The sequence below is a fragment of the Corylus avellana genome, chromosome 3, assembly GCF_965113065.1.
Source record: "Corylus avellana chromosome 3, dhCorAvel1.hap1.2, whole genome shotgun sequence".
Classification (NCBI taxonomy): domain Eukaryota; kingdom Viridiplantae; phylum Streptophyta; class Magnoliopsida; order Fagales; family Betulaceae; genus Corylus; species Corylus avellana.
Window position 1 is genome coordinate 7,507,529 of NC_142492.1, and position 70,341 is coordinate 7,577,869.

The 70,341-nt window shown below is 36.1% G+C and overlaps 6 protein-coding genes and 1 long non-coding RNA gene across 15 annotated transcripts in view; 3 read left to right on the forward strand and 4 right to left on the reverse strand.

Moving 5' to 3' along the window:
- The window catches only part of LOC132176733 (esterase/lipase/thioesterase family protein), a 10,271-nt gene extending 6,589 nt beyond the window's left edge, over window positions 1-3,682 (reverse strand). For all 5 annotated transcript variants that reach the window (XR_015911722.1, XR_015911723.1, XR_015911724.1 and 2 more), the window contains exons 1-5: window positions 3,208-3,682; window positions 2,705-2,833; window positions 1,679-1,810; window positions 251-393; window positions 65-162 (exon numbers count right to left, since the gene is read on the reverse strand). Coding sequence is in view for 2 of the 5 variants with exons in the window: in XM_088514658.1 (XP_088370784.1) it covers window positions 65-162; window positions 251-393; window positions 1,679-1,810; window positions 2,705-2,833; window positions 3,208-3,615 (910 nt within the window). In the remaining 3 variants the exon portion in view is untranslated. The remainder of the gene's footprint in view (window positions 1-64; window positions 163-250; window positions 394-1,678; window positions 1,811-2,704; window positions 2,834-3,207) is intronic.
- Window positions 3,683-5,262: 1,580 nt separating this feature from the next.
- On the reverse strand, window positions 5,263-5,986 carry LOC132176138 (DUF538 family protein (Protein of unknown function, DUF538)). Its single transcript, XM_059588267.2, has one exon. The coding sequence runs from the start codon at window positions 5,933-5,935 to the stop codon at window positions 5,453-5,455; it is 483 nt and encodes a 160-aa protein (XP_059444250.1). The 5' UTR covers window positions 5,936-5,986; the 3' UTR covers window positions 5,263-5,452.
- A 3,363-nt stretch (window positions 5,987-9,349) lies between these two features.
- Window positions 9,350-13,572, forward strand: LOC132174936 (rab GTPase-activating protein 22). 3 transcript variants are annotated; one of them, XM_059586693.2, is made up of 5 exons: window positions 9,350-9,832; window positions 10,758-10,893; window positions 11,014-11,063; window positions 11,810-11,863; window positions 11,999-13,572. In XM_059586693.2, the coding sequence occupies exons 1-5, from the start codon at window positions 9,555-9,557 to the stop codon at window positions 13,275-13,277; spliced, it is 1,797 nt and encodes a 598-aa protein (XP_059442676.2). In that variant the 5' UTR covers window positions 9,350-9,554; the 3' UTR covers window positions 13,278-13,572. The 3 variants fall into 3 exon arrangements, with proteins under 3 accessions (XP_059442676.2, XP_059442678.2, XP_059442679.2); XM_059586695.2 differs by having other exon boundaries at window positions 9,740-10,141; XM_059586696.2 differs by having other exon boundaries at window positions 9,740-10,141; window positions 10,788-10,893.
- Window positions 13,573-17,448: 3,876 nt separating this feature from the next.
- Window positions 17,449-25,594, forward strand: LOC132176266 (Tetratricopeptide repeat (TPR)-like superfamily protein). Its single transcript, XM_059588424.2, has 14 exons — window positions 17,449-17,918; window positions 19,997-20,119; window positions 20,362-20,431; window positions 20,918-21,031; window positions 21,468-21,551; window positions 22,195-22,245; window positions 22,432-22,461; window positions 22,566-22,628; window positions 22,775-22,840; window positions 23,018-23,146; window positions 23,345-23,380; window positions 23,935-24,054; window positions 24,198-24,386; window positions 25,327-25,594. Exons 1-14 carry the CDS (start codon window positions 17,521-17,523, stop codon window positions 25,435-25,437), a joined length of 1,584 nt encoding a protein of 527 aa, XP_059444407.2. The 5' UTR covers window positions 17,449-17,520; the 3' UTR covers window positions 25,438-25,594.
- A 1,386-nt stretch (window positions 25,595-26,980) lies between these two features.
- LOC132176154 (metal-nicotianamine transporter YSL1-like) lies at window positions 26,981-48,235 on the reverse strand. 2 transcript variants are annotated; one of them, XM_088515020.1, is made up of 8 exons: window positions 48,150-48,235; window positions 30,335-30,734; window positions 29,886-30,058; window positions 28,924-29,018; window positions 28,670-28,810; window positions 28,280-28,469; window positions 28,035-28,149; window positions 26,981-27,908 (listed from the first exon to the last, which is right to left on the reverse strand). In XM_088515020.1, exons 2-8 carry the CDS (start codon window positions 30,702-30,704, stop codon window positions 26,983-26,985), a joined length of 2,010 nt encoding a protein of 669 aa, XP_088371146.1. In that variant the 5' UTR covers window positions 30,705-30,734; window positions 48,150-48,235; the 3' UTR covers window positions 26,981-26,982. The 2 variants fall into 2 exon arrangements, with proteins under 2 accessions (XP_088371146.1, XP_088371147.1); XM_088515021.1 differs by lacking the exons at window positions 30,335-30,734; window positions 48,150-48,235 and having other exon boundaries at window positions 26,981-27,926; window positions 29,886-29,963.
- On the forward strand, window positions 41,185-43,327 carry LOC132175225 (uncharacterized). Its single transcript, XR_009439403.2, has 2 exons — window positions 41,185-41,773; window positions 43,095-43,327. It is a non-coding gene; the product is annotated as an uncharacterized LOC132175225 (long non-coding RNA).
- LOC132175223 (metal-nicotianamine transporter YSL1-like) lies at window positions 43,691-48,239 on the reverse strand. Of its 2 annotated transcripts, XM_059587092.2 has the most exons (8): window positions 48,150-48,239; window positions 47,626-48,025; window positions 47,191-47,363; window positions 46,220-46,314; window positions 45,992-46,129; window positions 45,539-45,728; window positions 45,143-45,257; window positions 43,691-44,786 (listed from the first exon to the last, which is right to left on the reverse strand). In XM_059587092.2, exons 2-8 carry the CDS (start codon window positions 47,993-47,995, stop codon window positions 43,861-43,863), a joined length of 2,007 nt encoding a protein of 668 aa, XP_059443075.1. In that variant the 5' UTR covers window positions 47,996-48,025; window positions 48,150-48,239; the 3' UTR covers window positions 43,691-43,860. The 2 variants fall into 2 exon arrangements, with proteins under 2 accessions (XP_059443075.1, XP_059443076.1); XM_059587093.2 differs by lacking the exon at window positions 48,150-48,239 and having other exon boundaries at window positions 47,626-48,050.
- Window positions 48,240-70,341: the final 22,102 nt, after the last annotated feature.

Consider the following 70,341-nt stretch of genomic DNA (forward strand, 5'->3'; position numbering starts at 1 on the left):
TTTTGTAAGATCATGAGGTACCATTACATCCATAAATGGATATTTATTCACATCCATTACATACCACGGGTTAGTCCTTCATCAAACTCCCTAACAGACTTCGCATTGGCAGCTAATGGGATATTGTATTCACCACCCATCTCTTCAAACAAAAGAGAATGCCTGCAAAAACAAAAGATTTCAGGTGATACTTTCTAAAACCTAGAAGTCAACCTCGAGTTAAGTACATAGCAGGAACACAAAGGATTACTTCTTAAAAATTTCACAGAGGGCACGTGCAAGAGCTTTGTCATAGACATTATTAAAGCCCTTATGGAAGTCCTCATCTGCAATGACCAAATTGAAAGGATTACACATTGACACGGCACCAGAAAGAGGGCAAGTATGAGACTCCTGCAAGTCACACATAATAAAAATATAAATAAAACAGCAGCAGATTTGCAGTAAATTGGAAAGAAGCAAGCAAAAACAAACCAGTTCAAGAGTAGCTCCTTACAACCAAACCAACAAAATATAATATTCTTCTCCTCAAAGAGAGTGGCTTTAGCACTGATGGTATTCAAGATCACGTGAGATTGTAATTAGCTGAAATTAAAACACAACATCCTAACTTATAACATTCCACTCTGCAGAGGCCCCAAAATATCAGGGATTCCTTGTCCAGTTTACAATATGAAACACCATTCTGCAAAATCTGAAGTTGTGAAATCTCTTCCCAATACTCCAAACTCCTTATTGACTTTTCCCTTGTCCTTTAGAGCCTCCAAATTGAACAATATTTGACTCAAAACCGATATGCAGCATAAGTCTGTAAAGTACTACTTACAAATGGAATAGGTTTCAAATATGTGACAGACAACAAGACAAGTGCACTACTAAGAAAAGAGGAACAAGTTCAGATACTGAGAAAACACAGAATGGCCTATGATATAATGGTGAATATGGCCTTAGGTAGAGCATAATGGGAAAAAAGGATTTGTGTATAATACCATTTTGGATTAAAGGTGATGATGAGTTGAGTAGAGCAGAAAACAACTGGATATTACAACAACCTGAACTTATTAACATATTCAAGTCTAGACTCACAAGCTAACCTAAGATTATTGCCACACTATGTTCTGTGCTGTTGAGTATTGTAAAAAGGTTAAGTCCCACATTAGATGTGAGTGGTTAATATAACATAGAGTAATGCTACACTCATCTGCCATATTACTCTCATACCACTAGGCTGATGTAGCAATGACAATTGACTCTTGGATCAACCTTTATTAGAAATGAAAAAATAAAAATAAAAATAAAATAAAATTCAAGGGCTAATGGGACTGCCACATCAGCCCAGTTATATAGGAGTGATATGGGAAATGAGGGTTTAGAATTCCTTTATAACATAATGGGACCCAGCCTATAGGCTTAAGCTTTTAAGTTGAATGGTGTCTCAATATGTTATATTACGATTTCACTGAAAACTCTTCATGTGTTAATCTCCCTTAGCATCCACAATATGCAACTTAAGAGCAAACCTTCCAAAACCAAGTTAACATTTCTCATGAAGTCAGTAATCAAAGAAAAAAATGACTTAAAGAAAGCAAAATAATTGATACAAGAATATCAACTTATGGAGAAAACTTAGCTAAAACCAAAAGCATGGTCAAAAACAAAAAAAAAGCATATCACATACCTGACCCAAATATCGAACAAGAATGTTTGCCCCAAGAGACCAACCAACAGCATATAAATTAGCCTTTGGGTACCGCGTACCAACATGCTCCACTACGTCACGCATATCTCCTAAAAAGGAAGCTGAATAGAACTGCACCAACAAAGTTGCAAAATTCATCACATAAAATGATAGAAGCCTCACAGAATTCAAATGTATAATCTAAAAAAATATATTATTTCACCATAGTAAGACCCGCCTAAGTGACGTAATCCAATTGGTCCATGAGGCAAGCTAGTTGGGTTAAGAAAAGACAAAGAAACCCAGTGGTAATAGAAGAGTACCTACAACAAGGAGGACCAACGACCAACCTGCTCATACCCATCAAATACAGAACAAAAAGAAAGGGGAACCAAATGAACCCTTGCGGTTTTTATCTTAGTTTATTTTCTTCCTTGAATGAGCCATTGAGCCCTCCGGAACTTAGGAATATGTTTAGCATTGCAAACACCATCCTACTTAGTTTAGATGTTTTTGTGCTTGCACTTTTTTTTAAAAAAAAAATCAACTTGTCAATAGTCCTGTGTGCCATTATTAACTTGTTTCTAGTAACCACCTACATTTTTTAACTTATTCTACCACTTGTTTAGCCACTAACACGTCTTTGTTATTGTATTGGCTATCTTCAGGGATTCATTTGGCTGAGCTTATTATACTTTTCTCAAGCATTTCTAATGATAGTCTTTCTAAACCTCTTACATTGTCAAAGCCTTTCTAACAAATTAACTTGCTCTTTCCAACTTATTTAATTTGCCAAAGTAGTCCAGTTAGGAGGTTAGAGTAATCTTTTTCTTCATATTATCTAGTGTTACTGAATTCTAGGATTTCGGCAAGTTATTTATTCAAAAATAAAAATTTGTCGATTGAGTCCAAGTACGGTTCTTGAAAATAATTTTCAGCCCATTTTCATCGGAATACTAACCAAACAATTAAACCATTTCTTAGAGCATCACAAAAACCCATGGAATCCTGCAACAAAACTCGTACCTGAGGAGTGGTGACGGGGCTATTTCCACAGCCTCGGCTATTGAACACGACCACACGCCAACCTCTGCTTCTGGCCCTGACCAACATGTGCCTCACATACGAGTCGTCACTCCCTCCTGTTAAACCCGGCTGCAACCATCCATTACCACCACTAAGAAAACCATATGTAACCTTAATACTGAATAAATTAAATCATAGAGAAAATTGGATTAGAATCTTAGCTAATTCCCCCTTCGATGATTCAACCCGAATTTTGACGTACCAATATTTATCACATTTTAGTCCAAAATCCAAATTATTTAATTTGAATATAATAGATAGGATTTAATAAAATAAATTCTTAAGTATCTTGATCCAGGAAATAATCATAAACTAACTCAGCATTTATCACATTTTATTGAAAACGATAAATGTTAGCAAAATCTCAATCGTTTAATTCGAAAGCAATGGTGAGGATTTAAGGAATTCGATAGTAGAAGAAATTAATCATAAACTAGACGAACCAGTAGAATGAGGACAGGAGACTCGGGCGGCAACTGATGGTCGTCTCCGGAGACCCAGTCGAGGGCGACGGCGCCGTTATCTTTCGTACGGAGGCACTCACGGCGGAGCCTGACGTCCGGGATGGACCGGAAGAACGCGGCGAAAATGGTCTCCACGTGGCGGTTCCATCCGAAGAGAGGAAACGGAGTGTACGGCCGGACCAGGGTCTTGAGCGCCGGGAGGATCGTCTCGCGGGCTCCGCCGCCGGAAACGACTTCGAGTGACGGGTGGGGCTCCCGGTGATCAGGCATTGCGTCGGTGCTGAAGTGGACGGCGGAGATTTTGGGGATTTTGGTTCTGATAGGGGATGGCGTGTATGTTATTGGTTGGAAGTGGCGGAAGAGGGTGTGAGGTGGGGCTCTCGCCATTTCTGACCGCGCTTTTTCGGTGCGATAGTGAAAGAATATTCTACTATCAGTGTGACAAACCCGCTGTTGCAAGTAGCGAATTTACGTTGCAAACGTGTTTGGCGCCTTGTTTCATGAAACATTAAAATTAGAGAAATGCCGAGGGTCAATAAATTTTTCATATTTTGCCCATAATTTTTTATAATTAATCATTAGATTTATAGACTTATGTAGATCTCACGTAAGTCAATGAGAAACTCCTCAAATCTATTGATTATAATGGAATATGAGCTAAATATGTAATTTATTGACCTCTAACATTTCTCTTGAAATTATTCTTTGCATAAATAATGGTAGACACTAGAGCTGACGTGGCATTATATTATACTTCAGCCTTTCGATTGGCTGTTATTTTTTTGAGAAATTATTGGAGTCAATATGATATGAAAAAAAATATTGACACCAATTATTTATTTATTTATTTTTTAACGAGTTATCTCTTCATTTATATAACAATGAAATATGGCAAAATGCTCCATACAATACCAAATATACAATTTGGAATCTTCACATCTCAAACATTATTTATGACACATACATTAGCTTTTCGAGCTATTATAAAACAATATCTATGAAATGTTACAATCTTAATCAGTTTCAGAACTACAACAAATTTCGACAAATCACGTTTCTATTCGCTGCTATGTCATTGATTTCCTGGCTTTTTAATCTCTACTACTTGTGCTTTATCAAACGTAATCACCTTTGCTGCCTCTACCGTAATGACAATTCTTCTTCATACATGAATACTCATTTGTCACTGATCTATAGTTTGCTCCCATAAATGAACCATAGGAAAACAAAAGACCAACCGGAAGCCAAATTTGTTATTCCTAAGGATTTGTGAAAAAGAAACAAAAAAGACTAAAACTTCACCCTATAGATCGTTGCTAAAAGTAGATATAGAAAGAAGAGATTTTTATTTAAAAATAACAAAAATACAATAACAACAAATACCCAACACACCCTCATGCGTTCCACACGACACTGCCAGCCAGCCACATGCCGCTATAAATCACTCTAAGGACCATTGATACACGCATTCTGGTCGATCTACGGTGGAGGCGGCGAAATGAGGGAGAATGTTGGGGGGGGGGGGGGGGGGGGCATTGCTCTCTCTAGGGTTCGACGGCTCTGGATAGACTATTATTAAAATATAATATATAATATATAATTATAATATGAGAATTGGTATTCTTCTTTCTCCTATCCTTTTCACATCCAATTTTTTTGAAAAATTAACCATCATATGTATATGATTCACAGGTTTATCCATGTGGAGTAGTAGTAGCAATTCGTGTTTGCGTATCGGGTTCGGGTTATGTCAAAACATATGTATAAGACTATATAAGTCAACCATAACCTGATCTATTTAATTAAACGAGTCAAACTCTTTAATCATAACTTTTTAATTCTATGTTAGAACTTATGTCAAGTTTGCCGTTCGTGTAAAAAATTTATAATATTTGATTTTACTAATAAAATAGTTGGTTTTTTAAAAAGTTGAATAGGAGAGAACATGAAATGAACGTTTAGATAGACTTTCTCATATAACATTGCTCCTATCATATTAAATATAATGCACGAAAAAGTTACATGCACATGATCTACCATGCTAAAATATATTATTTATTTAATTAATATAAATCTAACAAAACTGATCAAAAGAGAGACAGAATACAAAACAATAGCAGGTAAAATCAAGAGAAATATAATTAAGGCCGATGCAAAGTACTCCTTAGTCCTTAGGACCTTAATTATGATCAACATAATATATAAGCATTAACCAAATTATGACTCATGAGGAAGTTTCGTGATTGGCCTTCTCCAAATACTTCTGCTTCTCTTCCTCAGTCATGAAGGCCGTGATTGGAAAAGACTTTCCTATCCCCATCGGAGTCTTGAAATATATTTTCCGGCTTTCAGGGCCTTCTAAGCTCATCTCAGTTATGGGCACCCACAAAAAGACCTGCTTGCTCTTAACGCCGGTCATCTTCTTCATCTTGAACTTCTCCACGTACGCGGTCACCTCTGCGGCATAGCTGACCCGGGTATTCGACCCGACAAAGAAATGCTCATATGGGGCCCTCTGCTTCATCCAAACAAACCCGGTTTCTCGAACTCTCCCACACTCTTCAAGGTCCTGCAGGGGAAGCACGCCTTTGGGGAACCCCAGCTCTTCCAGGAGGTCTATGGAATGGCGGTAGCACTCCTCCGCTCCATGCACGATCTCAGCCCCGGCGCGCTCGTCCTGGCCCCGTGATGAGCCGCTGCTAGCCATTTCGACCGAGCTTGCCAAGAACAAATTTGTGATCAAGAATATATGGAGAATTGTGTGATCAAAATGTATGATTTTGCATGGATTAAATAATGGCCGGGATGCTAGCTGTTGGCTGGAGGTTGAGCTGCATGGGCTAATTCAAGAGAGTGGTTTACCTAACGGCTAGTACCTACTTTGTCGGTCGCGTATTTGGTATTGGCCCATGCATGTTCCATTCACCTAATAAAAAAGGAGAGTTTTCATGGAGGACCACATGGCGGTTTGGCGTCTTTGATTGTGGTTTGATTTTGAAGTAATGCTATCCACCATCAATTTTATTCTATTTATTGATTAGGCGTTGCTAATTAAAAATAAAAATAAAAAAATATAATTTCTAACCTTTGTAAAAGGACAAAAATGAATTTCAGAAATGATGGAGAAAAATCAATTTTCTAGTTTACCAGGGGCATTACACATTGTTGCTGGACTTGATAGCTAGCACTTTCCAAGGTTGATCCGTTTGTTTCAGCACAAAATATTATAAATTTTTTTAAAAAAATGTTTGGCACGCCGTAAAATATTGGTTAACTTGAAAATGCTTTTAGTTGACTAAGAAAAATAGCCTTCACAAGATGTAAATTTACTTACGTTTCTCATATGTACTTGTAAATTCCATTTTCTAATGTTCTCCTACACCTAGGGTATGCAATTGTGTGAGGATTCCTTATAGGGCTTACTTGTCCAAGCAAGAATCGAGCAGCTCGAACACCTGCTCGGGCAAGTAGGCCTCATAAGGGCTCACAATTGCTCACCCATATTGTAATTGCACTGAATCTCAATCTCACACCTGAATGCCTTCTATTATTACATACTCTCTTCTTTCGCAATTTATATTATCACGTGTAATTGCAATATAAGTTGTAGTACTTTTAGTATTTTCCAAAATTTAAATTTAAATGTGGCTAATATAGAAGTACCACATTAATTGCCACGTCAATTTATAAGTATACGTAATACTGAATAATTTAAATTTGATTGTAGCTAATTTGTAATAAGTTATAACAAAGTTGCGGAACTCAAATCATTTTACTTTCTTCACATCTTAATGATTCTATGATTTTGTTTTCAAGAGGTAACTCAATCCGCTGGAGATTACGCCTCATAAAGTGGAGGTTATTTGTTCGAATCTCACATTCCCCCTCTTGTGTGGACATGTAAAAAAAAAAAAAAAAAATGATCCTATGATTCTAGCGCAAATTAAGGCTCATATTTTGCACTCACTTAATTTTATCAATCTTCAAGTCTTGATTTATCTCCATCTTTACCGATTAATTTTAGTGAGAAAAGTATAGGGATGTTTTGGACATATCATTTGTCCCAACCAACAATCTAATGATTCACCCTTGGCCCAACCTACTTGTATGATGGCTGATGGGCCCTCTCTCATGATTTGTTTGGTTCTTTTGTGTCCCCAAGGCCTAAAAGGTCTCTCATATTACGTACATATACTGTCATCCTCAAATTTCAATGCATTTAAAAATTCTGTGAATATAAGGTCTACGCAAGGGTAAAAGAGGGAATATAATTTATTTTATTGTTCATGTTTGATATTTTATAGTATTTAATTGGGTATATTGTGTCATTTTCTTTTAAACAAGTTAAATTGTGCGATAACATAAACAACAAATACATGGTTAGATGTTATAAAATTTAATCAGAACCATCAAATGTAGAAGAGGAGACGTTATATTCAGCGATTAATAATAAAGATGCTCTCGTCTCTAAAGTTTAAATTGATAAAAAAAATAAAAATAATCATTTAATTAATATTTAACCGTTCAATTCGGCTAATGATATGTATTAATGAGGCTCATCGATTTTTCTCTTTCCTCCGTGTTGATGGGAGAGAAATTCTTCCATTGTCATTTTTTCATTTAACTTAATAAGATAATTTGTCATATTACATGATCTCCTTTTGAATAAGATCCTCTCTAATTCATTTGAAATGAGGAGTATCTATTTAGTATAAAATAATGGGTAATATTGTCTTAACATTAAAGTTGAATGACAAAATTTATAATATTATCCATTATTTTATACTAAATAGATACTCTTCATTTCAGTATCCTATTTCAATCTCCTTTATATGTAACTCAAATTTTAATAAATACTTAATTTGATATTTGCATTTCCCGCGTCATTTTTTGGTTTAATTATCTCATTCAGATAATTGTGCTTGCAATCCCAAGAAAAATGGTGATTGTTTTTCTAGATGCTATATTAGTTTCGGTAATTTAAGACTTCATAAATTGATTAATGACATTAATTATTACACTTTAAAAAAAAAAAAAAAAACCAGACAAACAAATAAAGTAAAAAGACAATAAGACCACTCAATAACATACAAAGTATATAAAAATAAATAAAGTAGCCTCATACTTCATGTGATTTCTTTTAGATCGGAAAAGCAGGGGCACGTGGTCCGGCATGATTGAGTGCTTTGTCTCCTCATTGTCTTTTCATATTCTGATCCACGCATTAGTGTGCGATGTGATCAATTCGATCCTCACCACAGCCATCCCACTAATTACAAACTTAATTTGCCTTTTGACTTTTGAAGACAGAGTGACACGTTGACTGTCACATAATATAATAATTTATATTTTAAACACTTGTAATAAATTGCGTACTTAATGTATGTTATTAATGAAGCATGTGCTAAGAAAGCTAAAGATAATTTCTTTTTTTCGAGTCCATAAGGATTTTTTTTCATTTAATGGTTTATATTTTATTTTGTTTTATCAATGATGCATATAATTTGATGTCATTTTAAACAATATTGTAACATTATATACGCCGTTAAATGAAATAGAAAAGAGTAAAAGACTCGTAAGAGAGCGGCCTAAGTAGTTAAAGAGCAAAAATTTCTCTAGCTTATCTAATACATGATTTTAGTGGATAAGGGCCGTGAAAATCCTATTACTAGTAGCGGACACTCAAGATTAGATGGATTCTCAATCTTAGCTGTTGCTTATGGATTCAACCGTCGAGGTTAGTCAAATCATAAAACCAAAATAAATGGATAACTAATTCTAACACGAAAAATAATATAATATTATATATAAATATAGAAACAAATAGTGATAAATCAACTTTTTTTTTGTTTTCATCTATCAATAATCATTTTTTTTTTTTTTAACTATATGTCCACATTGGTCACATTTGACTATATATTTTTACTCAAATTTTAGATATATTATAATCAAAACAACAATTATCCAAAAAAAAAAAACAAAAATATCAGCGACCTACGAGATCATCTCCAGATGGGCCGGGCGGGTGCCCGCCAAATCCCCTCATCCGACCCTTTCCAAGTCTTCGATCTACCATTCTCACTCAACTCTCAATCACAAAGAGGGGGGAAAAAAAAAAAAAACAATCAGAGAGATTCGCAAACCAAGAGAGAGACAGAGAGGGAGAGAGGGAGATGACAAAAAATAAAATAAAAATAAAAATCTAAGGATATTTTAGTAGCTCACCCACAGCCACAATGATGACCTCTCATGGAAAGCGAGCAGTGCTCTAAAAAACAACTTGGAGAACAAGAAGAAGAAGACGAAGAAGAAGAGATAGCCGTGTGATGGTGTTGTTGCCCAAATTGCCCTTCACCACGAGGAACAAGAACGAGGTCTCAACGGTAATTTCGCGCTGCCTCCTCTCGTTGATGCTATTGCTTTCCGCCGGTGATGGTAACGGACGGATCGTGGTCGTTGAAGGTAGCAGCGTCGGCGGAGGCGGCGGTGGAGGGTTCGGGTTCGGGTTCTGGGCTTCGGCGGCGGCTTCCAATGTCGGGCTAGCCATCGCCGTGACGGCGATGGCCGGTCTGGCCTTGGCCGCCACTGTCGTCTACTCTCGTAGGTAAAACCAAACCCCCCCCCTAACGGAAATGAAGAAAAGAAATCAAATCGTTTGCAAACCCTAGAGAAATTGGATAGATAGATAGATAGTAGTTAGGTAGATGCTTATGGGAGAGACACCTGTAATGAGAGCCCTACGGCGAAGTCACACTTCTTCTTCACCGTCGTCGTCGTCGTCGAATTCGTCTTCACCGTCATCGTCTTCGTCGTCATCGTCGTCGTCGTCGTGGGTTCATTTGCGATCGGTTTTGTTAGTCGTTGCTTCTTCGTCATCGTCGTCCTCGTCGTCCTCACCAGTTTCCACTGATCGGTGAGTTCCTAATTCCCTCTTTTCTCTCACGAATCATTCCGAGAGCTTATCTCGTAGAGTAGTGCTTTCGCTTCAGATCTTGATCTAAAAAAGTACTCAATTTTGCTTCCATTATCCAAAAACGTCACCTTTTGTTAGTGTCTCATCCTGTGAGATTCCGGTTCTGTTTGTTGTTTGTTTGTGATTTTTGCAAAGGGTAGTTATACAGTGATTGTGATAAGAGTTTTTGTTTTTCTTTCCGTGTGTTTTCCTCATCCGGTTTGATTGTGATATTTGTTTTAAAAACCCTCATAGTTACTGTGTATATTTAGCATTGGTGGGTCTGTCATGAAAATGTCTCTGTCTGAGTGAATTTATTGGGATTGTGTTGCTTTGAGATTCAATGTGGTTTAATGTTTGTGCGATCTAGTCGAAGCTGATTTTCTTTGTTCATTGACTCTCCTTGTCCCTGCTGAAGTGAGTAGCCTCGTTGAATGTGTTTACAACTTCCCCGTTCACCTTTTGATGCAAATTGGGATATTTGATGATTGTTAAGTCGATGGGTTTTCTTTTTTATACGAAGCGTATTTGTTTTCAGGTGCAGATCAGTGTTTAATTTGTTTATGCTTTTGTTCAGGGTTAATCTTAAATCTCCTTGGTCACGTAGGAGAAGAAAACATGTTCTTCTGCCCAAACAATGGAAGAGTTTCTTTACACCAGATGGAAAGCTCATCGATGGTGGTGTCAAGTTTTTGAAGAAAGTTCGCAGTGGGGTATGCTATTGATTTTTCTCAGACCTAGTTATTTGATCATGTGAATTTTAATTTTAGCTTGGTTTTTCTCCTATTTTTGTTACTGTTGTGAAAATTTGATTCCTTATACTTCTGATGCAGGGTGTTGATCCAAGTCTTAGAACGGAGGTTTGGCCATTCCTTCTTGGAGTGTACGCATTTCCATCTCTATATCTTTTTATATCGATGTTTATGTGTGTGTTATCTGTATTTACGTTTTGTTTACCTCTCTCTTTGATTGAGAATTGAGATAGATTTTGCTATCCTTTTAAGAAGTTTTGGTTGCATTGTTAGCCATAACCCACAGGTTAACTTAGTCCCATGGATTGCTTGATCCATGGCTGACTGTTAAGGCTTGGGTGGTTTGTGGATAATCTTTCCCTACCCTTGTCCTGAAGTTTTAAATCATTGTTGGCTTAGACTCAAAATCTGGATCAGTATATACAGTTCTGTTAATCTTCCAAGTGGCTGGTGCTAATTTTTATGGGACAAATGGGAGAACCTGAATATGTATGTGTAATCAATTTCTCAGGCTTGTTGGGGGTTTTTTTTCTTCTTTCTTTCTTCTTTTGTGTGTGTGTCTCCCTGAGTTGCAAATAATTGCTTTCCCTACTGGCTATGTAACTGACAAAGAGACTTTTTATATAACTACTCGTTTGGGCAAACTGTCTTGGGAAATAAGCTTCCAGCACCACCATTATGGTTCCTATGAATATTGACTTATTTGAGAATTTCTTTTTGTCATGTAGAGGAAGAAAGATGTATGGATCGCAATTTTATAGTGCTTCTGACTTCGTTTTTGGATTTCTCTTGTTCATTGTATACTTGCTGCTTTTTAATGGCCAAATTGCTCCAGACCTTCTTCTATGTCTTAACTTTGATCTGCTCATTGCAACAGCTATGACATGAACAGTTCTCAGGAAGAAAGGGACTCGGTCAAAATTAAAAAAAGGTACTACTATTATTAAATTCATTTAGGGCCTACGATGCAAATTCAAACACCCCCCCCCCCCCCCCCTCTTTTCGCCCTCTTTTGCCCCTTCTTTTCTTTCTTCATGTAGTTACTGTTCTTTTGCTTGTGATGCAGAAACGAATACGATAACCTGCAGAAGCAGTGCCAGCAAATTTTAAAATGCAATGAGAAGAGCTTAAAGTTGAAGGAAGCTTCTGGGAACAGCAGCAACGAGAGCAGTGGAGATTTTAGTCAGGTTCTAGATTCTCCTTGCTTAGAAGATGCAGTCATTGGCAGTAGGTCCCTTTTGACTGAGGAAGGAAGCCCATTGGCTGAGGATCCAGACCACCTTGTCGGTCTAGCCCTCCAATCCTCTGATTCATTTTTGGAAGTAGATGGTGATAAGAGTGGACTGACCTGTGAGGATGCCTCTGCTGGTGATACAGAGTCAACTGATTCCGACTCTTCAGAAGAATCTGAAGACACGCAACCTTTACTTGCCACCAAAAGAACTGAAGAAAATGATGTTGATGAGCCTGCCAAGGAGAATTTTTCTCCTTTCAATATAGAAGCCATGTCTCCTCCGGACACCGAAAGCAAGTCCAAATCTCACAGTGTTGAAGATTTTGCCAATTGGCAAAGAATAATCCGTCTTGATGCTCTGCGGGCAAATGATGAGTGGATTATCTACTCGCCATCTCAGGCTGCTGTCTCAGAGACTAAAGCTCCCCAGTTAGCAGAGAGTGTTGGGTTGAAGGACTATGATCACTTGGAGCCATGCAGGGTTTTCCATGCTGCTCGCCTGGTTGCAATCCTGGAAGCCTATGCACTTTATGATCCTGAGATTGGTTATTGCCAGGGTATGAGTGATCTACTTGCTCCAATAATCACCGTGTTTGAGGAGGACCATGAAGCCTTCTGGTGCTTTGTGGGTTTTATGAAAAAAGCTCGGCATAATTTCCGGCTGGATGAGGTGGGAATCCGGAGGCAGCTGAAAATTGTTTCAAAGATTATCAAGCGCAAGGACAGTCATCTCTACAGGCACCTGGAGAAGCTTCAAGCTGAGGATTGCTTTTTTGTGTACAGAATGGTGGTGGTTCTCTTCAGGAGGGAATTAAGCTTTGAGCAGACGCTATGCCTGTGGGAGGTAATATGGGCTGATCAGGCTGCTATTAGAGCAGGGATTGCCAAATCCACTTGGGGGAGAATAAGGCTGAGAGCCCCTCCTAGCGACGATTTGTTGCTTTATGCAATAGCAGCCTGTGTACTGCAAAGGAGGAAGCTCATCATAGAGAAGTACAGTTGCATGGACGAAATCATGAGGGAGTGCAATAGCATGGCCGGCCGTCTGGATGTTTGGAAGCTTCTTGATGATGCTCATGATTTGGTGGTCACCCTCCATGACAAGATTTAGGAAAACCCATCTCCAAAGCTCACACCTTCTTTTCGTCATTCTTCCCCAGACTCCCTTTCTCTTATAACTTCTAATCTGTTGTTGCACCTGTTGAGAATCCCTATAAAACCAAGGGATCTTCATGTTGCTTACCACTGCATGACACTGGCCTCTGATGGCCAATTTCTGTCATGAGTGAATTATGAGATTCACAATGTATTGAGCCCGCACTCGTTTGAGTGATGGTGGCAACACTTCTGAATTAGTTAATTAGAATTGTTTTTGCCCCAAGTTTCTTAATCTTGTGGCTATGGTATCTCTTGATTTTTTCGCATTTGTTATCTGGTTTGGTTTATCAATCTATCATGGCCCAAGATATGTTGGTGGTGGTGGTGTTGTCTCCAAAGCAAAGCTATTAAGTCACAAACTCGGAATATCTTCGTATGGGAACATTTTTGTTGGTCATTGCAGGTGGATTGTATAAAATAGCTCTTGGTTTTTTTGTTTTTTTGGTGCAAGTACATAAGAACGAAACTACAAACCACCACAAAAGAGCTGAGCGACCCAACAAAAAGCCCTTAAATCACTATATTAGAGGGAATGTATCAAATGACTAGCTCTATAAATTCTTGGCAAATAAATTAAGAAAATTAGCCACCATGAAGGCGGTAAGACATGGTGTGTCCAAGATGACACAACCAAAAGGTCTAAGGAGGAGCACCAAACTGGAAGAGTAGTGAAAGGAGTTACGCCGGCGTGCGTAAACAGTAATGCACGCCAGTGACGTCGTTTCCCCCATTAAAAAAAAAAAAAAAATCTAAATCTAAAAGACTAAAGCACGTTCGTCCCAGACCTCACATCCCAAAAAATTTCCCCCCAAACCCATTTTCCCTTCACCCCATTCTCCCTTCACCCAAATTCTCTCTCCACCAGCACCAGCACCGGCGCCGGCACTTTCCCCAAAAGCATTCCCTCCTACCACACATTTCATTTCCCCCCAAAATTTTCCTCAAACCCATTCTCCCCCACTGGGCCATGAGCCCATTACGAAATCCAGTTACAAAACAAAAAACTTCACAGTTACGATTCAGTAGTCCCAGTTCAGACATCAGATTTCTCATTTTGTAGAGTTTGGGGCGCGCAAAGTAATGAATTTGTCGGATTTTCTCTTGTTGCACTTGTTTTGGTGAATTTGATTTCTTGTCCTCTCTCTTTGAGCTTGTTCTGGAAAATGGGGGAAAAGAAATGGTGAGCGTGAAGTAATATTATCATCTTTTTGGGTCTTTAGGAATTGAAAAGCTGATTTGAGTGGAGATTATTTATGGGTGCTGAGATTTCAATTGGGTCTTTAGGAATTTTTTTTTTTTTTTTTTTTTAATTGGGGGAAACGACGTGGCACATACCACGTCACCGGCGTGCATTACTGTTTACGCACGCCGGCGTAACTTCAATCATGCTCAAACTGAAAAGGTTTCAAACCTCTCCAAACTTAAAGAGCATATAACAACGAACAGTAACAGGGACTTTAAAACACAAAGGAGACAACAACATAAAAATAAAAATAATACACAAAACCCAGAAAAAGCAGCACGTCAAGCAAAAGACCAAGAATTAGAAACCACGGTGTCGGCTGAGAAGAGCAGCTGAGCGGTGGAGTGTGGGGTGGGTGGTGACCATCCATGGATATAAATTTAAAATCCCTTCTTAAGCTTCTAATATGCTCAAAACATACATTACACTTTTGAAAATTGAGTTGGATGAAATTTATATCCATGGATGGTCACCACCCACCCCACACTCTTAGAAATGATGACTCTGTTCTCCCTGTTCTTCACAACCTAAACAGAGGACACCAATTAGAAAACAAATTAAACACTGATCTGCATCCGAAAACAAATAAGCTTCATATAAAAAAGCCACCCATCCACTTAACAATCATCAAATATCCCAATTTGCATCAAAAGGTGAACGGGGAAGTTGTAAACACATTCAACCAGGCTACTCACTTCAGCAGGGACAAGAAGAGTCAATGAGCAAAGAAAATCAGCTTGGACTAGATCGCACAAACATTAAAGCCACATTGAATCTCAAAGCAACACAATCCCAATAAATTCACTCAGACACATTTTCATGATAGACCCACCGACTTTGGGACTCTTTTAGAAAGCCGGCAACGTTCTAAAATCCTAGTTCAAGTTTGAAACGGACTATTTCCTATTCGGTCTCGGATTAGGATTCCTTTTCAATGGAATTCTCTCTTATATAAGCCTCACTCCCCTCACATCTTCCTCTTCACACGAAAAAGACAACCTCCAAGAAACACAAACCCTTTCTTTCTTTCTTAGTTTTTCCTCTCTGCGATGGATCGTGAAGGGTTCTTCTCTCTACTTCCCGGCAAACCCATTTCAGATGCCCTGCATTCTGATGGATCCAAGCAGTCGGCCGCTTTTTGGTTATTCTGTAATCCCAAAGCCAATGGTACGATGAGGGGTTCCTTTCATGTCGAAAAGAGAGATTCTTCGTTTTCTTCTAATGAAAACACGATTATTTCCTCTTGTTCTGAAAATAATAGCGAAAGAAAGCCCATCATGCATGATTATTTGGGTGTTCTAGGGAATGCATCGGCATCTTCCACAATCACTTATTGTGGAAACAAAATAAACGAAAAGCTTAATCGCCGCAACAGTACCGTTTCACTGGACTTGAAGCTTCGGGTTGATCCCTGGGTTATCAAGAAGATAATCCAGGAAAGTGATATTGGGGACCTGTCCAGGCTCTTGTTGACGACGAATAGTGTAAAGACTCATATTTTCACTCTCTGGGATGCAGAAAGCATTGAAAAGGTCAAGAATGGAGGGGTTCCAGTTGCTGTTTGGGATTCTGATACCATGTCTGAACATCAACTGCTCTTCAAACAATGGGCAAGTGGGAGCTACGTCCTCATTCAACAATGGAGAAATGCATTTGTGATGAGGAGGAGTTTGAATAAGGGTGATGAGATTGGACTTTACTGGGATCCAACCAATTCAAGATTCAATTTTACCATTCTCAAGCGGGCTTAGAGCGATACTTAGTCGTCTAAGCTCAAACACTATACTTTTTTGAGCAAAAAAGGGGGGAAATTTGCGGTAGCTTAATTCAATATCAAGTGGAATGTTTGAACAGAAAAAGAGATAAAGAAATAAAACTTTTGGAACGAAATGTAGAGAGGGAGAATTTGCATGTCTCTTCTTTGAATAAGAGCATTGAAAATATCCAAAAAAGGCCTAGACCATATGATATACATGTGAAGGCAATTCATGTTCCATCATAAATGTTTCTACAAGACTACAACCCCCCTCTTGTGGAAGTAGTGATGTGATAACTTATGCCAGCATGCTAAATATGAGATGATGTAATATACAAGTGACATTACATTATTTTTGGAAAAAATATATACTTCTCTTCGACTAACACTCAATTTGTAATATTCACCAAACTAAAGACCGCATCAATGTCTTTTAAAACTATAAAAAATAATAATAATAATAATAAAATTGCAATATACCACTATTATTTTATTTTTATTTTTTTTCAATAAGATAAAAATACGGCTAGAAATTTGGAAAAGAAAAAGAAATGGGTCTTTGTGCCATTACCACTTTCTTTTGTTATAGATTTTTTTTTTTTTTTGAATTTTTTTTAAGGATATTTTTGTCAATTGGGGGACATTATAATTTTTTGGTAATTTTGGAGAGAACGATGACGCGATGTTTGAGTAATTTTAGAAGTCTCTATTTTGTCACTTTTATGTCCCTTTAAAAATGAGGTGTCATTTAAAATTGTAATTTGATCAAAATTCAATAATAGTCAATCACAAACTCAATGATAATTTTAAAAATCACATCATTCTTGAAATGATACAAAAAGAAATAAAAGTAACTTGTAACATTACTCAGAATCTTTAGTTCAAAAAATATTGTAAATTGACAGCTAATTTGGGAGGGTGTGTTCACTTTTTCCTTATTTTTTAGATGAAAATTTGATGGCAATAGTGAAGATACAAAAAATTTTAAAAGTATTTATAATATAAATTTGTTAAGTGTTAAGTATCATTTTTAAATTAAATAATTAATATTTTATCACATAAACATTTATTATTTTTAAAATACAATTAAATATGAGAAAATTATTTTTGTTTTAAGCTCTCCTATTCTAGTAAAGGAAACGTTCCCGCAGATCGTACAGATCTCTCTCTTTCTCTCTGTTTTCCAGTCCTCTCACCATGTCCACAACCGCCGAAGAACCCGAATTGCAGAATGGACACGAACCAGAACCGATACCCAAACCAGAAATAGAACCAGAATCAGAACCTGAAGCATCAGAGCTAGAGCCAAAGCCATTGGCCCAACCAGAACCAGAAGCTGAACCATCTGAACCAGAGTCAGTACCGGAGCCGAAACCGGAACAGCCAGAGGCTCCCGATGCAGATCCGAAACCCGAAGAACCGAAACAGAGCTCGATCCAATCCAATGAAGCCGTCGGGAACGCATCAGCGAAAGCTCCGACCGGCGAACTGCGCAAAGACGAAGGAAGCCGAACGTTCACGATGAGAGAGTTGCTCAGCGGATTGAAAGCCGACGAAGTGGACGAGAGCGGACCGGATGCCACCTCACCTTACAGGTCAGTGTGCTTGATTGACACATTTTTATGGTTGAATCTTGCTCATAAAATGTAAATTTCTCTGAAAGTCGGTTTATTACATGTAGAATCACTGGAATTATCTCGTAGCCATTGTATAAACTCGTAACCTTAGCTTTGTGCTGCATATTATTTTTGGTGAGATTTATGCTGTGATTGACTTGTTTTCGGTTGGTTCGTCGAAATTAGGCTTCGTTTAGTCTAGTTGGGCATTAACTGACAACGATTGTACAACTTTAGTCTTTATACATGCAAGCACTCGATCCGATTGAATTTGCGACAATGCGAGATTGCGGCTCGCAAGAAACATAGAAGTAAAGAGCTAACCGTGTTCATTTCCTCATGAAATAATTTTTTTTTATTTTTTATTTTTTTATAAATAATGTATATTCATTCAAAGCACAGGACCAACCTAAGTACACAAGAGAAATCCTAACTCATATAGAAAGAAGAACATAAATCGAAAAACTCAGAAAAAGTCAAAACAGGCGAAATAGTCCATACCACTCTCCATGTATGCAGGGTATGTAGCACCAACTTCTTCAAATCGAGCAAACCAGTCATCATGTGATTGAATAGAGTTGCGTTAATAATAACCATTCATACATGACACTGTGGGGTTATTCAGTTTTTAGGTTATCCTTTCTGATGTGTACCAACCTAAGTACACAAGAGAAATCCTAACTCATATAGAAAGAAGAACATAAATCGAAAAACTCAGAAAAAGTCAAAACAGGCGAAATAGTCCATACCACTCTCCATGTATGCAGGGTATGTAGCACCAACTTCTTCAAATCGAGCAAACCAGTCATCATGTGATTGAATAGAGTTGCGTTAATAATAACCATTCATACATGACACTGTGGGGTTATTCAGTTTTTAGGTTATCCTTTCTGAACTGTTCCAGTGGATCAATGGTTTTTGTCTAATCGGGATCAGACTTTTTGGCTTTCCTTGCGATTCATTTTTTGATGCCTGACTCTGTAAGCTTATGTGATGTTATCTTATATGCATTGAATCTGAAATAAATATTTTTCTGATAACTGATTCTGGTATCAAGCTTGAAATAGCCACAATGCTCATCGATTACCGGGGATACTATAGTTATGTTTATTAATGGTTTTGAAAAGTGTTTTTTATGTTTTTTGTTTTGATTTGAAAAGGTTTCAGATGTGATATAAAGTTGAAAAGTGTTTTTTGTGGCCTCCATATTTGAGAAAAAAAAGTGTTTTTTAGGTTTCACTTAAGAAAATTGTTTGGTGAACTTTTTAAAAAGTGTTTTGTATTTTCAAAGAAACAATATTAAACATGCTTATTTTGGAAATATACAAAAATGCCTGGCATTGACTTATAAAAAAATACTAAAAAAAAAAAAGAGAGGCCGCATGGCCACTCCTATTTGGTTGAGGTTGCTGCGCGGCTAAACTTGGCCGATTGGGGTGGCCACGTGGCCACTCTTATTCTGTTGTGGTGGCCGTGCGACCACCTTTGACCAGGATAGAGGTGGCCGCACAACCATCCTTCTTTTCATTTGTGGGTGGGCTCGTGCAGCCACCTCTCTCTCTCTCTCTCTTTTTAATTTTTTAATTTTTTTTTTTTCATTCACTTGTTTTACAAAGTGAATGTTATATATCACACCACTATTCCACTATGCTAAAGTGGGACTGCCAATCTACCATTGGATTTTTTTTTTTTTCTTTCTTTCTTTTAACAATGTCTGATATAAGGGTGGATTGACAATGCAACATCAGCATAGTGGGATAGTGGTGGGATAATGGTGTGGTATATAACATTCATCTTTTATAAATGATAAGTAAGCCTCTACACCTAAAAAATTAAGCATCTCTTTTTTCTCAAAATATTATTATAAGAAGATATGAAATAGCCAAAAATAACCATTGATTACCAGGGAAACTATACTTTCTGATTGGGATTTTTTTGTTAATATCATCCTGTGGTAATACTTTTATGTAACTATAAGTATGAAGTTGAAATTACTATGCATGCTCTTTTATTTTACAAAAGCTTTGTTTTTTACTCTCTGCTTTTCAATTGTATAGTCAAGAAAGCCCACAGCAACGCAACGACCAAAACAATGCTGCTATGGACTTGATCAATAGTGTCACGGGTGTAGACGATGAAGGTCGGTCTCGCCAACGGATTCTTACATTTGCTGCCAGGAGGTACCATAATCTTATCCTGTGCTTCTTACTCATCAACTTCGCTGGTATTTTCTAATTATACCTGCTGTTCACTGTTGACAAAAGCTTTAATTGGTTGCATTCAGGGCATCTCACGTAAATTCTTCTATGAAGTATACTATGTTTCTAATCACTTGCTCACAATTGGAAAAGTTCAAAAATCCGATTATAAGCTGTTTTAGAGTCCTTTTTCCTAAATTTTATTCTGTACTCAACTTTTGTAGGTATGCTTCTGCTATAGAGAGAAATCCAGGAGATTATGATGCGCTATACAATTGGGCATTGGTTCTTCAGGTCTGAAATACTGTCTCATTCAATTCTAGCAATATTAACATCAGAGGACTGTATTATTCTTTCTTTCTACCAAAACTTCAACCTGAGGGTTTTGAACCTGCTTAACTGATTATGTGGATTATTTTCTGCCATGATGTATTTGAAGAGTGTTTTGTCACATTATAGTAAGAACATGCATTTTCCTTTAATGTGAAATTTTGATATGAAGATTTTCTGAAGAATATTGGTGAAAGAAAATAGACTTTATTTACCAAAATTTACGTTTGGCATAAAATGGGGTGGTGTGTTTGACATGGAACACAAAAGTGATATTTTGATATATTGGTTATTTCATCCAAATATTTCTCAAATATTCTTCAGTTTCTCTCTTTGTTGTGATGGAAAGAGTCTGTCTGCTATTGTTATTTTAAGCACATTGTATTTACTCAGTAGCAAATCATAGTGCATTTTACTTTGCCTCATGACCCTTATTTGGTTGGCATGCAGGAAAGTGCGGATAATGTTAGTCAAGATTCTGCTTCACCTTCCAAAGATGCGCTGCTTGAGGAAGCTTGTAAGAAGTATGATGAAGCTACACGTCTTTGCCCTACACTTCATGATGTATGATACAACTCTTAATACTTGACACTCTTGTCTAACGACTGGTTAATACAGGATTTAATAAGTAAATATTAGCAAGAAGCATGATAACTGTGCACATCACCTATGCCATGCAATGAACTAGGGGTGGGTAGGCAGGTGAGGGGAGCACCGGAGGATGTTTAGAATTATCTGTCAGTAACTTTGCCAGATTCTGTAGATATATATAATCATCTGATCTGTGACCAGTTGGGATCTTGAATTGCGGGAATTTGCTATATGTTTCCCCCCCCTTTTCCTGGTAAAATACAAGGGCACAGTATTGCTAAAATTGGGCACTTTACTATTCCCACATAAAAGATCATATTATTCTTTTATGTATGACCCAGATGAATCTTTATAATTTTTTACTGATGATCTATATCATGTGAAAGTAATATTTTATTCTTCCTTGCAGGCTTTCTATAATTGGGCTATAGCAATATCTGATCGGGCCAAAATGCGTGGGCGTACAAAGGAGGCTGAAGAACTATGGAAGCAGGTTTGAATATATAATAGCAGTAATAAGTTATGCTAGATTTTGAATTTCATAGTGTGTTCAAATATGCACTGCCCTTCTGTAGTTTCTTCCCTGCTGCTGTGTCAAACTGACTTTTAGCAACTGGATATGGATATAATAGTTGAAATGGTGCCGAATTGTGGCTATTAGAACACTTCTCTACTTTCGTTTTGTTTAAGTAATTTAAATTTTATTTGAAGCTTTACTTATATATTAAAAAAAAAAAATTGTTAGAAGTCTAGAGGGGCACAACCCATATACACTAGGAGTATAAAAAAGAGGCTCCCAACTAGGTAGAGAAGAAGAACACATCCAAAAATCTAGAAAATCAGAACGAGAGAACTGTTGTGGGTAACCATCTAAACATAAAGAGACTCGAACCACTTCTCTACTTTGTAGTATGTAGTCTCATTTGTTGATGTTCTAAGTAGCTGGCCTTTCTGATGTAAAAGAAAAAAGCATTAATGATGCTTGATTCAAATTCCCCCTTATTTTCACTGTTCTTGTCTACGATCTAGCATTTTATCGTACTTATTATGCTCTTTAAATAAAAAGATCCAAAATTTTCTTTAGCAAAAAATAATGCTCAAAACAGTGATTTTTTTTTTTTAACTTGATTTTGCAGGCTACAAAAAACTATGAAAAGGCCGTCCAACTCAACTGGAACAGTCCCCAGGTATCTCTGAATAATTTTGCATAATTACTATTATGAATTCATATGGGGGGCTCCGCATCTTTATCATTACCATTCTTTTTTCTTACCATTTTTTTTGCCTGAAAGCCTTTTTAACGCATAAAAAGGCACCTGCAATCATTTATGCTTGCATTCTTTGGTATTAACCCCAGGTGATATCTATTTCAGGCACTTAATAATTGGGGACTTGCTCTGCAGGTAGTTTTAGTTACATTAACATTTCCTTCAAAATTAGCTTCTTCTTCTTCTTCTTTTTTATTTTGCGTCTTGCTTTTAATTTATGCTTTCATTGTGAAATTTAGGAACTCAGCGCAATTGTTCCTGCACGAGAAAAGAAAACAATTGTAAAATCTGCAATCAGTAAGGTACAAAAATTATTTGGGGAGATCAGAGTGCTTGGATGATTGTATAGGAACAACCAGCAATGTAATTCTACATCTGATATGTCATAAGAATAATTTTCACTGGAGGTTCTACTTTTATGATACTTTTAACTGGTCTTCCAATGCAGTTCCGTGCAGCAATTCGGTTGCAATATGATTTCCACCGAGCAATTTACAACCTTGGAACTGTTTTGGTTAGTTTGTAACTTATTTTTCCATATTTGAGATATCATGATCTTATATTTGTAAATCTGTTCCTTTTCAGTATCCAGTATAGTAGATGACATAAAATATTTCATTGTCTTAACCTATCATCTTGTGCAAATTGAATGAAGCATATATCCCAAGTTCATGTTGTCATTTTTTTGCAGTATGGATTAGCAGAGGACACATTAAGAAGTGGGGGATCAGTCCATGCTAAAGAAGTTTCACCTAATGAGTTGTATAGCCAATCTGCTATCTACATTGCAGCTGCTCATGCACTGAAACCAAATTACTCAGTAAGTGTGACTGTTTTTTTTCTGTACTTAGGTAACAAAAATTTGTCTCTTATTTAAACATGATCTAGTGAAATCCAGAAATGGAAAAAGAAATACTTATCCAAAGTGAGATTTGAAGAGTCTTACAATAAACATGGTTTATTGATGCACACGTCAATTTCATTTTTCCACTGACTATTCAAATGGTGTTTTATTTAGGTTTACAGCAGTGCCTTGCGGCTGGTGCGCTCCATGGTTAGTAGTTACCTTTTCAAATAGTAATTTTGGAGCTATTTCAACCTCAAATGCATTTTTTATTTTTTATTTTTATTTTTTATTTTTTTATTATTAAAAAAAAAAAGCATTGCTGACTTATAATTTGGGGTCTGTCAGTTATGAGATCAGTCTCTAGCATTTAGTTTTCTTAATTTGTTTAGGTCGGGGGTGAGATATAGGCCTATGAATTCTGGACTTATTTTAGTAACAGATTGACTGTTGCCTATCTTCTCCCTTGTTTCTCCCCTCTCCTGAGGTTCTTCTTTTCTTTGACTTATTTTCTCCCCTCTTCTTGGCTTCTTCTTCTCTGTTTCTTTGTTCTCTTCAAACTTTCCTCCCAAGTGCTTTTTGTCCCGTGTCAGTATCATTCCTTTTTTCTTTCTTAATGTTGTGGTTGATTATATTCAGAATAGTACATTTAGTGCTCCTAATGAAATTTAGATTAGTCCCTCAGTCCAAGCGATAGCAAGGTTCTGTTTGTGTTTCAGTGAGGTTGGTTGAGAGAATCATTGACAGAACTCAACTCTTGACAGCTACCTTTGCCGCATCTGAAAGTTGGATATCTGACTGCGCCGCCTGTAGGAAAGCCAGTGGCACCTCATAGTGATTGGAGACGTTCACCATTTGTTTTAAATCATGAAGGGCTTCATCAGGTAAACTTGGATTTGTTTCCTTGTTATTTAGAGATTATTTGCATATTGAAAATCATATATTGGGTGTGATATGCTGGATATCACCTAATTGTAGCAAGTATTATTATTTCTTTATTCTCAATCTTCTTTCTTTGTCCCATCAGACACACAAAAATGAGCAAAACCAAGTACCACAAAGTCTCTCTGGAAGATCAGGAGATGCTGCGAATATCGACAAAAAGGCTATCAGAGTCGATGTTCCTGATATAGTTTCTGTATCAGCATGTGCTGATCTGACTTTACCACCCGGTGCAGGCCTCTGCATTGATACAATTCATGGGCCAGTTTTCATGGTAACTATTTTCTTTTGTGTTTCGAAGAGAATTGTTGTCCTGCATCCTAATTTTAAACCCTATATTTTGTAGCCATACAAAGACCATGTTTGCATTTGCATGTTATGATTTGGAGTTCTGTAATGTGAACGTTGAGTGTCAAACCTGATAATCCTTGGCCACAAAGATCATCTTTAGCATTTGCATGTTATGATGAGTACTGTAGTATAAGTATCCAACTTGAGGACTCTGTAATTTATTTAGACCTCTTCTGATCTTTTCTCTTTAAGAAACTTGGGGCAAAAAAACTAAACATTAAAGTCAAGATAATTAAAAATATATATCATTCTGACGTTTACCGTGGGGCATTTGAAACTCATTCCTCCCTAGCTGACTGCAAGTTGAAATTTTTGGTTGTGCACTTATGCTATATTGGTTGTGTTACATGGACGGAATCAGTAATCAGATGTAAGGAATCAGGATGCACTATGCTTCCATTTGTTCATTGTTCAATTTTTGGAGAAGCGTGCAAGTTTTAACAGATCATCAAAGCTATGCTCATCCCAGGCTACTGGTCTTTATATCTTAAGCATATAAGAAGGCAAATAATGAACATGAATTTTCTTTTTACTTTTCAGGGAAAAGATTCTTCAGTTATATAACGTTTTAATATTCATGAAACTGAGTTATATGCCATGTGCCATTTTCAATACACCGCATTTTAGTAGTTCTCTTTTTTTAATATCAAAACTATGTATTGCAAAAGATGATCTTAAACTATTTCCCTCTATCTTTGCAAGATTATAAGGGAGATGGACAATAGTTCTTTTATTCTTTGTTTAATGTTCTTGAATAAATTATTATGGTTAGGATCTTTATTCAAATGAAAAAAAGTGGATCAAAGCACTGGATTTTCAAATGGGAAACCCATAAATTTAATATTTGCTCATCGATCATACAGGTTGCTGACTCGTGGGAATCCCTGGATGGATGGCTCGATGCAATCCGTCTAGTTTACACAATTTATGCACGTGGTAAGAGTGATGTTCTGGCAGGTATCATAACTGGCTGATCATTTTTGTTAGATTTATCACCAGGGCAATGCTTTTTGTTGTGAAGATTTACAATTTATATATTGAAACGTGGTTGTTCGAATAAAACTATTGTATATCATAGAATTTTTGAGACACTATCCTGTTTAATCCAATTTGGCTTTTCTCATTTCTTCAGCTGGTTGTACTTTTTGTATTATAAGCTCACCCCCCTTTTATAGAAAGCATCCATTTTATTGGGATGGGACGATCCACTCTATATGTGTATTCTTGGTTTCAGTTTGTTTTTAGAGCTTTTGCTGTTGTGTTCAGGCACGCAGTTTAAAGAAAGCCTATTTTCCTCTCATAGTTGTCACCTCTTTATCGCATGTGCTATTGGGTCAAATCGTGAGTAGTACCAAGGGTGGCAATTCAGGTTTATATGTTGGGTTTGTGTTGTGTTAAGTTATGGAATATGGGTTAACTCGAACGAACTTGATCCATTTACTAATCCAGGTTAAACTCTTCAATCCTAACATAACATATTTAAATAAATGGGTGACACGGCACAATCTGTAATTAGTTTTTAATGAACAATTGTGTTGGATCGGCCCAAACATGACTGCTTCAACTCATTTCAATTTGTTTAATATTAACCCAAATACTTGATTTGACTTTATTAACACAATTTCATATGTCATCAAGCAAAAATTATAGCTTATACACATTCACAACTAGATTAATGACAATCAATTTGATAAATGTAAATCCATAACCGTAATTAATAAACATAGTACTCAACTTTTCCGTGCATAACCAATCAAAATAAGATTATAGTACAATAAAAGTTCATCTAAATAAACAACCAGATAGTAATACAAAAAATAAGATCACATTCCAGCAAATAACATGATAAAGCCTTTTTTCTAAGCATCAACATTAGTAAATAACATAATTGGAAACTAAGCATCAACATTAGTTAATAACATAATTGGAAGTAGATAAAGTTGAGGTTAGGTGGAAGACTTTAAACGATGGTGGTGGTGGTCAAACTTGTGCTCATGGTCACGATAGTTGCAGTTGATGGCGAAGTTGAAGGTGAGAAGTTAAAGGTTAGAGTGAGACAGGGAATTAAAATCTAAAAACGGTGCGGAGAGAATAAAAGGGGTTTCATGTGGTCTAAGAGTTATCAATTTTTAAGGGCAAAAATATAATTTTGTTATATAGGTTATACGGGTTGACCCGCAATTGATTTGTTTATTAATCGTGTTTAATTAGTTCAACCCGGTTTTGATCCAAACCCTATTACACTAATCCATAATCTCGTAATTTCATGTCGTGTTCGTGTTGGGTTCGCGAATTATGTCAAACATTAACGGCCCTACTAAACTCCAAAAATTGAAAAAGAGAAGAAAATGCGAAGGATCAGCCATAAGATGCATTCTTATTATTGTCTGAGAACTATATGACACTGCACATATCACTGGTATATGATGATATCTTCACCGGCACTACTAATCTAAATTAGGGGTAACCCTCGCCATATATTATTGCCTTTCTCCCTACAAATCCTTTTAGAGCTTTTTCTAGGAAGGCACAAATTTGATGCAGATGGGAGGATTTATTTTGGCCAAAGCTAGAGCTGCAGCAGGAAGTGTCCAAAGCCCCTCCCCACAAATTAATCCAAAAGCAACTGCAGGAACCATCAACTCAGCCTTCTTGGGGTTAATCTTGTGCCACACAAACACAACCAAAGTCCCAAGGCACATAGCAATTGCAAAGTATGCCCCAACTAGAAATGGCGCAGCCACAACCATACGAAGTGGCATAAATTTTCCAACCTTCTGTGGCGACAAGTCTCTCACTATGTTGACTCCCACCGCAAAGGCGAAGAAGCCATAACAAAGTTGCAGGCAGTGGTGAGGGAGAGCAGAGAAGCCTTGAACAGCTAGAATTGCCATGTTTCTAAAGATCAATGCATAGGGAGCTTTGAACTCTCCATCAGGGTTTCCCACATCAAATGCCTTGTAGAAAATGAAGAAGCTAAGAGGAGCTATTAGACAGCCTAATGCCGTGCCAATGGCTTGGTTCAAGAACATTGCTCTAGGGGAAGTGAAAGTGAGATGGGCTGTTTTGAAATCCTGCATCAGAATGCAAGCCACAGAAACAACAGATTTGATGAGTCCACTCCCAACTAGACCTGCCACCAGACCGTTGTCTTTTCCGCTCAACGCTGCCAGGACGAAGAGGGCTACTTTTCCATAATTAAAGGCCATGTTTATATCCGTGAGGCCTGCTCCATAAGCATTGCAGAATGCTAGAGATGGAGCAAGAAAATAGGCTACCACAACATAGTACCATTTCAGTTGAGGGAACATGAATGGGATCACGGTTATGGAGATGCTGGCGAAGAGGACGTATCCAACGGCTGCAACCCACATGGGAATGTTTTCTCTCAGGAAAATTTCATTCTGTTTCAAGGCTTCCATGGATTTCTCTTCACCATCCTCACCTGCAGGGGAGAAGAGGACTGTTATTAGAAATGGCATTGGTCTAAAGGGCACCATCAATCTAAAGTTTGATGGAAGCATGAAAAAGGAAAATTTTGAGGCTGTTGTAGCCTGTAGGTATATATTACCCTTGATGAGGCCCTTCTTCTTCATTCTGCCATGGATGCTAATGACTGTGCATGCCATTATCTTGATGAAATTGTAAATCCCATCACCTAGGATCAAAGCAACAGATATGAAAACCTGCCCAAGAAAACTTTGGTGTTAATGGGCGACCATGGGTACTGTGGGATAGATGAGGGATACAAATGTTTTTCTAGCATTATTTGTGAAGTAAATATGAATTTTGGGAGAGAGGGAGAAAAAGAGAGACCTTGTAACCATACAAACCCTTCATGTCACTCTCTTGCAAGTTCTTAGGGAACCAATCTCCTTTAAGTTTACCAATCAGCGGCCACATTAATCCATACGAGAGCACAGCTCCAAGAAGCAAAGATATGTTAACAAGGTGGGAGCAAATCATCCCAGCCCCAACCAATGTCATGCTAAAGTCGAAGTAGAATCTGCAAAATTCAATAATCAACTGATTATTCTATTAATACTTCAACATACTTATAAAAGAAAATTAATATTTTGATAGTCTCTCTCACGTGTGGTTTTTTAAGAGCTAATACACAAAATATTTAATTAAAATGAGAGATAAACTATGGAGTCAAGTTTAAAACCTCTCCTTAAATGAGCAAAGAAGAGAACAAATACATACGTTTGCTTCCACGCTTTCAATCCAAACGTAGGGAACTGTTCGAATCCACCACCACATTGCTCTTTTCCACTGAAAAACCACTTGAACAAACCCCACAAGAAACTGGCTGAAAAATATTTCATGAACCCCTGAACTTGCTTCCTGCATAATGTTTTTTTTTTTTTTTTAATGTTTGATTCTTTATATGATTTTATTTTCATAAAAAAATAAAAATAAAAATAAAAAAGTAAATAGATGCTGAAAAGGAGGTGTACTTGGCCATCTTATCTCCCTGACCGTGTAAGCCATTGATGAGAACCGCAGTTGCCAGGCCACTTGGATATGTTAATTTGAGGTCTACTATCATTATCTGCAGACAATTAGAATTATGACAAGGCATAAAAGGGCAAATGATCGGGTCGTTTTGTTAACAATTTCTTTTCATTTCTCAAAAAGTCACTCGAATTTCTTGACATTAACAAACAACTTTTTTAAAAAGTGATCTTGTCAAACACTTCACATTTTAGAATATTAATTAAATAATTAAATTAAATATATATTTTTTTTATAAATTTTTTTTTTTTTTGAAAAACTGATAATTTAATACAATATCAGATAAAAGGTCTTGAGTTTAATTCTGACTCCACAATTTATCTTCATTTCAATTAAATATCCAAAGAGTTAAGCCTTACTTATTGAGAAAAAAGTGTGAATCTACACGTAACGAGTGTTTTAAAATATTAATTAAATAATTACTTTAGACAAATGATAGAGACTCCATTTTTATCCCACAATACTAATACAATAGTTCCAACTAACTCCTAGAAACCACACATCATCCCACTCCACCTCCCATTAGATTGACGTGACATTGCTTATTAACCCTTTTAAAAAATAAAAAATAAATCAAGGCTAATAGTTATTACCACATTAACTCAATGAAATGGGGTGTGATGAAAAATATGGTTTCTAGCATTATTTTAATTTTAATTTTTTTTTTCTTTTAAAGTGACTTATTCAAAGGTTAATTGAAACTGTCGGGTTAATATTGTGGGATAGTTATTGAAGAGAAATAGTTTATAACATTATCCATTCAATTAGCAATTTTTTTCTGCTTAATTTTTTAAATAAGTGATAAGTTAACGAGTGATGGGCAGTTTTTAACCTAACCCCTTGAGGGAAAAGTAAATGCACTTGATAATTTTTCAAGAAAGAAGATGAAAGAGACTTGATGTACCTTCCTCAAAGGAACTAAAACAAAAAGACCAACAAAGCAGACTAGATAGAGGTAGCCAACCATCCAACCAAATCCAGGATCCTTGACACTCCTTGGGGAGTTCCCCTCATTGTTGATCCCTGACAATTCGTACGTCTTCCTGTTTAATGCCAAGAGATTAGAAGCAAATCCACCTGTAGCCCAAAATAGAAATAGACATGTAAGAAGTATATCGAAATTCTTGAAAAGTACGGAAAAAGTTTTAGGAATTTTGAAATTTAGACAATAAATATGAGAGTCGATCTGCTCAAGCAAATTTTGAACTGTCTGCTTATTTGTTTGGAAGGCAATTTATAAGAACTTTCTCGTATTTGCTGTCGGAATTTACTGTTGAAGATCGAGTCTGAAAAAGTAAAGGGAAAAAAACCAAGAATTTAATATGCAAAATTAGAAAAATTAAAGCCTCAAACCTCCAGAAGCAATGCTATAGCATGCAACGACACAAGTTTGTATCATAGTGTTTTCTTGCCGAGTGAAGGGCTTTGATACAATCCCAGCTCTATGGAGCAGTTTTATCCATGTCCGGATGAATAGGAAAGCCAGAAGGGCAGCAGAGACATTTAGATTAGGAACTATCCCTGCTGTGAGGTTGAGCTTCATGGCTATGATGCTGTACATGGCTCCAATAATAATGCTCACCACTATTCCCCTTACTGTTATCTGCTGTGTCCATGGCTGGATTCTCTTCGGCCCCTGTTGATCAGGTTCATTATCTGCAGGTAGTTTTTCAAACTCTTCCCTCTCAATCTCTTTCTTTTCTTTGGCTTCTTCCATGTTCATTTCTCCTAAAGAATTAAACCCTCTGCCCCACTGGAAAACTTTCTTTTGTTAGAACAAAATTCAACTAGATTCATGCATATATAGACTCACACAATGAGACTTATAAATAGAGACATCTCCTTGAACGATACACTTTTTTTTTTTTTTTTTTTTTTTTAGGTCCTTGTCCCTAGAGTGTCCATAAGCTATACTATTAACTTATACTAGTAAAGATGTGACATTTCTGTCGTCTTACCGATTGAGTAAGTAATTGAATTACCAAAAGTGCCCATTACTGAACTTGTTGATTTTTTTGGGGTTGCGACAATGTGAAAATCATCATAAATTGTGGGTAGAGATTACTATAATTTTTTTTTTTTAAAAAAAAAATTAACCATTTATATATAGATAATCACGTAATAATCCACATGATATTTATCACATTTATAAATTGATGGGTAAAGTCCACTTAACCTCCTCAAACTACCATCCTAATGACAATTTACCTCCCAAATTATCAATTGCGACAATTTACCCTCAAACTATCAAAACAATGACAATGTACTCTCAATTTAAAAAAAATAACAAAATTACCCTTACTAAAATAAAAACAAAAATATTAAAAATTAAATTTTTTTTCTTCAAAATTTTAAGGGTATTTTTGTCTTATTAAAAATTTTATAGAGGTAATTTCATTATTTTGCTAGCATTGGGAGGTACATTGTTATTGTTTTGATAGTTTGAGAGGTAAATTATAATAATTGATAGTTTGTGGGGTAAATTGTCATTAAGGTAGTAGTTTGAGGGGGTTAAATTGATATAAGTATTTATTTAACACTTATTACATTAGTAATTAAAATATAGATTATCGTATGATATTCATTTATATAAAATATGGACGGCCACATAAATTTGTAAAAGGTTATAATAAAAATTATAGTATACCAATAGCATCGACTTATGGAGTGCATATATGTTAGGCTGGTTAGCCTTTAGAAGTGGTTATTCTGGCATCTCTACTAGACCTTTTTCTAATCTCTTACGTCTTCTTTGTAGATTTTCTTGGATCGACATTAGGTGTGCACAACTTATGTGTAAATAAATAATATATTGTTGGACGAATATACACGAATGAGTAGTGATTTTTAGCACACTGGCGTACTTGAACAGTAAGCATGCCGGTGTTAAAATATTATAAAATTTTATTAAAATAATATTTGAACAGTAAAAAATAAAAATAATAATAATATTTTAACACCGGCGTGCTTAAATAGTAAGCACGCCAGTGTGCTAAAAATCACTACTCATATACGAATTAATATGGAATCAAAGATATTATGTTACACATTTTAAACCAAAAGATACAGTCGATCAAAAGAGTCCTTATGAGATGAGATGAGTGGTTTTCACTCGCTACTTGGTAGTATGCGAGTGAGTCAAATGCCTGAAAATGATGAAGTGCACCCGTGGCTCACTTGTGCTTTTGCCTCTAGATTTTCCCAAAGGGTGTTGGGGCTGAGCTGCCTCGATCGTTATTGTGGCCAAAAACATTTGCGTCGGTCCACTACAAATCAGTGAGAGAGAGAGAGAGAGAGAGGCTTTGAGGTAATTTGACGAAATTGCCAGCTAAAATATTTTAAAATGTCTTAGTCATCACTCATCATGGGTTACAGGCCACCGTGAGCTTTGAAGGCTACCAAGAGTCGATCCATTTTTATTTTTTTTAATCACTGTCCATTTCATTTGCAATTTAGATGCAATATTAAAATAAAAGTTGAACAGTAAAATAGATTTTTTCCATTTTCACCTATTCTATTTTGTTTATGTTCTAATTCAAACTTTAGGTATAAATCACTCTTAAAAATCAGTTTACAAAAAGATGATGTCTAATAACTTATACACACATGGTTAAGATTGTGCTTGTGAAACACTAAAATTGTAATATACCATCACACTTCCGCAGCCTGCGTTCACGGCGGCTTACTTTATCGACACTGACTTGATGGTAGCTATTTCTCTTTTGGCGGCTCCACTGACTTAATTCAGCTCATATGCCGTTCCCTCCATGACTCGAACCCGTGATGAAGTGTTTTAAAACTTAAAACACATCTCCATTGTATTTTTTATTATAGGTTAAAAAAGTTGTGTAAAAAATATATCATGCCTATTTCAATAATTAAAAAAATAATAATACTAAAAGTTATACAACAGTATATTACTGAACATAGTGAGACAATTATACATAAGATTGCATGAATATATAAATCACATAAAAATATAATATCATAAGAACCATATATAATTTTAGTTTTAATCCATATAAATTAAAACATATTAAAACATTATCATATGTGTAATTTAAAATGGAAAGAAAGTGTACAGAGAAAAAAAAAAAAAAAAACAAGAAGAAAACCTGGAATGAGTTAAAACATAAGACCCTTAATTAATTTTAATTTAAGCACATTAAAAAATACACATTAAATCATAGTAAATCGCAAAAAAAAAAAAAAAAAAAAAAAAAAAACACATTAAACTTTGACATCAGTTAAAACATAAGACCCATAAAACATATTAAAATATTTATTCCCATATGAATAGTTTTATCTCTCTCATAAAAGAAAGAGATATGGAAGGAATATTGGAACACAAAAAAAAAAAATAATGAACAACAAAATCAATTAAATTTACAAAAGAAAAATAAGAAATTTGAATGAAAAATAATATATAAATTAGAACATAAAATAAGGAAAAAATGAAAAATAAAATAACATGAAATAAATATTGCTTTCTCTATATTTTTCCTAGATCCAATGAAATTAAGAGGCATAGGAAAAAAAGTATTGTCAAATAAAGTTTTTGTGTTTTTGTGTTTTTTTTTTTTTTTCTTTTCGACGATCCTTCACATATATAACATAAAATGTACTACTTTTAGGACACATAGGAAAAAAAAAACCTACTCAATAAACATCAACATAATAAAAAAAAGTCATACCTCGTACCAAAAATAATGATAGGAAACTCTCTCTCACTATCATTTCCTTGAATTCAATGTAAAATTTACCAAAGAAAAATAATCAATTTGAAAAAAAAATAATATATAATTTAGTAGAAAATTTAAGGGAAAAACAAAAATGGAAGAACATAACCACATGAAATAAAGATAAAAAACTAAAAATAAAATTTTTAATATAATTGAAAGTATTGTCTTTTTCTGCAGTATACGTTTCCCGATTCCAATGAAACCTTGAAAACCAATGTCATCCATTAATTAAGCATGTAAACAGAAAAATGAATTACTCAATGAACAACAACGCAAACTAAAAAATCCTCAACTAAAAATAACATAGAGAACTATCTCTCATTATTATTTCTTGAATTCAATTTAATTTTTTTTTTTTAAAAAAAAAAAAAGTAATCAATTTGAATAAAAATAATGTATAAATTAGAATATATATATAACAAAAACGAAAGTGGAAGAACATAACTACATAATAAAGATTTAAGAAAAAAAAAAAGTGAAAAGAACAATTCTAGCAAAATAATAAGAAAAATAAAAATAAAAACAAAAAAAGAAAAGAACTGAAGTATATTTTTTCATTCAAAAACAACAATTGAAAAGTCTCTCTCTCTCGCTTTTCCTAAATTGAGTGTAAAATTTACAAAATAATATTAAGATATAAATAGAAAGCAAGAGAAGAAAAAAGAAAAATAAAGAGAGAGAGAGAATTTTGGAACCTTTTGTTTTTTTACTAAGACATCAATTAAGTGCATCTTAAATAAAACTCCTTAGTTTTAATTGTAGGATATAAAGAAAGCAAGAGAAGACATAAAGACAAATAGAGACAAAAAGACAAAATTTGGGAACCTTTTGTTTTCTTCATTAAGACAATTAAATATATTACAAATAAAACCGCTACGTTTTAATTATAAAATTTACAAAAGAGAAGTAATCAATTTGAAAAAAAATAATATAAATTTGAAAAAAAAAAATATAAGGGACACAAATGTAAAACAGAAAATAAGGAAAAAAAGGAAAAATAAAACAACATGAAATAAATATCTCTTTCTCTATATTTTTTCTAGTTCCAATGAAATTCAAAGGTATTGGAAAAAAGCATTATCAAATAAAGCTTTTTTTTTTTCCCGACTATCCTTCACATATATAACATAAACGGAACTACTTTTAGGACAGACTGCAAAAAAAAAAAAAAAAAAAAAAAAACTCAATGAAGATCAACATAATCTAAAAATTTATACCTCATACCTCTTTTTCACCGTCATTTCCTTCAATTCAACGTAAAATTTACAAAAGAAAAATAATCAATTTGAATAAAATATAAGAAAAAAAAATCGAAGAATGAAATAACATAACAACATATATATATATATATATATATATATATATATATATATATAATGAACTACTTTTAGGACACATAGGAAAAAAAAAAAAAAAACTACTCAATAAACATCAACATAATAACAAAAAATCATACCTCATACCAAAAATAATAATAGGAAACTCTCTCTTACTGTCATTTTCCTGAATTCAATGTAAAATTTACCAAAGAAAAATAATCAATTTGAATGAAAAATAATATATAATTTAGTAGAAAATTTAAAGAAAAAACAAAAATTGAATAACATAACCACATGAAATAAAGATAAAAAACTAAAAATAGAATTTTTAATATAATTGAAAGTATTGTCTTTTTTTTTACAGTATACGTTTCCCGATTCTAATAAAACCTTCAAAACCAATGGCATCCATTAATTAAGCATGTAAACAGAAAAATGAATTACTCAATGAACAACAATGCAAACTAAAAAAATCCTCAACTAAAAATAAAGATAGGGAACTATCTCTCACTATCATTTTTTGAATTCAATGCAAAATTTACAAAAAAAAAAAAAAAAAAGAAAGAAAAAAGAGAGTAATCAATTTGAAGAAAAATAATGTATAAATTAGAATATATATATATATATATATATATATATATATATAAGGAACAAAAAGGAAAATGGAAGAACATAAATAAGGATAAAGATTAAAAAAAGGGGAAAAAAAATGAAAATACTAATATAATAGAAAAGAACTATTCTATCAAAAAAAAACAAAAAACAAAAAACAAAATAAAGAAAAGAACTTAAGTATATTTTTTCATTTAGAAACAACAATTGGAAACTCGCTCGTTTTTTTTTTTTTTTTTTTTCCCTAAATTGAGTGTAAAATTTACAAAATAACACTGAGATATAAATAGAAAGAAAGCAAGAGAAGAAAAAAAGAAAAATAAGGAGAGAGACAGAGAGAGAATTTTGGAACCTTTTATTTTCTTCACTAAGACATCAAGTAAATGCATCATAAATAAAACTCATAGGTTTTAATTGTAGGATATAAACAGAAAGCAAGTGAAGACATAAAAACAAATAGAGACAAAAAGACAAAATTTGGAAACCCTTGTTTTCTTTATTAAGACAATTAAATATATTACAAATAAAATCCCTACGTTTTAATATAAAATTTACAAAAGAGAAATAATCAATTTGAATAAAAATAATATATAAATTTGAAAAAAAATATAAGGGACACAAAGAAAAACAGAAAGTAAAAGAAGATAAAAAGAAAAATAGAGAGAGAAAGAGAAAATTTGAGAGCCTTTTGTTTTCTTCATTAAGACAATTAAATCTATTACAAATAAAATTCCTACATTTTAATTGTCTCACAATATTGATATACAAAGAGAGAGAGAATTTCAGAACCTTTTGTTTTCTACATTAAAATAATTAAATGCATTACAAATAAAACCCCTAGGTTTTAAATGCCCAAAACTTGTTCATTCTTTAAAACGCCACGTGTCGCAATTATATGCACTCTCTAAAACATGGGTTCAGGATACGTGTCGCAATTCCTTGCACTTTCTCTGTCAAAACTTGGCTTATATATATATATAGGGAAATTATATCTAAAATCCTTAGGTAAACGCGCTTTTTTAAAAAACTCCCTGGGTCACTCGAAACTACTAGAAAACTCCCTACCGTCAATTTTTGTTAACTTCCGTTAGTCTACTCAAAACTCACTGTTTTATCTGATTAAAATATTATTTTTTTATTAATTTAATTTAAAAAATTCAATCTTTAAAAAAAAAAAAAAAAAAATTGAAGGGTGGCCAGGGGTGGCGGTAGCCAGCGGCACCATCCCTGGCCACCCCCCCCCCCCCCCAACCCCTATGGGGTGGGCGAACCACCCCTGGGGTGGCTTACGGCCACCCTTCAAATTTTTTTTTATTTTTTTTTTAAGATTGAATTTTTAAAATTAAATTAATAAAAAAAATAATATTTTAATCAGATAAAACGGTGAGTTTTGAGTAGACTAATGGAAGTTAACAAAAATTGACGGTAATGAGTTTTCTAGTAGTTTCGAGTGACCCAGGGACTAATTTAAAAAAAAAAAATACCCAGGAAATTTTTTTAAAAAGCGCGTTTACCTAAGGATTTCAGATATAATTTCCCATATATATATATATATATGACTACTAAACTACACTAGCAAGCTAGACTTTCTTGGAGCTTTTGCTAATATGTTTGTTTTTTCTCTTTGTCCCCTAACCATAGAAGACATACTTAACTTTTTAAGCTAGAATATTATTTATATACTTTTTAAACTTTGATGTTAATAAAAGTCCCTTTACGTGATTTGAATATCATTAGATAAACATCTCATTGTCACATTACGAGTAATTAAACTAAGTTTTATGCTAATAGCCGCCCTAGGAGAGAAAGACAGAAACCATTGGTTATCAAATCATTGCTTTCACCGATTTGCTTGATTGATGGGTCATTCAAATTTCTTTGTTTAACCAAAACTAAAGGAAAACCTTATGTATGGCTGTATGCTAATGCTGCTGTCTTCAATTTTTATTTTAACTCGTGCTACATGCAGGTGTTTTCTAATTGTATTATTAATATATTAGCATCTAAAGTGATATCATCTATTTAATATTGGGGAATGCTAGTTATGTGTTTTTTTGGTGTCCTCTTAGTCCTATGTGGATATTATTATTATTATTTTTTTTTTTTAAAAAAAAGCAGCACTTATTTTTCTCAGTTGGTTTTTAAAAAATAATATACATCTAGGACTAAGAGGACACCAAGAGAATACTAAAAAAGCACCTAGCATTTTCTTTTAATATTTACACACGCATAAGTGCACAAAAATTATAGATAATTTACAAATTAAATAAATAAATAAATTGTTGAGTTATTCTATCAAAATGCTATATTTAATTTTTGTAAGTGTTGAAATTATGATGATGCATTGAACGGAAGCAATATAGAGAATGAACATAAAAAACTTACGGGTGGTTAGGTGTTAGACACCTACGTCCACCACTTGGAATACCTCTAAGGGTTACATTGTACCCATTAACTTTATTTGTCTATAATACAAAGGTCTCTATTTATAGGGTAATGTCTAAATACAATTATTACAATCAAATCAAGGGGATTTGATTACAATTCCAGTATTTGATTACAATCAACCCATAAATAGAGAATATTTGATATCACCATAATTATGAAATATACGGAAAATATTATATATTTTCCATATATTCTAACATCCCCTTTAAACTCAATGTGGAATATTCTGGAGCCTTGAGTTTGAAATCAAAAACAATAATGACGGGAGTGGCAGAGGCCGGAAACGAGCCATAAATGGTGATGACTGCCGGAAGAGATAGAGGCTGGCAGGGCAGCCAGCGACGGTGACAGGTAGTCGGCAAATCCTATTTGATGATTTAGATGGCAAATCCTATATATTTTTCATATATTCTAACAGTAAGCACGACGTTTTTTAAAATAACAAAGATAAACTAGAATCAATCAAATTCGGACATTAATAACACTAAAGAAATCCTATTTGATGATTTAGATTTCTAATATATTTTGATTTATGCTTATATATTATACAGGCATTATAGGGATAAATTAAAGGAACACTTGTCAATATTTTCGACTGTTACTTGTTGCAAGAAGGTTCGCAAGTAGGGTTTTCTTCTTTCTCTCTAGCGCCTCCAGAAAGAGAAAAGCAAGACTTGGGGTGGGAAGAACGGCTGACCTGGTTCTTCCCGCCCCCTCCTCCCCTCTTCTATCCCTCTTCCTCTCTCTGTATTATGCCTCTTACCGGTGATTTCTTTTCTCTGGGTTTATTCATCGCCTTGTGCGATTTATCTCATCTCCGCCTGAAATCCCAACACCAGCCCCTCCTCCGATGTACCTCCGCCTCCTCAGAGCCGCGACTACAGCCTTTTCGTTCTGTTTTGTCATGGGTCTCCGATTTGGTTTCTTTGAAATCCGATCTCGTTTCCCATGGCAGCCCCGCCACCTATCACGCCCATCCACCATCGTCTTCGGCTTCATCTCCTCCCTCCAGCGCGTCTCAACCATCTACACCTTTGGGGTTGCTGATATTTGGCTTAGGAGATTTTATTATGCTTTTATTTGCTTGCTTTTGTTGTCTCTTTGTATTTCCTTGTATTTTTCTGTTTACTGTGTTCATTTTTTTGGCCAGATCCTCGATCTGGCCTTTTTTTGTATTTTTGACAGACATCTTTCTCTCCTTTCTGACTACTAATGGCCGGCTATGTTGTTCTTTTCTGATCACTGATGGTCGTGTCGGCTACCCTTTGGGGTGTTGTTCCGTTTATAAAATTTTGCCGTTTATTACAGCCTATTTTGGCAGTTTCGGTTCGCTTGATGGGCCGAGTCATTTATTTGACTCATTCCCAACTGTTATTAGGATTTCTCTATCGTTTTCGTTTGTGTTCTTGTAATTCCCCTTCTTCCTCCCCCCACTTTGAATAAAAAAAAAATAGACTGTTACTTGTCGCAATTCTAAGGTATTTTTTTGAAAGCTTCTACTTTTATTTATACTGGCCCATAACTTGCACTATGTGAAGATCTTTTTTTTTCATTATATATTAATATATTAACATCTAACGTGTTAGTATACATTCGATATCCACACAAATGCACATGTAGGGCTGGCAATTTTGACACGACCCGACAACCCGACACGAACACGACACGAAATTAGCGGGTTTGGGTTTACATTAAACGGGTTTGGGTCATAAACGGGTCGACCCGTTTATGACCCGTTTATGAGTGCTTAACGGGTCGTGTCGCGGGTCGACCCGCGGGTGACCCGCCAGACCCGTTTGTCTTTTTTTTTTTTTTCACTTAAAAGAATTAAAGAAAAAATGAAAAAGTAAAAACAGCACAGAGAGGCTAAGAGCCATAGATTAGATCGTGAAGCCTCCAGTCCAGATCTAGAATTATAAACAAAAACCCATTCGGCCATTCCTCAATTTCCTCCCTCTCGGCCTCACCGGACCTCACGCCACCGCCCACGCCACTTAACTTCTAACTATTAAGTGATTTGGTATGGCTAGCCTGCTAAGAGTTTAATTTTAAGAGATAATTGCTAAAAATATTATTATTTTATTTAAAAAAAAAAAAAAATCATTTTTAAGTTAAACGGGTAAACGGGTCGTGTCGACCCGGAACGACCCGTTATTTTAAACGGGTCTCACGGGTCGTGTCGTGCGACCCGTGAAAAACCCGGGTTCGAGTCGTGTCGGGGGGTCCGACCCGTTAAATAAACGGGTCGTGTCTGGGTCTTGGTTAAACGGGTCGCGGGTCCCCGCGGGTCGTAAACGGGTCGACCCGCGGACCCGTTTTGACAGCCCTATGCACATGTGTGTACAAAATAATAGATATTAATATATTATATTACAAAGTAGGTAAGAAAAGGTTAAGTTATTCAATCAAAATGCTACATATAATTTACCAAGTTTGTAAGCTTGATGTTTTTGAACCTAAAATAAAACTGACAGTAGTCTGAATTCCAATTAAACCAAAAAAATTAAAAAAAAGGTGAAACTTTTTTTATTCTTCAATTGCTTGTGCTGAGTACAGTTATAAACTGAAGTCATGGTCCATGTGGTACTCATATGTTAAGTACAATTAAATTCAATTGTTTAGCGATTATCATAATAAATGTTATGTGAATTGTCACTTCACTTTATAAAAGATTTATAATAAAAGTCTACAAGCCTTTAATTTATTATTAGAAAAGTGTTTGGTGGATTAAGGTATAATTATTTGATGAGAGGCAGTTAAATAAAATATTAAAATGGCAATATGAAGGATCAGTAAAAAATAAATAAAAAATGAGAGGGAGGCATTTTTAGTATTTTAACTATGGAAGAGATTTTAAGGTCTAAGAAGAGTAGTTCAATTGGCCGGTAATTACGTTTCATGAAATGTAAGTTACTTGTTCAAATTCTCGTTTTATTTTCTTTTGTGCAAATATATATATATATATATATATATATATATTCGGCAGACCTTTGTCTGCCCAATCGGCCAATCTGGTGTGGGTTTGTGCCACGTTTGACTTTAAAAAAAAAAAAAATCAATTTTTTAGGTTAGACGTGGATCTCTTCATCTCTTCCCACAAATGCTCACACAAATATCTCCCCCGCTCTCTCTTTCTCCTCTGTCCTCTTCCCTCTCCCCTCACCGACGGCCGGCCACCGGAGACCACGAACGAGTTTAGGATGACCGCATCCCTTTAGGGTGATCGAATCCCAAAAGGAATCCCCTTCCCCCTCTATTTTATAGTTTTGAATCCAGAAACGCGTTTGAGGGTTTAGAAACGAGTTTAGGATAACCGGATCCCCTTAGGGTGACCGAAACCCTAAAGGGTTCACCTTCCCGCTCTTCACACGAGCCACCCACATCTCCGGCGACGAGCTACATTCGTCAAAATCCCCAAATTTCAGAATCCCCAACCCACTGTCAAAATGCATTTTCCCTCTCCCCCACCGACGGCCGCCCACCGCTGAGAGTGGCAGTGAGAGAGAAAGAAAAAAGCCTATGCGTGTGGTTGAATCGTCGTCACCGGCTCTCGCAGGCAGGTGGCCGTCGGTGGTATTGGTCTCTCTGTTCCACTTAATTTCGTCTCTCTCTCCTCAAAACCAGAATTGATGCTCTTTTTGCACAAAAGCAGGAGGAAGACGAAAATGGAGGTAACTGTCTCTCTCTCTCTCTCTCTCATTTTCTTTCACTGTAAGTTTCCATTTGAGTTTGAATGAAAGTAATCGTTGTGGGTAATTCTAAGTTTCGTGATTTATTGAAGAATTTGGTGGATTAATTGAATGGGTGTTGATTTGTAATTGATGGGATTTTGGGTTTTGATGTATGGTCAAGTGGGGTGATTTTGGGGTGTAAATTGTTAGCAATATTCGGTTGTTGTGGATTTTGGGTTGCTAATGTGTTTTGATGTTGTTTGGGGTTCTCTGTTTTGGCCGAATGTGATTGAGTCTCTGTTGGGATCGATTTTGATATGATGTTTGGGTTGTTATGGCAGATTGAAGGAATTGGGTTCATTTGTTTTGAATTGTGTTGATGAGTGACCAAACAATTGAAGAGTTTGGTAATGTTTGGTGGCAACTTTTCTAGGTATTGGAATACTGGCGGAATAATTAATAGGTGATTTGCTAAAGTTTGGACTTTCTACATGTGGGTTGGATTGTTGTTGAATTTGTATAGATAATAGATCTAACATTGTATTCACTGCTCGGGGACTAAGGAAATGCATAAGTGAGAAAGGAAATGAAAGTTTTAACCTTTAATTGGTTAGGTGTTGGATTTTCTCTCTTGATTATTTTCAAAGTATCTAATTGGATATTAGTTCACACAGCCATTAAAGTTACTTAATCTTTTGCATATTGAGTTGGTAATGCATAATTAAATGCGCAATGTTGTAATGAATATTTCACTTGCGCATGGACAAAAAGACATTTTACCTGGACAAAGAATACCTGAACATTGAATACGGATATTTTTACCTGGAACTGGACACTGGACATAAGACATATTTTACCTGGACAAGGGCAACGGACATTTTGACTGGACAAAAGGACAATTTTATTGGAAATGGACAGAGGACGTTTTGGTTAATCAAGTACAGGATTTACTAAGGGACAAATAAATATTATAAGAAGGAATATAGCGTATTCAAACTAGATAATTTTCTTATTGGATATTTGAGGAACTATTAGATCATATGATTAAGTTTGGATTTATTTTGATGATACCAGAAATTTATAAACTCCTATGTGATTTGTTGTATTTGGAATTTGATAAAAAATAAAGAGAAAACCAGGGGCTGTCCAGAAATTTCAGACTTGGATAACTTAGCATTTAATAAAGTTCAAGGACTTTAAATTGGAGAGAGAGGGGAGGAGAGCTATTCGGAAAATAAAATTCTGGACAGTATAGTCCTTTCTTATTTTCTGACAAATTAGAGACGAATTTCTCTAAACATGTTTGTGTGATAAATTGTAGGGTTAAAGTGGAACGGGGACTACTACCAAGCCTGCCAGCATCCAAGTAAGCAAGCATCATAAACTCCCAATAAAAATGATAAGTATGCTTTTATAAATGACTTCTGTTAACAGTTGGGAGATCTCGATCCTTGTCTACATAAAGGCACATGCCAGGTTTTATTTTAATACCTAACTGTTGGTATATGCCATGATTATGATTATAATGCACATGAAGTACCTTAATGTTTGGTATGTGCCATGATTGTGATGATAATGCATATGAATGCCATGATTATGATGGTAATGCACATGAAGGGCGCTTATCCATGAAATGAGGAAATGCACGAGTAAGATATGGTGAAAGAAATATGGGTTACGCGGGTTGAACTACATTTGACCTGCTTATTAATTGCGTCTAATCAAGTCAACCCGTTTTGATCTGAACCCTATTACACTAAGCCCTAACGCTTTAATTTCATGTTGTGTTCATGTTTATATTTGGGCTTGTGGATCGTGTGAAATATTGCTAGTCATACTAAACTCCAAAAAGGAAAAAGAGAACAAAAGGAAATCACACAGGAAGGCGGAGGATTAGCCTCACCCCTCACCAAAACAACGAAAAGCAATAAGATGCGTTCTTATTGTTGTTTGAGAACTATTCAACCCTGCACATATCACTGGTGTATGATATTATTTGCACCTGGCACTACTAATCTAAACCAGCGATAACCCTAGCCATATATTTTTTATTACCTTTCTCCCTACAAATCGTTTTAGAGCTTTTTCTAGGAAGGCACAAATTTCATGCAAATGGGAGGATTTATTTTGGCCAAAGCTAGAACTGCAGCAGGAAGTGTCCAAAGCCCCTCCCCACAAATTAATCCAGAAGCCACTGCGGGAACCATCAACTCAGCCTTCTTGGAGTTGATCTTGTGCCACACAAACACAACCAAAGTCCCAAGGCACATATCAATTGCAAAGTATGCCCCAACTAGAAAAGGCACAGCCATGACCATGGGAAGTGGCATAAATTTTCCGACCTTCTTCGGCGACAAATCTCTCACTACGTTGACTCCCACCGCAAAGGCGAAGAAGCCATAACAAAGTTGCAGGCAGTGGTGAGGCAGAGCAGAGAAGCCTTGAACACCTATAATTGCCATGTTTCTGTAGATCAATGCATAGGGAGCTTTGAACTCTCCATTAGGGTTTCCCACATCAAATGCCTTGTAGAAAAGGAAGAAGCTAAGAGGAGCTGTTAGACAGCCTAAAGCCGTGCCAATGGCTTGGTTCACGAACATTGCTCTAGGGGAAGTGAAAGTCAGATGGGCTGTTTTGAAATCCTGCATCAGAATGCAAGCCACAGAAACAACAGATTTGATGAGACCACACCCAACCAGACCTGCCACCAGACCGTCTTCTTTTCCGCTCAACGCAGCCAAGACGAAGAGGGCTACTTTTCCATAATTATAGGCCATGTTTATATCCGTGAGACCTGCTCCATAAGCATTGCAGAATGCTAGAGATGGAGCAAGAAAATAGGCTACCACGACATAGTACCATTTCAGTTGAGGGAACATGAATGGGATCACGATTATGGACAAGATGGCGAAGACGACGTATCCAACGGTTGCAACCCACATGGGAATGTTTTCTCTCAGGAAAATTTCATTCTGTTTCAAAGCTTCTATGGGTTTCTCTTCACCATCCTCACCTGCGGGGGAGAAGAAGATCAAATGTTAGAGGTATGAACCCATAAATTACTTTGTCGTGGTTTCAAAGCTTCCATGGGTTTCTCTTCCCCATCCTCATCTTCTTCACCTTTGTTTATTGGTTAATTTCGATGGATTTTGTGAGATGCCAACCAAATTTACCAAGTTAATTTGTAAAATGTTTTTAACTTAAATAGGAGGTTAATATCACATTAAATCACCAGTCATCTCAAAAGCTTAAATTGATTGAAAAGTACAAATATAATTATTTAGTTAATACTTTAACATCTAGCCAAGTGGAAACCAACTAAAATTGTATGGAAAAGGAAAATTCGAGGCTATTGTAGGTATATATTACCCTTGTTGAGGCCCTTGTTCTTCAATCTGCCTCGGATGTTAATGACTGTGCATGCCAATATCTTGATCAAATTGTAAATCCCATCACCTAGGATCAAAGCAACGGAGATGAAAACCTGCCCAAGAAATAATGGTGTAAATGGGCGACCATGGGTAGCAAAGGAAGTAAATATGAATTTGGAAGAGAGAGGGATTAGGATCCACAGTAATTTGGGCACAAATTGTTAGTAATTAGGATAGATAACTCGTATGGGATCCACTTGCTCAAATAAATTATGAGATGTCCATCCACCTATTTGGGTAGGTAAGTTTCATATGGGCTCTTTCATATTTGTTGGTTAAATTATTAGCAATTTGAACAACAAAATTACTGAAAATCTTAATATAAGAGAAAGACCTTGTAACCATATAGGCTCTTCATGTCACTCTCTTGCAAGCTCTCAAGAAACCAATTTCCTTTAAGCCGATCTATAAGCGGCCACATTATTCCATATGAGAGCACAGCACCAAGAAGCAAAGATAGGTTCACAAGGTGGGAGCAAATCATCCCGGCCCCAACAAATGTCATGTTAAAGTCGAAGTAGAATCTGCAAAATTTGATAGTCATGTAATTAATACTATAATACTTTTCATCGAATTTTCACGTTCTTTAATACGAGATTTTGAGTTTTGGGTTTAAATTATCCATCAACAAGTAAAGGCCAGTACTGCAAGATATTTAATTGAAATATAAAATAAACTGTGGAGTCAGATTGGGACAGAGACATTTGCTCTGAGATTCTATACTTTAAACAATTAAGATTGCTAGCACGTTGAGGTCAAAGAAGCAAAGAAGAGAGAAAATACATACGTTTGCTTCCATGCTTTCAATCCAAACGATGGGAACTGGGCGAACCCACCACACTCCTCTTTGCCGCTGAAAAACCACTTGAAGAAACCCCACAAGAAGCTTGCTGAAAAGTATTTCATGAACCCCCCAACTTGCTTCCTGCATAATATTTTCTTCTTTTTGAGGTTTGATTCTTTATAGGATTTTAGTTTCATTAAAAAGGTGAGAGATACTGAAAAAGAGGTTTACTTGGCCATCTTATCCCCCTGGGTATGGAAGCCATTGATGAGAACTGCAGTTGCCAGGCCACTTGGATATGTTAATTGGAGGTCCACTATCATTATCTGCAGAACAATGGGAATGGCATAAGCATAAAAGGGAAAATGATATCTTCATATTGGGCCAGAAAAGCACAAAAATATCACGGTGGGGTGTGAATCCATTAAATCTGCAATGATGGTTTGCTAAGAAGAAAGAAATGCCCACTTTTCAATGATAACTTTGCTGAATTTTTCTGGCAATTGTTTTTTTGTTTAACATAAAACTGATCATGGTTTGCTATCTTTAGTGAGTTCAACACAAGTCCAGTTCAAAAAATCACCACTAATTAAGAAGAAAGAAAATTGTTAAAGACTAATAAAGACCTTATTGTAAGTTTTTATAACTCTAGGAATATTAATTAAATTAAGAATAATGTTATTTAGTACCTTACTATACAATTTTCATATAAATAAGATGATGTGACAATCAAAATCAGACTTTGATTTTTTTTTTTTGATTTTTTTTTTGATTTTTTTTTTTTTTATAAGTGCTGGTCAATGGCTGATTTTCATTGCCGCATCATCAAGTTGTATGGCAATCGTATAAAAATATACTAATAAACATTACTCTTAAATTAATTTCAAACTTTTAAAATAAATAGTGACTTAACATGATATTAAATCAAAGGTTGAGTTTAAATTTGACTTCAGGATTTACTTTCATTTCAGTTAAATATTCAAGCGTTGGACCTTAATTATTGAGAAAAAGTTTGAACCTACGTAGAGGTTTAAAATATTAATTAAATAATCAAATTAATATTTTTATTTTCTTAAACTTTAGAATATATGACGAATTAACAAGTTATAGGCTGCTTTTAACCTAATCTGTTGGGGAAAAAGTAGTTGCGCGCACTTTGCAAATTTTCAAGAAAGAAGATGAAAGAGACTAGATGTACGTACCTTCCTCAAAGGAACCAAGGCAAAAAGACCAACAAAGCAGACTAGATAAAGGTAGCCAGTCATCCAACCAAATCCAGGTTCCTTGACACTCCTTAGGGTATTCCCCTCATTGTTGACCCCTGACAACTCATATGTCCTCTTGTTTAATCCCAAGAGATAAGAAGCAAATCCACCTGCAGCCCAAAAGAGAAAAAGACATGTCAAGAGTATATCAAAGTTCTTAAAAAGTATGGAAAAAGTGGGATAAAGATGGTAACTGTTTGGATTGCTAGTAATTCGGATCGTTGATGTAAGTTTGTGAGAGTTAATATGGGATCATGTAGGTTTATAGGAATCTCTCACCAGCAATCAGAACAGCAAATTGCTGGGAATTCGAATATGAAAAAGAAAAACGAGAATTTAAAATGAAAAATTTGAAAAATTAAAGCCTCAAACCTCCAGCAGCAATGCTATAGCATGCAACTGCACAAGTTTGTATCATGGTGTTCTCTTGCCGAGTGAAGGGCTTTGATACAATCCCAGCTCTATGGAGCAGTTTTATCCATGTCCGGACGAACACGAAAGCCAGAAGGGCAGCAGAGACATTTAGATGAGGAACTATCCCTGTTGTGAGGCTGAACTTCATGGCTATGATGCTGTACATGGTTCCAATAATAATGCTCACCACTATTCCCCTTACTGTTATCTGCTGTGTCCATGGCTGGATTCTCTTCGGTCCCTGTTGATCAGGTTCATTATCTGCAGGTAGTTTTTCAAACTCTTCCCTCTCAATCTCTTTCTTTTCTTTGGCTTCTTCCATGTTCATTTCTCCTAAAGAATTAAACTCTCTGCCCCACTGAAAAACTTTCTTTTGTTAGAACAAAATTCAACTAGATTCATGCACATATAGACTCGTACAATGAGACTTATAAGAATGACAGATTTATAAGAAGAACTGGAGTTTCCATGCACAGACTCACCAGAACTATGTATGCATGAACCAGCACAAGTTGTCAATTGATTCTGTCTTCTTCTTTTAACCAATAATTAGACACCTTTCTCACAGCTTGCAACGACCCTTACAGGTGAAAATATCTCAGGTTAGGTACAATCTATATTTTATTTGATAAAAGATCAAGAAAGATCAGTGAAAAAATTTAAAGGAAAGAAGAACTTGGCATGAGTGTTTGAGATATGGATCACAATATTTATAACAAAATTAGCATGTGAGCTGCTTGGTTTTGCTGCAGTGGCAAGTCTGACCTCATCATTGCCCCTCTTTATTTCTTCACCACGAGGTGGTTATGATGACGTTTTTGGTAGATGAGATTCTTTATGTGGGAGTGGATTTAAGGAGGATCAAGATCCCCTCCACTTGAGGGGAAAATGAGAATCTCATTTTTTCTAATTTCAGCCCTTAGATGAATTAAGGGTTCAAAATATTCTAATCTCAAAACTCAAACACAAACACAACCACACAAGATTTTATACCAAATTTAAATTAAAAAATTAATTAATTTCAAAACAAAATGAAAAAAAAAAAAAAAAGGGGCGGCTCCGCCCAGAGCCGCCCATCTGGGGGTGGTGCGTGGCCACCCCATGGCCTAGTGGTGGGCGCGCGGCCACCCCCATGGCCAAGGGGTGGCCTCGCGCCACCCCCAGAAGCGCACAGCCACCCCCAGCAAATCTGGGGGTGGCGCGAGACCATCCCCAAAAGGCCATGGGGTGGCTGCGCGGCCACTCTAAGCCTTCCGGGGATGGTCGTGCGCCACCCCCAGATCTGCTGGGGGTGGCTGTGCGCTTCTGGGGGTGGCCGCACGACCACCCCATGGGCTTCTGCGGGTGGCGCGAGGCCACTCCTTGGCCATGGGGTGGCCGCGCGCCACTGCCAGATTTGCTATGCGGCCACCCCCACCCACCCATGGGATGGCCGGCGGCGGCGGCGAGCCGCCCCATGGGGTTGCTTCTACTCCAATATTTTTTTTTAAAAAAAAAAAACAAATAAATAAATGTTTTTATTATTTATAATCAGGTGTGTTGGGTTTATTTTTGAGTTTTGTATTCTTAGATATTTTAGACCATTAAATGTTTTGGATGGCTAAGATCTCAAAAAATAAGATTCTCTAATTACTCCAAATTAGAGGAGATCCTGATCCTTGGATTTAACTCTAGCCATTGGAGTTGGCCTAGACACTATTCATCACTATTTTCCAAAAAAATCAACATCAAAACATTCTAACTTTTTAACTTTTTGTATCAAATCATTCATTTTTTATTATTATTCAAATAAAAAAATTACTACAAAACAAATTTTTTTCACTTTTTTCATACCACTTTTTTATTTTTTTTTACCAAACATTTTTTTTTTCACATCAATCTACATTAACTACAGTGTCTAAGTCAACCCATTTACCAAACACTACCTCAGCTGCAGATGTGTGGGTCAATCACCCAATACTGCAGTGTGCAGAAGATGACAGGTGCAGAAAAGAACATTGATGGTTTTTTTGGAAAATGGTGGTCATGAAAAGACCTCAAGGGGGTTCTCTCCACACTGCCAGTTGCTTTGCTATAATTTGTCATTCATGGTACCTCAAAATCACTGTTTAAAACAGCACCTAAAATGCTTCTCTTTTCTCATTCAGTAATTCAGTTCCACTGTGAAATAAACTTCTACATAGAGACAAAAAAAAACAAAAAAACAAAAAAAGATGTTTGTCCTGCGGGAGACATGTGCAAACATCCTTCCCGTAAGACTACCATAAAGAATGGCTGTATTTTGAACTAAAAATCCAAGGTGGTCATCACATCTCAATTTTAGGAAAATGTTTGTATTTGAACAAAAAGTCTGAAGTGCTCATCACATCTCAATTTTAGGAAAATATAATTGAGAAAAGGTGGGTGTTGGAGGATACTATTTTTATTACTATCCCTTATATTTGACAAATAAATTTAATTTTTTAATAGTTGATTGCCTAGTAAGTACAACATGGACTATCATATCAATTTATAAAAAATTTGTAGTAAAACTTGCATTACCCCTAACAATATTCCGTATCATTTAACAACCCCCCCCCCCCCCCCCCCGCGTCCCCCCCCAATTAATTAATTGCCATAAGTAGTGGACCTTCAATTGATTATTTATTGGAAAAATGTTTTGGGTGCTACAACTTTTACAACAATCCCTTATAAACTAATTTAACACTTCATGTAGCACCATAAAATTGTTCAGAGGTTGACATAGGATGTGTCTTGGGATACTACAACTCCTTGCAAATTGACGTGACAATTTGCGTGGCACTATCATATGCCAACTACAATTAAATTTAATTGTTTAATTAGTAGCTAAAGTGATAAGTCATACATGAACTTACAAACTAAAATAACAATCCACATGGTACTTATAGTAAATATCACATGAATTGTCACATCAGTCTATAAGAAACTTATAGTAAAAATGATAGCATATCTATCAACACTCAATGATCGTTACAAAGAATACACCATCTTTTTTTTCTAATTGAATGAGGGAAATGATTACATGGGAGGATCTTTCTCATTTCTGATCTGAATGGAAGAGAAAATAGGGGATCCTGTGGGAATACTTCCAAAAACAAGATGAGAAGCGGCTCATTTGGTTAAAGCATATGCACGAAAATTGGTACATCGAAATACTTTCACAGCATTCAAACTTTAAAATGAAACTAAAGTTAAATTAACATCAACAATACAATTAGCAAAAGTTTAAGAATAAAATAAAAAGCTAGCACCACTAAAAGAGCATCTCCTTCGCGGAAAGAAGCTACCAAGGACAAAGGTAGACTTTCTTGGCTAACGATGTGTCTCTGTCCCCTGAGCATAGAAGAAATAATTAAGCTATCATTGAGCTTGGCTAATGCATGCTTCTAGAAAAGAAGATATTTAGTTATGGACTTTTTGAACTTTGATCTTAAAATAAAAGTCCCTTTACGTGTTTTGAATATCATTAGACAAACATCTAATTTTCACATTACGTATATTTACCCTCAAGTTTTATGCTTAATACTAGCATGTAACCCGCGCTATGCACGGGATTCTTCATTATAATTTAATTTCAAAACTTAAACACATCTCATCTTACTTTTTATTATAAGTTAAAATATATGTGTAAAAATACATACTAAAGGCTATACACCAGTAAATTACTGTTCTAAACATGTTTTTTTTTTTTTTTTTTTGAAACATACCAAACATTTACTTAATGAAAAGTATAAAATAAAAAATAAAATAGCAAAAAGGACACTTGAATTCTGATGATCAAAATATTAATAGAAAGTTAGTAGGAAACTCTGATATTGTTGATGTGATATTTATTATATTGTAATACAAATAAAATCCATAAAGTTCTAATCATTTCAGAAAAAATACAGAGTAAAATAAACAAAATATTCTCTCTTCTTTTTAATACAAAATAAAACACACATTTCACTCAATATTTAATGCAATCAAATAAATTTCTTTCAACACTTCCAAAAAATGCTAGAAAATTTGAGTAAATCACAAAACGAAGAAAAAAAAAATCTAATAAAATATTCAAATGAATTAAAACATAAAATAGCAAGAAGAAAATCTTGATTTTGACTATCAACGCGTTAATAAAAAATTAGCATAAATCTTCGATATTATTATTAGTGTGATACCTATTATATTTCAATAGAAATAACATTCATTTAAAACTGAACATTCTAAAAAATATAGAGATCAAAGTGAACAAAATATCTTTAGTAATCTTTTGAGTGTTCCAAAAGAGTTATGTTCGATTGAAGAACAACTCAACCATAAAACAATCAAATGAAGAACTTAACCAATAATTTTCACAAACAAAGCATAAACATATTCAAATCTCCACACAAACATAAAGCAAAGCATGACACGTACAAATAAACTTTCTCAAAAAACAAACATAAAGATAATCAAATAAATTTATGCTCTCCTTTCACAAACAAAAGAGAAACAAATTTATATTTCCACCAAAACGTAGATTCAGATCGAGAAATAAACATAAAGATAATGAAATAAATTTATGTTTCTTTTGCTTTTAAAAGAAGAAAAAAGCACTTCCAAAACATGTCTGAAAATTGGAGTAGATCAAACAAACAAAACAAAAAATCTCCATAAAACATTCAAAGTGGTTAAAAAAAAAAAACAAAACAAAGCAAAAGTATTTACTTGAATGTTGTTGCTAGTGACTATTAAAGGAGGAAGCACCATAAATTTTGCCCTATGTTTTGCCTTTAAGAGCAGACTCATGGACTTAAAAGGCTCTGGCATGCACCCTTTTTAAATGTAAAAAGAGAGAGGTAGAAATCAAAGAGAATTTAATGATAGATTTAATTTGACGTTTTTTTTTTTTCTTTCTATTCAACGTATTAGGCATATTAAACTCATTGTATTCCTAACATGAATTAATTTAGTTAATTTAATGGCCTTAGAGGACCGGTTTTTAACTTAAAGGACCGGTTTAATGTTTAAAAATTAAATAACCCTAATTATCTTACATTAATTATAGTCACTTAATAATGAAATTCATATAAGGAAACTTTTTGAAATAAACTCTTGGAATAATGAAACCACCTAAACCTAAACGGAAAACTATTAAACCATATTAAAAAATAGGAGAAACACTAAACGGTTAATAGAAAGAGTTAAGAAGACACTTAAAAAATTAAAAAATTTAAAACCATTTATGCTTTTAAAAAGTATGAGTTCAAAACACATGTCGCAATTCTAGGCTTTCTCTGAGCCAAAACTCGGCTTTTTATATATATATAAAAGCCGAGTTTTGGAGAGTGGAGGTAGAAAATTAGCATGAATCTCCGATATTGCTAGCACGACACCTATTATATTTCAATAGAAATAAAATTTTCTATTGAAAATTTTCTATTGAAAATTCTAGGTTTTATTTTAATATTCATATTTTTAATATTATTTTGCCTTTTATTATTTTTGAAACCGTAAAATAAAACCTATATAATTATGAATATTAAAAATAAAAGGCAAAATAATATTGCTTTCAAAAGTAGAGAAAAAAAAAAAAAAAAAACCCTTAAACATATGCTTGAGAATCCGAGTAAATTACACACACAAAAAAAAAAAAAAAAAATTCTATAAACATTCAAATGAATTAAAACATAAGACCTTTACTTTTAGTTTAATTTATATAAATTAGAATATGTTAAAACATTATTGGTCTGAAAAAAAAAAAAAAAAAAAAAAGAAAAAAAGGTTAAGAAGAATAATTACCTCTAATTTGAATTTTTAGGCCAATACATTATGTTTTTGTTAATGTTGGAGAGTGGAGAAAGAGAAAGATAGAGATGGAGAGAAAAAAGAGGAGATATATTAATGTTGGAGAGTGGAGGTAGAAAGATGTCTTTTTTTTTTTTTGAAATTAAGAGAGAGAGAGAGATGTTGAATGAGAGTGAAAGACTTGGAGAGAAAAAAGAGAAAGAGACGTGGAGAGAGAGGAAAAAAAGGAGAGAGAGAGAGAGAGAGAGAGAGAGAGAGAGATATGAACCGGTTCAAGAGAGAGATGTGGAATGAGAGTGCTTGGAGAGAAAAAATAAAAAAAAAATAAAAAAAAATAAAAGAGTGAGAGAGAGAGAGAGAGAGAGAGAGAGAGAGAGGAAAAAAAGAGAGATAGAGAGAGAAAAAAAAATGAACCGTTCACTTTTTAAAATAATAAGTTAAAAAATCAGTTTACTCTTTAAAAAAGTTGGTCTTTCAATCAAGATTTAATGCAATCAAATAAATCATCTATCTTATTTCAATACAAATAAAACCTATATAATTCCAAATATTAAAAAAAATAATAAGCAAAATAATATTGCTTTCAAAAGTAGAGAAAAAATGCTTGAAAATCCGAGTAAATTAGACAAAAAAAAAAAAAATCCATAAACATTCAAATGAATTAAAAGACAAGACCTTTAATTTTAGTTTAATTTATATAAATTAGAATATGTTAAAACTTTGTTGGTTTGGGAAAAAAAAAAAGGTTAAAAAGAATAATTACCTCCAATTTGAATTTTTAAGCCAATAGATTATGTTTTTGTTAATGTTGGAGAGTGGAGAAAGAGAAAGATAGAGATGGAGAGAAAAAAGAGGAGAGATATTAATGTTGGAGAGTGGAGGGAGAGAGATGTCTTTTTCTTTGAAATTAAGAGAGAGAGAGAGAGACGTGGAGAGAGAGGAAAAAAAAGGAGAGAGAGAGAGAGAGAGAGAGAGAAAAAAAAGAGAGATAGAGAGAGAAAAAAAATATGAACCGTTCAATTTTTAAAATAATGAGTTAAAAAATCGGTTTACTCTTTAAAAAAATTGGTCTTTCAATCAAGATTTAATGTAATCAAATAAATCATCTATCTTATTTCAATACAAATAATATTTCTTCATTAAGACAATTAAATATATTACAAATAAAATTCCTACATTTTAATTGTCTCACAATATTGATATATAAAGAGAGAGAGAATTTCGAAACCTTTTGTTTTCTTCATTAAAATAATTAAATGCATTACAAATAAAAGTCCTGGGTTTTAAGTGCCCAAAACTTGTTCATTATTTAAAACGCCACGTGTCGCAATTATAGGCATTCTTTAAAACATGGGTTCACGACACGTGTCATAATTCTAAGCACTCTCTACGTTAAAACTCGGCTTTTATATATATTTGAATAAAAATAATATATAAATTTGAAAAAAATATAAGGGACACAAACGAAAACAAAAAGTAAGAGAAGATAAAAAGAAAAATAGAGAGAGAAAGAGAAAATTTGAGAATCTTTTATTTTCTTCATTAAGACAATTAAATATATTACAAATAAAGAGAGAGAGAGGGAATTTCGGAACCTTTTGTTTTCTTCATTAAAATAATTAAATGCATTACGAATAAAACCTCTTGGTTTTAAATGCCCAAAACTTGTTCATTCTTTATAACACCACGTGTCGCAATTATATGCACTCTCTAAAACATGGGTTCAGGACATGTGTCGTAATTCTAAGCACTCCCTACGTTAAAACTCGGCTTTTATATATATATATATGATTAATAGCCACCCAGCTGCTAGGAGAGAAACACAGCAGCCATTGGCTATCAAATCATTGCCTTCATTAATTTATTTGCTTGATTCATAGGTGCTTCAAATTAATCATTCACATTTCTTTTATTTAACCAAAACTAAAGGAAAATCATATAAATATGTGTGTGTTGAATAGTCTATATAACTCGTGCAACATGCAGGTGTTTTTATTTTATTTTATTGTATTATTAATATATTTGCATCTAACCTGCTATTATATAATTGTTAAAAAAAACTCCTTGGAGCATCTCAATCAAATGTGAATTTCTTTTCGAAACTTTTTATTCTTCAATTTCTTATGTAAAATAGAGGTATAAATTTAAGTGACCGTTATCGTGGTACTGATAACAATATAAATATATGTATTGTCACATCAAGTTGCGCATCTTTAACGGCACTTAATAAAATAACATCTACTTTTGTTTTTCTCTTTCTCCCCTAAGCATAGAAGAAATATATTCAACCCATCCTCATTGAACACGATTAATTAATGATTATAGAACCCTAAATTATTTTATAGTCTTTTTCATCTCAATAAATGTCCCTGCACGTCTTTTGAACAATATCGTTCAACGACAATCTCATTGTCATACTACGTGTAATTACACGCGGAGTTTTACGACTTGAAGCCATGATATATCAACGGCAAATCGTTTTCAGAGAAAGGAAGGAAAACGGATTTGGTGTTGTGTGGGTGAGATCGTTAGATGCCGACTTTTCGAAAAGCAATGGCCTTCCGTTGGGCATATCCACGGCCCTAATTATGGCAAAATGGAACCTTCAGTGCACTATGTATGATTTTGACACCATTTTTATCAATCGTCACTGATTTGATAAGAGGGTGGCCAATTTGTGCATGCCTTAGGCATGTTGGAGTTTTGGATTGAAAGAAAGTGTACATTGCATCTTCCCCATCCCAATCCATCCAAACTCATGGTGCTAAGTTTCATCCATTTAGATAGGGCTTAAAAAATCTTTCAAATTTATTATATTAATAGACAAAACATACAATTTGAATCCTAATTGGGTACGTCATGATTGATAATGTAGTTGATGGCACATTTGGATCCAGTCAACAGATACTTGCAAAACGAGTAAAGATAGTCAGAGATTTGTTCGGGGTTGTTGGTGGGAGAATTCAAAGAAGGATGAAAAAAATATCATATATATATATATATATATATATATATATATATATATATATATATATATATATATCCAATATTCCGAGAGTAACACTTCTCGGGAGTCTATATTCATGTGAAGCTCGGTTTATCGAGCTTATGAACCGAGCGTTGTGCACTAAGCTCAAGTGGGCATAAATTTGCCGAGTATGAACATGGTGAACAGTAAAAGGTGACCGAGCTTTAGGGATGGGCCGGCAGATAGTTTATCGGGCTCAACACAGTTGACCCATGACCCAACCATTACACCCCCCCCCCCCCCCCCCCCAATTTCCTAATCTAACAGATTATGGAAATTTCATATTTCTGAGAATGGGTTAGCCTTTATAAGCTCGGTATCATTTTTTACGAAATAAGGCGAGTTGGCTCTTAAATTTCAAATTTTTAAAAATTTTAAATTTCAAAAGATAATATATTTGGAGCGATAAATGACTTACCCCCGCCTTTTGAGGACCACGTGTTGGGTTTCCTGTAATTAAAACTTAGGGTAGCAACGTGTCAGTCCCTGCATGGAGAGTAAAAATAAAAAGGCGCCTCTTGCTGAACCCTAGTTCCTAGGGCCTTAATTGCGCCGCTTCGGTTCTCCCTTCCGAAAACCTTTTTAAACTCCTCTTCCCCTTCGTTTATTCTCCATTGTTACCCCTTTAGAAGCCATTGTTGTCCATTCTGAGTTTCCTGCAGTTTTTTCTTTCTTCCTCAGAACTGGCACTCCTTCATTTGAGTCTTTCTGCTGAGTATTATTTTCTGAGAGTAGTATATTTCAGAACCTCGGTCGAGTCTGTCCCTTCAGCCGAGCCTTTCATTCACCCAAACGGCCCCGTACTCCATTATCTCGATTTTCTTCTTCCCCTGATTAAACCCTCGGTCAATCACCTTCGCTTAAGTGTTACCCACCTTCTAATTCGGCAAAATCTTCCTTCCATTCCTCGTCAATTAACCCCTGAATTCCAATACCTAATGAGTCGCAGAGCCGAGGATGTTCCTAGTGCATTGGGTGCTCTAGACCCAATTACATGGGAGTCCAAACTGTCGAAGGAGAATGAACATGAGGTCCGTGAAATTTGCCACCTCCCTGATTCGGTTCAAATAATCTTTGATGACGACAGTGTTGGAGCTGTGGTGGACGTCGACAGTAATGAAGTCTACGTTTATTTGGAGATGTTTCGGATAGGTCTGAGACTTCCGTTCTCGAGGATAGTCCGGGAGCTGCTGAGTTACATTCGGATAGCTCCACACCAACTATTACCAAATGGCTGGAGAACCTTTTTTGCCTGTATGGTCGCTTGGCCAAAGATTCTCGGGGCAGAGCATCCCCTTACAGTGGTGGAGTTTTTGAAGGTTTACCGACTCACCAAATGCCCCAGAACCGAATTCCTATTCACTTTTCCAAACTCGGAAGAAATTAAAGCTCCTCACCTTCAGGTCCACTTATACCAGTAATAAAGGGTGGAAAGACGAGTTCTTCTTCATTCAAGGTGAGTGGGAGTTTGCACCCACAGAAGTGATTAGAGATCTGAGTGTTCCTCGGGAAACAATCGCCCCTTCAAACTGAGGTATAAACCGAACATAGAATTGCTTGCTCTTCATCCCTTCTTTTTGCAACAAAACTAATCTCAATATATATTTTCAGGTCAACAAGAACCGAGCTTAAACAGGGAAGAAGCGCAACGAGTAAGAGATGTTTTGGATTATGCCGAGGATCATCCATTAGAGATGGATTACGACGCCATTATGACCGAGGAAAATAAGGTGTTGTACCTGTGGACCTCGGCACTTGCGAGGGTAGTGGAAGCTGTTCCACCGAGAGTACCACCTACCGAGGCGTCGAGGAGATCGATTGACGAGCCTGTCGAGCCTTCTAAAGGGAAAGGCAAAAGGAAAGCCACAGATGCCTTTCCGAAGAAACCCTCGGCGAGACTTCCAATCACCGCCATAGTCTCTCTGGCAATTTTTGATGAGTCTGAAGATCCTAACATTCCGTCTTTGGAGAAGAAGAAAAAGAAGAAAAAAGAAGGTGGCTAGAAGACAGCAGAGCCAGTTGTTGATCTGGAATCAAAGGGAATTGAAGTACTCTTGGGTTCTGAAGCAATAAGGGCTATACCCGATGTTCCCCTCGAAGCAGAGAGAAATGAGACTGCAAGGCATCCGGAAGTTTCTGAAAAGAGGACTGTTCCTGGGGTGGAAACTCCTGCCCCTTATTTTAGGGCATACTCGGAGGTTCTCGGTGGTGTTAGGGAATTTCTGAGCAAGTAAGATACTTCGGTCCGGGATGCTCCTCTTGCAAACCGACCTTCCCGATCATCTTCCCATACACCAATCAGAGCTGAATTTCCTTCCTCTATTGCTTTAGAAGTTGAGCCGCTCTCGGCCATTCCTCTTTCCTCAACCCCAACTGAAGCTGTGCCCCTGAGTGATTCTGATTCCGAGGAAGAAAACCCTGTGGATGTTGTCAGATCCTTAAGGATCTTGCCTCAAACATGCCAATAATACCACCACTTGGAGTGGTTTATCCTGGTCAGATCGAGGCTGAGAGCTCGTCCATGCACCCTGAATATGCACATACCGAGACTCAGGCTACTAAGGAACCTATGACTGCTGAGCCCTCGGTTATCGAGCCTGTTGATAATGTGCCAATGATTCTGGAGCCTATGACTGCTGAGAATAAAACGGTTGAAGAGGTGGCTGGTGTTCGTGAAGTTCTTGAGCAAGCAGATGTCGACCCTGTTGCAACTGCTAACGAAGCCGAAGGAGAACCGGCTAACCTCGGAGGTTCGCCTCAACCAATGAGAGATAGCCCTCTGAATGAACCTGTACCGCCTTCTACGGAGACTTCACAGGCGGCCGGTCCTTCAGCAGATCGCACTCCTGATCCGATCCTATGGACATTCGGGGAACCCCTTTCTTGGCTGGGTGACAGTTGGCTGGGGAACCCTTTTGTTGCCCTAGTCAATTTGATTCAGGCTAATAATTCCCCCGGTATCAGTGCTCAATTTCCAAAGGAGGTGATGAAACACATGCTATACCATCAACTCGAGGTAAACGTCTCTCTTCTTTTCCTTTTTTTTTTTTTTTTTTTTTTTTTTGTTTTTGTTTTACTAAAAAACTTCTTTCTTTGGTAGGGATCAATGCAAGGCATGAACTCTTACCTCCAATTTAGAAGGTCTGCCGAGAGTTCGGCTCAGGAAACCGAGAAAGTAAAGAAGAAACTTGAAGAGGCCGAAGCTGAGATAAAACGCTTACAAGGATTATCATCCCGGCAAGAAAATGACCTTCTCCTTTCTAGAGAGCAGATTACCGAGTTGGAAGCTCGGTGTGTTCAGGCTGATTCTCGAATTCGGGAACTAGAAACCGAGTTAGTTGCTGAGAAAGCTAAGGGTCGGAGGTTGTTGATTAACTACTCCACCCTTGAAGATGAAGCCACTATGTTCAAAGAGAAGCATGCTGACACCGAACTTCAATGCCAAGCTACTGAGTCTCGCATTAACTTGGTTTCCAAAGAGCTCGAAGAAGCTCATTGATACTAGGCTGCACAATGTACAAGAGTTGAGGTGGCTGAAGGCAAGTAAAAGGTGGCTGAAGACCATCTCTCGGTTGCTCGAAAGAAACGGAAGTCGGCCGAGAAGAAGCTCAAGGCTGCTGAGACGAGGGCTGTGAGTTTCAAGAGAAGATTTTCCCGAGCCAAAGAGCAAGTGATGAGGTATAAAGACAAGGCTCAAAATTTCTATAAGCAGCTTTCCTTTGCTTCCTGAGGCCGAGATTATGGTTGGGGCATAGGTTTTATCTCGGGTATTGAGACTTTTCGTCGCTGGTCAAGAAATCCTCCCGAGGGTGTTGACCTTGATACCATAAAACCCGAAGATATTCCCCCAACCAAAGAGGCCATTTTGAAGATTGCTGTGGTAGGTCGAGAGCAGATGCCTGACTTTAAAGGCATTACGGTTTTTGGCTACAACCCATTTACTCGGTATCGGACCGGGGAATCTTCTATTGCAGCCGAACATCCTGATGCTGAAGAATCTTCATCTGATGACTTGGAGAAGTCAATAACTATATCTGATGAGGAATGGGACCATGCACCAGATGAAGCTACTTGATGTTCTGACTATAGTTACTGAGATGACCTATCTCCTTTTGTACCTAATTGCTTTATTTTGACAATGAAATAGAATATTTTTGATAGAGATCAATTCTATAATTTATGCTTCATATATGTATACCCCCCTCGATTCCTATAGGCTATAAATTTAATTTATAACAATGGGAATCTTTATAGAATGTGGGGTAAAAATTTTGACTTGTTTGTGATTTTGTTATTCAACGCTCGACTTTTTGAAAATTTGGACGAACCGTATGTTCTACCAAGAATGCATGGTCTGAGAAAATGATGGGAATCCTTTATGAAGTAGCTCGGTTTGTGAGAATAATTGTTGCAAACGTAATAATTAAACATTTTGCTTTTGGGAAAGTGCTTTGTTTAGCTATATTTCTGAACTGTGCCTTTGGGAATATAGCCTTTTGGGTAAAGGTTAAGTTCAGACAGTATAGTTTGATTATGCTCACGACCTTCATCTTTAGGAAAGCGCCTTAGTGATATTTCACTAAAGCATGTTTGAGAAATTCTCTGGCTATATTCCTCCGAAGTGGAACTTTTGGGTAAAAGTTTTAAAGTTCGGAAAGCGCTTTAGCGATATTCCACCGAGTTATGCTCGGGAAACTCTCCGGCTATATCTCCGAACATTTCTTTAGGAAAGCGCCTTAGCGATATTTCACCGAGTCATGCCCGGGAAACTCTCCGGCTATATTTCTCCAAAGTGGAACCTTTGGCCCAGGTTTAAGTTCAGAAAGTGCTTTGTTCAGCTATATTTCCGAACTTTTCCTTGGTGAAAGCGCCTTAATGACATTTCACCGAGCGATGCTAGGGAAATTCTCCAACTATATTTCACCGAAGGGTTAGAAAGTGCTATAAATAGACACTGTTCCAAAAGTGACTTTCGGAAAAATGCTTAGTTTAGCTATTTTCTCCGAGTGTCAAATAAAAAGTATGATCTGCCGCATTTTTAAGATTTCTGCATGATTATAACCTCAGAAGATCCTTCATTCATGAATATTTATTCGTTAGAACGGGAATACAACATAAGTGAATCTCTGAGAATTATAATTCTATGCAAAATGCTTCTTAAGATGTTCAGCATTCCATGGTCGTTGGAGTTGTTTTCCTTCGAGGTTTGTGAGATGATACGCTCCTGTTTTGCCACATTTGATCACTTTGTATGGTCCTTCCCAGTTTAGTGCTAGCTTCCCATCAGCTGTGTTTCTAGTTGCAAGAGTGACTTTTTTTAAGACTAAGTCTCCAACTTGAAAAATGCGCTGTTTGACCCGGCTGATTGAAATACCAAGCTACTCTTTGTTGGTACGCTGTCATAGTAACCTGAGCCTGATTCTGTTTTTCTTGTAACAAATCGAGATGTAGTTTCAGACCTTCGCCATTGAGTTTGGGGTTGAAGGTGTCTACACGAAAACTTCTCGCCCCAATCTCAGCTGGAATGACAGCTTCAGTTCCATAGGCTAAAGCATAAGGAGTTTCCTTGGCTGGAGTTCTTCTGGTGGTGCGATATGCCTATAGAACCTCAGGAAGATCCTCCGCCCAGCTCCCTTTATGCTGATCGAGCTTCGTCTTCAGGATTTTGAATATGGTTTTGTTTGTTGCTTCTACTTGTCCATTGGCTTGGGGATGCCTCGGAGATGAAAAATATTGCCGAACATGAAGCCCAGCACACCAATCTCGAAAGGAATCGCAATCGAATTGTTTACCATTGTCTGTAATGAAGGCATGAGGAATTCCATATCGACAAATAACATTCTTCCAAAGAAACTTCTCAATATTTTTTGCTATAATGTTTACCAAAGCCTCCACTTCTGCCCATTTCGTGAAATAATCAACGGTAACTACAGCGAACCGAACTCCCCCCTTTTCGGGAGATAATGGCCCTACTATATCCACTCCCCATTGTGAAAATGGCCATGGCGAGGAGATTGAACTGAGCTGTAGCACTCCAGAAGTTTCAGAGTTATTTAACTAGATTATTTCGATAATGGTGTTATTTTAATATCTATTGTAGCCAAGGATTTTAATTCTTGAGAAATTTATGTATTACAGAAAGTGGTAATTAGATAATGGTAATTGGTGAAATACAAGGATAGTAAATGGTAGAAAGAATTGTATGGGTAGGTAGAATAATCAATGGTAGGTATAAGGTGGGTAGAATTTTAAATAAGAAGGTAAAATAGTCAATGGTAGGTATAAGGATGGTACAATTTTAAATAAGAAGGTAAAATAGTCAATGCTAGGTATAAGGAGGGTAGAATTTTAAATAAGAATGTAGAATAGTCAATTGTAGGTATACTAAGTGGGTAGGTGGAATAGTAAAATGAGGGTATAATTGTAAATTGAAGGTAGAATAGTATTTGGTTTTCTCCTATAAATAAAGCTCTTTCCTTTCACAATTTCAATACTCCTCTCCCATCTCTTGCACATATTCTTCCTTCTTCCGTTTTCTACTTGGTCTTTCTTCTTTCTAAGAGTGTTTACTCATAACAGAGAGAGAAAGAGCGAGACAAAGCGCTACAAGAAAGAAAAAACACAAGAGATAGCGGACTTTAGAAATTAGTTTCAAAAGATATACTAGTGGTGTTAGTCAGATTGGAGCAACTAGATTCTTTCAGACCACTTTTAGCTTCAGTCTAGAAATAAGAAATTCACTGTCCCTTCTAAAATTACTTCATGTCATACTAATTATTCATTCTTTATCAAACTGTAAATAATTATTTTATTTACCTGTCATTGAGATATGTTGCATGCATGAAGGATTTCTAAAAGAATTATTTAGAAAGTTTCTATTTCTTTAAACGCTTTCTAAGTACAATAAGTTTATATTTGGAAAAGTTTCCATTTTGAGAAAAGAAAGTTGAGAAATGATGATGATTATAAAGAATGATGATAAACCCTCCTACATGTGGCTCTAAGATGCATCAAAAGAAGTACAAAGAAAAGTATAAAAAATGAGTTAAATGTTTATGAAATGAGGGCACATGTATGGAGGAGAGTATTTATGGCCCCAAGATAAGTAAGGATGAGAGGAGTTCGGTACCGATACTCGGATGAAGGCGAAACCACTGAAGGAAGCTATGCCAGAAGGTGGTATTCCATCAACATGACTGTTGAGTGCACCAAGAAAGAGTTAATTGACGGTCGGGCATGGCTGAGGCCACAGTTCAGTGCCATAGTCACAATGACCCGCAACCCTCGTACACAGGGGTAACGGTGTACATGAGCCCTAATATGAGAAAATGATAATATAATTTCAAAAATGATATACTATGATGATTTACAATGATGATTTATAACGATGATATACTATGATGATTTATAATGATGCATTATGATGATGATTTATTACTATATGTAATAGTATGTATATGCTACGGGAGATGCAACCGTACATACTTGTATTATTATGGCTGGATGTATATTTATTTGTGAAAACGATTTTCAAAAACTGAGAACAAGAAGTAAAACTATTTATGGTTGTCGATTTTACTTGCTGGGCCCCCTTTGGGCTCATTCAGTTTTATTTCTTGTTTTCAGGTAGAAAGGACGCGGGAATAGGAGGCTAGAATGGAGACGGGAATAATTATTAACTTTCAAAGTCTTTTCTTATCAGTTATTGTAATAATATGACATTTCGCAACTAAAGTTTGATGTTTTCTAATTTCGCTTGTAATAAAATCTCTTAAAGATTGTTTTATACATTTATCGTATCCTTTAAAATCAAGTACTCTGATAGACCTTATAGATCTTTGAAAAAAAAAAATAAAATAAAATAAAACTTTTGTTGTAAAAGAAGAAAAGTGGCAAACTCAGTCTGGGGATGTTACATGAGCTCCTCAGGAGGTTGCTTGATGATGTTAGCAAAACGTTGACAGTTGTCGCAAGTTCTGACAATTTGCATGGAATCCTGATTCATACTCGGCCAGAAGAACCCCGCTCTGACAGCTTTGTGTGCTAACATTCGAGCTCCTGAATGACTGCCACAGATTCCTTCATGAACCTCTCGGAGGATATAATTACCTTCTTCTTTAGAAACACACTTAAGAAGAGGTAACATAAAGCCTCAAGGTGAATCGAGCAGCCTTTCATTTTAATTGCATCGCCTTTCTCTTATCTCCCGGCAGAACTCCTCTTTCTAAATACCCAACAATCTCTTCAGCCCAGGCAAGTATGATTTCAATAGTTAAAACCATGACTTCCTCGGTGATAGAGGGCTGTTGCAAAATTTGTATGGGTTGCTCAGTTTCTCCCATTTCATCCTCGATTGCCAAACCTAGCCGGGCTAACTGGTCTGCTTTTTCATTCTCTTCCCACGGGATTTTAATAATACAGAATTTCTTGAAAGCTTTTTTCATGTCTTGAACTTTAGATAAGTAGAGTTTCATTTTACTGCCCTTAGCTTCAAATTCACCACGACTATGGACGACAATAACTTGAGAATCACTCCGGACTTCTACAAACTCTGTTTCCATCTCTCGGGCCAAACCCAGCCCGGCTATTACTGCTTCGTACTCTGCCTCATTGTTAGTAGTTTTAAACTCTAACCTCAAAGAGCTTTTCAATTCCTTCTTGTCTGGCGTGATCATCACTACTCCAGCTCCACATTTATTTTTTGTAGAAGAACCATCAACATAAATCACCCACATTTTTTCTTTCGGCCACATCTCTAGATTTTGTATGTTGGTGAATTCTACCAGAAAGTCTGCAAGTGCTTAACCTTTGATAGTATTGCGTGAAATGAAGTGAATATCAAATTCACTAATCTCGATTGCCCAATTGACTAACCGACCAAACAGATCCAACTTTCGAAGTTCTTTTTTCAATGGGTACTCGGTTAGCACATTGATATGGGCTTGAAAGTACGGTTGAAGCTTTCTAGACGCAATTACCAAAGCAAAAGCAAGTTTCTCCATTTGCACATACCTCTCCTCGGCACCATGTAACGCTCGGCTAATGAAGTAAACTGGTTTATGAATTTCTTCCTCTTCACGAATCAAAGTTGCACTGACCGCTGTTGAGGATACGGCGAGATACAAGTACAATACTTCTCCAGGAATAGCTCAGCTAAGCAGAGGTGGACTGACTAAATATCTCTTAAGTTGCTCAAATGCTTGTTCACATTCCTCGGTCCATTCAAAAGCTTTCCTCAAGATTTTAAAGAAAGGAAGAGATTTGTCTGTGGACCGAGAGATGAATCTGTTCAATGCCGCGATTCTGCCAGTCAACTGTTGAACCTGCTTTGTATTATTGGGAGATTGCATGTCTAACACCGCTTGAATCTTCTCTGGATTGGCTTCAATTCCTCGGCTTGACACCATATTACCGAGGAACTTCCCAGATGACACTCCAAATGCACACTTTGTAGGATTCAACTTTATTTTGAATCGCCTCAATGTCATGATCGCCTCTTGTAAGTCTGTCACACAATTCGCCTGTAGCTTGCTCTTGACCAGCATATCATCGACATACACCTCCATGTTCTTCCCGATTTGTTCTTGAAACATCTTGTTTAACCTCTGGTAGATAGCACCAGCATTTTTTAACCGAAAGGCATAACCATGTAGCAATATAAGCCTCGGTCTGTGATGAATGCTCTTTTATCCTGATCCGATGGATGCATGAAGATTTGATTGTAGCCAAAAAAATGCATCTATGAAGCTCAGCAACTCATAACCGGCTGTTGAGTCAACCAATGAACTAATATGAGGCAATGAAAAACTGTCATTCGGGTAAGCCTTGTTAAGATCGGTGAAGTCTACACACATCCTCCATTTACCAGAAGACTTCTTAACCATCACCACATTGGCTAACCAATCGGGATAATGTACTTCTTCGATAAACTAAGCTTTGAGCAATTTGTCAACCTCTTCGGCAATTGCCATGTTCCTCTCAGGAGCAAACTCTCTTCGCTTTTGTTTCACTGGTTTTACTTTTGGATTGACGTTCAGATGATGAACAATGTCTTTTAGGTCAATCCCCGGCATGTCCTCAGGAGACCATGCAAAGACTTCTAGATTTCCCTGAAGAAACCGAACGAGTACTTCCCTGACTTCTGAAGTTAGTTGAGATCCGATCTTCACAACCTTTCCTTCAGCTATCAATATATCAATCAATGGCTCAGCTGGTTCTTTCTTCAACTGAATCTCCCTATCACTTCCCAAATTGCCGATCGTCAACAGTGCTGACTCTGGGCATTTTTTCAAAGATATATTGTAACATCTTCTGGCGATAACCTGATCACCTTTAACCTTGCCAACTCCTTCAATTGTTTGAAATTTCATCCTCAGATGATAGGTGGAAGTTGCAGCTTTTAGTTGGTTCAAAGCTGGACGACCAACGATCACATTGTATGCCGACAATCGGTCAATTACCAAAAAATTCACCATGATAATGGATTGTCTAGGAGCGGTTCCTGCTGTTACCAGAAGGGAAATCATTCCGATGGGTTGAACACGCTCCCCTACGAACCCTATCAATGGTGATAAGAAATGTTTCAACTTTTCTCGGCCAATGCCCAATTGTTGTACAATTGTCCAATACAGAATATCAGCCGAACTTCCATTGTCCACTAAAACTCAGTGAATAGCGTGGTTAGCCACTGTTAAAGTTATCACCAACGCATCGTCATGTGGCACTGAAATTTCTTTCGCATCCTTCTCCGAAAATGTTAGAACACTCGGTTCCTGTTTCTGCACTTTGGAGGGCTTCTCAAGTGAAAAGACTTCTTCCATTCTCGCTTGCTTAACGTAGGCTTTTTTTGCTGAACTGGATTCCCCTCCACCAGCCAATCCACCTGAGATCGTTCGGATCTCCCTAACAATGGTTTGATTCTGAGGGCTTTGTTGATTGCTCTGAGGAATCCTCGGTTCGTTTCACCTTTGCTTCTGATTACGCAAGCTGTGATTGTTCGGTCCTGAGCTCTGTCCTGACTGATGACTCTGATGGCCTTGAAGATTTTTCTCTTTACCCTTCTCTTCGGATACAAACTTCAATAACTTTCCATTTCTTAGATAGTTGAACGAGTAGTCACCATACCGGATTAGTAGATAGTAAGAACTGATGAAAATCGATTTTCCACAAACGACGCCAAACTGCTGAAGCACAGTTTTCCTAAAGATGATGTGGCACGCTTGCCAAGCCTGAGTTGACCAACACACTAGTGATTTTACTGCACAACAAAGAAGAAAGGTGGATCGAAGAGACCGGGGGTGAGCCGGCGGGGACACTCCGATGCCTAAGTCAGAATGAGAAGAAGAATAAGCAACAGAGGAAAGATTGAATGCCAAAGTTGCGCTTACCTCCATCTGAAGAGATCATCTGTCTTTTATAGGCATGGAGTGGTAGAGGTCCCTTCACCAATGAGTCACCCTTTCCTGATTTTCTGCGATGCAGTTACTGATAAGGGATTTTGGTGATTATCTTCTCCAAGATTCTAGGTGACCCAGATCATAGGATTTGGTGGTTGCGTGTATCACTTGATTTGAACATTTGTAAATGTTTGCTGGATAATATATTTGATTTGGATTTTAGATAGATATGGCTGCTTTTGAATAAACAAGATCACTTATCTATTAACGGTTGTATCTTTCAAGATATCCGAGTTATCCTTATCACCGAGGCCTGTGTGTCCTGAGTTAGTCTCGGACTTAACTGTCTCGGCTTAAGGGTCTCGGATCCCATGGGTCTCGGCTTAAGGTTTCGAGACCCCATGGGTTTCGGAAATGAGGGTCTCAGATATGTAGGATTCGAGATTGGTTGTCCGAATCCTTACTGGGCTTGGGCCCTTCTATAATTAGGCTGGACTTGAGGATTACTCAGGCATTCAATGGATTGATCTATGACCCAACTGTTGTGCAAAATATTACCTAAATTAATAGATAATAATTGTACATTTTACCTGCAAGTGCACAAGGTCAACATAGTAGTATAGGGTGTAAGTACAAGATCATTCCCACGAGGATTGCTGAATTTATGTTTAAAAATAGATTTCTTAAGCAAAAGCAAAACAAAGATTGATTGTTGAAGTGATAATAATAAAGGGTAGGGCTTTGATATCCACCACTAATTATATTTAGCTAATATAACAATATGTCAATGCTTTGATCAAGTTATGCATATCTAATGTTTGTCAACTTTAGGGCAGGGCGTATACTCCTAAGGCTATAGATTTTCCTAAGCAACAAGTTAGGCATGACGTATACTCTTAACTCTTTTCATTCCTAAGGGATTTAGTATGATTTATACTAAGTTGTTCCTTAGGAACGCATATGTTCTATGGAAATCGACAAACACATAAGGCCTAGGGCATGACATATAGTCCCGGTTCCCCATGTTGATTAACCCAAGAACTCGGTGTGAATTTCTTTTGTTACTTATATTAAACGTAGGACTCGGCCATCCAAATTGATTTAACTAACTAGTCCGTACCACATGCATATGTTGATCAGGCACACACATATGAGGAATTCATGCAAGCAGGTATTAATCAAGTTAAATAGCACAACAAGATCATCATAAAGGCGCCAATATTGAAATATTAACAAAACATAACTATGGCTTCAATCAAGCCCTACTAATTAAATTAGCTACATATAAAGTTGATGTTAAACATCTTCATAAAATAAAATAAAATAAAGGAAAAGAATAAACCCGAGATTTGAACTTGAAGAGCTCTTATTCTTCTCCTTACAAAGTCTATCTATTCTAGAGGCTTAAGGGTCTATTTATAGGCTTTAAAAGTCCTAGACAAAGTAGTAAACCTAGGGATTTCGTAGGGTTTTGAGACCTATTATAATTTGGAGTTGGAAAACCCTAATATGGAAAGAGTGACACTTCAGCCGCCACTTGATAAGTCTCCTGCGCACGGGTGCGCTCGATCGCAAGTCTGCGATCGTTCCTTCTTCTGTCATGCGCTTAATTGCTCCTGGCCTGCTTGATGTTGTGTCCTCTCGGGTATTGCGCTTGATCGCAGGTGCCCTGCAATTGATCACAGTACCAGGGAGCTCCAATTGTCTCCATCTTCTCTTTTGAGCTCAAATCACCTAGTTTTACTTCATTTTCGTCCAAAAGCCTGTAAAAGTATGAAAAACACAAAAATGAATTAAAATGGCCTAATTAATTAAAACCAAAAGATTAAAACATGCAAGTTAAGGGCTGAAAATATAAATATTTTAGCACTTATCACACCTCCGAACTTATATATTGCTAGTCCCTTAGCAATACAAAACTAAAAACAAGAATGGAAAAACAGAAAATAAGAGATAAATCCATCTTTCGTGGGATGTACGATTGCATTTAGCATATGCAACAAGCCTTTTAAACCACTAGGAATTTCCTAGTAGACGAGTGAAGTCTCGTGAGGGTTTTCCAGAAATGTTACTCACAAACATCACGCACAGTTCATGTTATCCCAAAAAAATTAAAGTATCACATCAAGATTATGATTTTCATTCATTAGTAAGCAAAAGCAAAAAAAAGATTGATTGTTGAAGTGATAATAATAAAGGGTAGGGCTTTGATATCTACCACTAATTATATTTAGCTAATATAACAATATGCCAATGCTTTGATCAAGTTATGTATATCTAATGTTTGTCAACCTTAGGGCATGGCGTATACTCTTAAGGCTATAGATTTTCCTAAGCAATAAGTCAGGCATGACGTATATTCTAACTCTTTTCATTCCTAAGGGATTTAGCATGATTTATACTAAGTTGTTCGTTAGGAACGCATATGTTCTATGGAAATCGACAAACACATGAGGCTTA

Bases quoted from the DNA above. Each gene is read 5' to 3' on its own strand.
- LOC132176138 (XM_059588267.2), bottom strand. From the start codon at position 5,935: ATGGCTAGCAGCGGCTCATCACGGGGCCAGGACGAGCGCGCCGGGGCT.
- LOC132174936 (XM_059586693.2), top strand. From the start codon at position 9,555: ATGGTGTTGTTGCCCAAATTGCCCTTCACCACGAGGAACAAGAACGAG. The intron at 10,894-11,013 runs GTATGCTATTGA...CTTCTGATGCAG, and splicing joins TGAAGAAAGTTCGCAGTGGG to GGTGTTGATCCAAGTCTTAG. The intron at 11,064-11,809 runs GTACGCATTTCC...TCATTGCAACAG, and splicing joins TGGCCATTCCTTCTTGGAGT to CTATGACATGAACAGTTCTC.
- LOC132176266 (XM_059588424.2), top strand. From the start codon at position 17,521: ATGTCCACAACCGCCGAAGAACCCGAATTGCAGAATGGACACGAACCA. The intron at 21,032-21,467 runs GTATGATACAAC...TCTTCCTTGCAG, and splicing joins TTTGCCCTACACTTCATGAT to GCTTTCTATAATTGGGCTAT. The intron at 24,387-25,326 runs GTAACTATTTTC...TCGATCATACAG, and splicing joins TTCATGGGCCAGTTTTCATG to GTTGCTGACTCGTGGGAATC.
- LOC132176154 (XM_088515020.1), bottom strand. From the start codon at position 30,704: ATGAACATGGAAGAAGCCAAAGAAAAGAAAGAGATTGAGAGGGAAGAG. The intron at 30,059-30,334 runs GTTTGAGGCTTT...TTTGGGCTACAG, and splicing joins CTATAGCATTGCTTCTGGAG to GTGGATTTGCTTCTAATCTC. The intron at 28,470-28,669 runs GTATGTATTTGT...TGAATTTTGCAG, and splicing joins TTGAAAGCGTGGAAGCAAAC to ATTCTACTTCGACTTTAGCA.
- LOC132175223 (XM_059587092.2), bottom strand. From the start codon at position 47,995: ATGAACATGGAAGAAGCCAAAGAAAAGAAAGAGATTGAGAGGGAAGAG. The intron at 47,364-47,625 runs GTTTGAGGCTTT...TTTGGGCTGCAG, and splicing joins CTATAGCATTGCTGCTGGAG to GTGGATTTGCTTCTTATCTC. The intron at 45,258-45,538 runs GTCTTTCTCTTA...TTTCTTGGGCAG, and splicing joins AGAGCCTATATGGTTACAAG to GTTTTCATCTCCGTTGCTTT.